Here is a 72,089-nt window from a genome sequence, read left to right on the forward strand (position 1 = left end):
CCTCATGATTAGTGCTAGTGCTAAATACTAAAACTTGACTACTCTAGATGGGAACATGTGACTTGAAGTGAATTTGAAACCTTGGAATGACGAGTCATTCCATTGAATGAATTTTGAAGGTGAATATGACTTGGAGAAGATGGTGATTTTTTTGATAAAACTGATATTTGTTTGAATGCGATACCTTTCCAATATTGAGTACCCCCACAATACCTGATTATGGGTAGGGCTTAACTGGAAATTTATGCATCTTAGTATGGGTTCCCTCTGAACACACATCATAGGGGTTATGCCGAGGCTGCCTCCGTTGTTGAGAAATGATGTGAATTGAGGTGAATTGTACGGCCAAGCCCTGTGCAGTTCCCAGGTTGACAGTTGGTCTTCACTGGGAGGCCAAGCTCATGGGGAGAGGTGCTCATACCAGGGTTTGTAAGTGAAAGGTTATGGTTGATGATCCGCGTACTGTGTTACGATGATTCGGGGTAATCCTGACGGATGAAATCAAACGTTGTGGCACAAGTGTGCAACCTCTGCAGAGTGTAAACCTATTCGAATAGACGTGACCATGGTTACGGACGGTTGGAAAGGCCATACAGTTTCCGGTGTCAGATTCTTGAAAATGTTGGTGAAGTGAATGGTGAAGTGGTGACTTGTTTTTGAATCACAACTTGAGTTGTGGGAATGACACTAATGTTCCCACTTGAGTTAGTTAGCACTTGAATAAGTCTCTTCTCAAATATTTGTGAACTAAAATTGGCTTTATGCAAATAAACTAGAGCTTGGCACCCCTTACTAGAATTGTTAGCACTTACACTAGTATTAGTTTGCGAGTACTTAAAGTACTCACGGCTTTTTCCCTGGCTATTCAAATGGCCAGAGTATGAAGACGAACAGAACTACCAAGGAGATGACCAGCAGGACGCCTACGACAACTAGGAGTCTTCCGACGTCAAGCGTTGGCCTGTGGACTAGAGAGTCCATTTATCTTTACGCTTCCGCTATGAACTTGTGTTTGTTCGTTGATCAATAGATCAACTATTTGTGTAATATGTATCATGTGATTCAAGTTGTAAGACAATATGGTTTGTAATGAATGATGACTGTGATACTTAACTATTATGCCTCGCAACAACAATATTCATGGGATTGCGATGAATGACATGATAGGCATCTGGACTTAAAAATCTGGGCATTGACAAGTTGGTATCAGAGCCATTGTTTGACCTTAGAAGACCCTAGTTAGAATGGACGTTCAGAAAAACTTAACTTTGAAATCAAATGAAGAGAATATTTATGAAAATTTACTTACACACTTGTCTTTGAGACTTTTTCAAAATTTGATGAATCATGTTCTTCCTTATTTGAATCTACTTACAATTTTGCCACACTTGTTCACTCTCTAACTTACTTATCCATTTCGCTTTCAGATGGAGCCGAATGAACCCATCAACACCAAGTTCTACCAGCTTGGGAATGGTGGAAGCTTGATCTTCGAGCACGACCTCAACACTGTCTCGGACTTCCTTGGACACCCACACCCCGAGTTCCACGGGATCCAGTTGGACGACCAGCCTGGAGGAGAGTTGCAGTGGGTCATCACTGCTGACTTGAGGGGCAAGATGGAGCCTCCCACCTCGGAGAGGATCCTCTTCTCCTTCCACGAGAGCAACTGGCTCGACGGACTCGCACGTGGCCTTCAGGAGGCGCTTGCGCGTCTTTGTGGATAGAACGTGGTGCGCCTCCTCGCTTCCCGCTTCGCGCATCTCGTGAGGCGTGATGCCATGGGAGTGCCCATGGAGCTGCAGCCGCACCCGGAGTTGAGGCACCATGCTGAGTACCTCGACTTCATGTTGTACCAGACTCAGAAGGATCTGGACGCCTCCCTCGTGTACGCCAACCAGCACTCACATCATCGAGCAGGGTGAGGCGATCAAGCTACTCGCCAACGACCGCAAGACCCTTCGCCAGCAGCGTGCCAAGAAGGACGCTACGATTGTGCACCTTCGCGCCAAGATAGCATCTTTGGAGGCCACTGTCAAGGCCCAGGAGGACCAGCTGAGAGAGATGGAGGAAGACGACGGGGGTATCAACCTTCAGGGAGGAGGAGCCTTCCTGAGCGATGATGACGACTTTGAGGAGGACGAGTTCACCGAGGAGGAGGACTACGAGTTCCTGGAGGCAGGACCCGACGACTTCGTCCCGATCGATGTTGAGGATGAGGAGTAGTTGCACTTGAGCACTTATGTAGGTGTGAGTTGTATCCCGCCCGTTGTATCGTAGCATGAGAGAATGGTTCTTAAAACCATGGGAAGTGTTAGTGTGTTAGTTTGTACTATGTGATGTTGAATGAATGAATGAATGTTGTGTTTGTCATGAAAAGTTTTCAAGTTTCAAATTTTTGAACTTACTCAAAATAAACCATAGAAATTTCCCTCTTATGTCATGATCTTCTCTATGTTCAAATGGCCCCTCCCAATCGCAACAACAACGATGTCATGATGCAACTGCTGCAAACCCTGATGGCTGACAGGGAGATTGAAAGATCTGAACGCCAAGCCAGCATCGCAGCCCTGCAAAACCTTGCCAACCAAGGCCTTGGAAATCATGACCATCCCGGATACAAGCTCAAGAACTTCCAGAACACCAACCCTCCGGTGTTTAGCAAGACTGAAGAACCCCTCGACGCCGATGAATGGCTCCAGACTATGGAGAACAACTTGGAAGTAGCCGGAGTAGAAGCCAACGAGAAGGTCTTGTTCGCAACCCACTACCTTGCCGGACCAGCCCGAGCCTGGTGGACTAGCACCCGTGCCATGAACGGTGGTCAAGTCATGACTTGGGCAGATTTCAAGCTCAAGTTCAGCAAGTACCATGTGCCCCCAGGTCTTATCAAGAAGATGAGGGATGAGTTCCGCGAACTCAAGCAAGGACGCATGACGGTGGTAGAATACCGCGACAGGTTCCTTACACTGTCAAGGTACGCCCCCGACGAGACCGAAACCACCGAGAAGAGGCAGGAGAGATTCCTGAACGGACTGCATGATGAGATGCAGACTGTCCTCGTCAACATCCCCTTCGCCGACCTTGAAGCCCTCGTAGACTCCGCCATCCAGATGGAAGGCAAGTTGAACCAAGCCAATGAGAACCGCAAACGCCGTATGATGCACCAGAGTGTGCCCAGTAATGCTCCGAAGTATCGCCCCAGCTCAAGCGGAGGTTTCACTCCGAGAAACAACAACAAGTCCCAGATGCAGAATTCACGCCCCGGTTATCAAAACCGGAGTGGAGGAAACTCCAGGCCAGGAGGCCACTACAACAACAACAACAACTTCAACTGCGCTCCACCCAGAGCCCCCAACAATAGCAACAACAACACCAACACCGCTCCAAGGACTGGGAGCAACGCCATCCCCGTTGCAACCAAGGACAAGGCCACCATCACTTGTTATGAGTGTGGTGTAGTGGGACACTACTCCAACGAGTGCCCCAAGAGGTTAGCCAAGGTTGCAGGCAACACCGCTGCACCTTCTCAGCAACAACGCCGTGTCTCCACCGGCAAGAAGTTCGCCCCCAACAACCCCAATAACCGCAACGGCCGTCTCTTCCACATGAACGCTGAAGAAGCCCAGGAAGCACCAGATGTTGTACTGGGTATATTTTCTGTCAACTCCGTACCTGCCAGAGTGTTGTTTGATTCTGGAGCATCTCATTCATTTGTCACCGAAGACTTTGCATCCACAAGTAAAATTCAACCTATCAGTTTGAAGCATGTTATGATAGTTCAAATTCCCGGATCAACCACCAAATCCAGAAAATTTTGTAAAAATGTACCCATCAGAATCCATGAAGTAGAGTTTTATGCCAATCTGATTATTCTGGGAACCAAAGGTTTGGAAGTCGTACTAGGAATGGACTGGACGTCAAAACACCATGGACTGATTGACTGTGCCAAGAAAGCCATCACCATGACTAGTAGCACCGGTATCCTAGTAGAACATGTATCTGAAAGACTACCCAGAAAATTCACCTGCAACCAAAGTGTAGCCAAGCCAACTCTGGATCAAATCAGGGTCGTCTGTCGATACCCTGATGTGTTTCCGGATGATTTACCCGGTATGCCCCCGGATCGGGTTATCGAGTTCATCATCGAGTTAATCCCCGAAACTAGACCTATAGCCCAGAGAGCCTATAGTATGAACCCAGCAGAGCTTGTGGAGCTGAAGAAGCAGATAGATGATATGTTAGCCAAAGGTTTGATTCGACCTAGTGCATCCCCCTGGAGATCACCTGTTTTGTTTGTGGATAAGAAGGATGGTGCCACTCGTTTATGTACGGACTACCGTAAGCTTAACGATGTCACCGTCAAGAACAAATACCCCCTACCCAAGATAGAAGACCTGTTCGATCAGTTGACTGGTGACAAAGTGTTCTCTAAGATAGATCTTAGGACTGGTTATCATCAGCTGAATATTCGCGCCACAGATATTCCAAAGACTGCCTTTACCACCAGATATGGGTTGTATGAGTACAACGTCATGTCGTTTGGATTGACCAATGCCCCAGCTTATTTCATGAACCTCACGAATAAGATCTTCATGAACTTTTTGGACAAGTTTGTCGTTGTCTTCATCGATGACATTCTTATCTACTCCAAGTCCGAAGAGGAACATGAACAACATTTGGGGACTGTCCTAGAAACCCTTAGACACCACCAGTTGTATGCCAAGTTCGGAAAATGTGAGTTTTGGTTGGAGGAAGTAGGATTCCTGTGACATATCTTGTCTGCAGGAGGAATTGTCGTAGATCCCGCCAATATCAAAACTGTTACAGAATGGCAAGCCCCAACCACCCAAACCGAGGTCCGCGCTTTTCTTGGATTAGCCGGATATTACCGCAGATTTGTAGAAGGCTTTTCAAGAATCGCTCGACCAATGACCCAACTGTTGAAGAAGGACAAGAAGTTCGAATGGACTGACGAATGTGAAGAGAGTTTTCAACAACTGAAGAGTAGACTGACCTCAGCCCCAATCCTGATCATGCCGGACATCACCAAGCCATTTGACGTCTATTGCGACGCCTCCAAGATTGGTCTTGGATGTGTACTTATGCAAGAAGGCAAAGTGATATCATACCTGTCAAGACAGCTGAAGCAACATGAGCAGAACTACCCAACTCACGACTTAGAACTTGCAGCCGTAGTCTTAGCCTTGAAAGTTTGGCGTCATTACCTCATGGGTAATCGATGCGAGATCTACTCCGACCACAAGAGCCTGAAATATATCTTCACCCAGAAGGAGATGAATATGAGATAGCGCAGATGGATAGAACTGATCAAGGATTACGACATGGAGAGTCACTACCACCCCGTCAAGGCCAATGTGGTAGCGGATGCTTTGAGTCGACTGTCGTGTCAGTTGAACTCCATGAGCGCAATCGAGCAGCCCAGCCTGTTTCATGAGTTTGAACAGTTTAGACTTGAACTTGTGTTATCACCAGGATTTGACCAAGTCGGAGGTGGGCCACGATCAAGATAAGCTTGAAGGTTATATATGAAGAAAATACGAAGATCGGCCTTTTAGGTGTGTTATCACCAGAATTTGACCGAGTCAGAGGTGGGCCACGATTGAGAAAGACTTGAAGATATACATGGAAGGAAAAAACAAGAATTGGCCTTATACACGAAGTTGGGCTGAATTGCCCATTGTATCTGTAATTTAGTGGATCGTATCTTTAGATTAAAAGTTAGAGTTTTACTCGTGCACGGTTAGGTGCACGTCCGAATTAGAAAGTCCGCCGGACTATAAATATGTATCTAGGGTTTATGGAATAAACAACAACACAACGTTCACCCCAAAACAAACCAATCTCGGCGCATCGCCAACTCCTTCGTCTCGAGGGTTTCAATCAGGTAAGCGACATGCTGCCTAGATCGCATCTTGCGATCTAGGCAGCACAAGCCCCACGTTGTTCATGCGTTGCCCGTACTGAAGCGTCTTTGATGGCGGGCAACGTAGTTATCATAGATGTGTTAGGGTTAGCATAGCTCTTCGTATAAACATGTTTACGTAGTGCAACCCTCGCATGTCTAGCCGCCCTCACGCCTATCTCAGGCGTGGGGGCGGCACCCTGCTTGTTCATCATCTAGTAGATCCGATCCGTTACGATTGCTCCTTGCTCCGCAAGGATTAGTTTAATATCTGCAATAGTTAGGCCTTACGAAGGGGGGGAGGATCCAGCGGCACGTAGGGTGGCGTTCGCAAGTCCTAAACAGGATGTTCCGATGATCAACGTCACGTTGGTTGTGTGGCCTTGTTTAGGATCGGCTTACGAGCACCGTGCGTGGCCACGAGGCCCAACTTGGAGTAGGATGATCCGATTATGCGGTGAAAACCCTAAATCGTCGTAGATCTCATTAGCTTTATCTTGATCAAGCAGGATCACCAAGTATTCGTGCACCCCGTACGGATCATGGGTGGATCGGCTCTTTGAGCCGATTCACAGGATAGCCTGAGAGCCGATCGAGGCTCTGATTTAATGTTTACGTGTATGCCATGCAGGAACTAAGCGAGGCATCCCCATCACCTTCCTGACCAGGTATAGGTCAGGTGGCACGCCCTTGCACTTCGCATCGCCGCGTGTGACCAGAAGAGCATTGCGGGCCGTCGCTCGGAGGGGTCTCAGCCAGCCGCAGCTCTAGGCTCTTCCCGGCTCTACCGTGTTGACAGGCCGCTGCCCGCCGGTGGGTTTTGGCGATCAACACATTCTGGCACGCCCGGTGGGACATCGAGCAAAGGAAAGCCGATGACGAAAACATCGGCTGGTACGAACGCGGTGCTCGTCCTCCCGACGGAGCCTAGTGCTCCAGCATTGCACGAGGGATATTACGAAACCTTCATGGAGCGCTTCGATCCAGCGAGTCGGCTAAGATTATTCTCACTACACGGTCTGCTTGGTTTCAACGGTGATCTAGCGATCGGCGGCCACGTCGACTACACGAATCCCAACAGAGCCCAGGTACGAGTACGGCGCATGGACATAATACAAAGCCGATATCTGCAGTCACCTGTCAGATTCGGCTCGGGGGAGGTGCATATGGTTATCGACGTACGCATGGGCAAGAAAATGTCGGGAGCCGATGGAAAATCGGCCAGTAAAAAAAAAATTTTGTAGCAAGTACAGAAAGATCCAGTCCAATGAAACATTTTTTGTCTCTAAAGGCCCTACTGAAGGAACACACCAAGGGCGAGAATGGCGTCGACACGGACGCGATCCGCCTCAGCAATCTCGGCCTTGTCATCCTCGTCCTTACCCGTCACCAGCTGATCGCTCAGGGTACGGATTTCAGCCAGATCGGTCTTCAGACCGGCCGTGAGGCCTTTTGCTTCGTCTTGCGAACGAGCAACAAGGGCTTCCTTGTCCTGGATAAGCTGTTTGGTTGCCCTTACCCTCTCTTCAAGGTCCTCCAGCTCCTTGCGCAGGGTCTCGAGTTCAGCATGAGTAGCAGAGGTATCCGTCTTGGCGTCCAGAGCAGCCTTCTTCTCGTTGAGCCGTCGACATTTTTCGGCAATATCGGCCCTCAGCGGAAGTTGGGAGTGGCGAAGAGCAATCCTCTGGCGAGCCGATTGCACCCTTGACTTAAAGACCGGCAGGGTAACAGCGGGCCAGAGCTTCACTTGCAGGGTCATAGGGAGATGAAGCTGGATATCCTCGAGAATGCCTTTGGCTTCCGCGGAATCTTCAATCAAAGTCTCAGTTGGGGCAGAAAGCAAATCTTTGAGGCGTTGGAGTGGACCACGGACTGTACTGGGGATCGGCTCCCCACCTGCCTTGGAAGAAGTTGGTTCGATGGATTCTGGATCGAACGAAAGCAAGCTCGAAAGATCATAACCCTGGCAGGGCAAACAAAGTAAGCTTAGCAGGCAATGGTGGAATTGATGGAGTCAAGGAAGAAAGACATACCTCTCCCAAGGAAGGGGGGACAGCCGATGCAAAGAACGATCGGCTCTTCGGTGGACTGAGATGGGTTAACCATTTGGGCAGCCGCTACCGCTGAGGTGGCCAGGTCCAGAGTGGCGGACGGTATCTGTATCTCCTCAACGTCTCCGCTGGAAGTTTTTTCGGCCTGCAAGAGGAAGCGATTAGCCGATCTTTATGTAACAACCGGAAAGCGTGAAGCATGATCGAGAAGATGATTACATTCGAGACCTCCTGGCTTGATGAAGAGGTTCGTGGGTTCTTACGAGCCCTTTTGACGCAGCGGCGCTTCGTGCGTGACCCCGATTTGGTCGGGGCTTGGGGAGCAGGAGGATCAGGGACCGACCTTTTCTTGGAAGCCGGCGCTGGTGAAGCCGTCTGGCTCTGGGTGGTGGACCTCTCGGAATTACCCGAGCTTGAGTCCCCCTGACTGGTTTCTTCGGCCCCGCTGGAGGTTTCTTCGGTGGAGGCCTGTAGGAAAGAATACAAGCACGTTGAGAACAAATTTTCAGAGGTGGACAAATGCCTACGGGGTCTGAATCAACTTACATGCAAGCTTCCTTGGGCCGGGGCTTTACGCTTCAGGGGTTTCCTGGCAGCCACCTTCCTCACTGCCGTCCTCGCCTGAGTCGAGGCTCGGGGGGCAACCGGCCCCGAGGATGCTTTACTCTTAGCAGCCGATTTCGGTGAAATCGGCTGACTCTGCATTATGACTTTCTTCATAGGTGGCGAGCTCTGGCAGAAGAGGACCACTGGTGCCGGAGGAAGGAATACGAAAGGGGAACCGTCGGTTTGTGTGGGAGCCGGACCATCTTGTTGCTGCCAGGAGAATGAATCAAGTCACAGGTGATCGCTATGTGCGGTTACAAGAGATGCTTAAGTAATGGTACCTGGTCTGCAGGGATGTCATATTCGGCGTCAAGCTCTCTCAGTAGCGGTCCTAGAGCCTTCCTGAAGACGTGGGTCTTCCACATAGACCACCAAGTTTCAAAACCATCGGTGGCAAAGGAGAAACGGAGGTCGTGAGGGATCGGGATGACCAAAGCATCAAAGAAGGTATAACACCTTTGGGCAGTGATGATGTCGTGCAGGTCCGCTCACCGGCTGTCGATGGTGTAAGAAGAAGTGTGGAGGCACCTGTCCGAGACCAAGCTGTCGGGCTGCCACTACCGGTTGGTAACACTCATAACCGGGCTTTGTGATCCGGTTCGAGGTACTCATGCCAACAGGGAGGAAGCAAGGGCGGATCATGATGGAGTACAAATGCTGTGTGCCGGCGTCGCCGGCAAGGTCGTCCAATCGGAAAAAGACGAGGTTTTCAAAGTTTGCCGATTCGGTATAAGGATCAAACAGGGGGTTGTCCAGACCTTGAAAGAAAATCTTGAACCACCCCCGTCGCTTCCTTGGGGATCAGCCTGCTGCCCGGGAGACCATATAGGGCTTGGCCGTAGCTGGTGCATCGGATTTCCTTTCCATTCACGTCCGGAAAGGTGCAGGTGGTCAGTGGTGGGAAGTCTGGTATTTGGTTTTGGAAGTATAGTTGTGCCCACAACTGAATGAACCACCAGGGGCCGCCAGTTTTGACTGTCTTTCGATGGAACAGTTTGACAGACATCAGTTGAAGGGATCGATAAATCTCTCCAAGGAATAGTTTGCCTAGGCCGAGTTGGGTGCCTTTAGCAAGTTCATAAGCCAGGGAGAGGTAATTCTTGGTAGGAGCAAGTGATGGGCCACAGAATATGAAGTGCTCCAGCCAGAAATTCAGAAAGGCTGTGTGCTCCCGCTCTGTCACGGGGCCTTTGTTTTTCATGTAACGATTGAGGTAGGCACCCCAGCTGGTACACTCTTTTTTGGAGGAAAGGGTGAAAGGGACTTTTGGCAGTTTGAATGCAGAAGGGCTGGGGGATGCAATGTCTAGCCCCGTGATCATGGCCACATCCAGTAAGGTTGGTGTCATAGGGCCATGACCAAACATAAAGCAGTTCAGTGCATCAGACCAGAAGTAGCCGATGGTTTTCAAGATGTTCTCGTTCTTCTCAAGAGGAGATAATGATAGTGACAGGGCATCGGCTATCCCTATGGTTTCCCAAGTGGCATAGTGGGATTTTGATACTCTATTGTACCATGCCACCCAACCTTCAGGAGGATTAGGCCAGGCTCGTAGGCAGTCGGCCCAGGAAGTTAGATCTAGGTTTTGGCTCACAAAGGGGATTCTGTTAGCTTCGCACGAAATTAACAGGGCAGGACTCTCAGAAGAACGAGGACCAAGGCACATCGAATTTGCGAGAGAAGGGTGTGGCAGAAGGATATCTGAAGCCTAAATTAGTAGCAGAGCGAAACATTAATTCAGGTGCTTGCCATTAATCTCATGTAAAGTCGAACAGCGCGAGGGGGTTGAAGATTACCTTCAGTCCGGAAGCTGTGGTATCGGTGTTGGATGATTCCGCCATGGGATGCGAAGGAGCCGGAGGCGGCGTGGCCGAGATCTGTGTAGTTGGTTGTGGGTTGGAGCTGCTCAGGCGGCGATTTAGGGATCTGAGTTCACCTTTTCAGATAGAGGTCGCAGGTTACCGTTTGGAAGGGCGGCTAGGTCGACTTTCCTCGTATTTTTATAATGGAGACCGATGCAATGCCATCGGCTCTCTTTGGAGACTGCCTGACTTTGACCATCGGCAAAACAATGGATTGGAGAATACTTTTCCATACAAAGGAGGGTTCGTTGCAATGAAGAGCCGATGGTTCAAAGAGGAACAGAAGAAGAGCCGATTGCTCGCATCTTGCTGGTGCTATGTCCCTAGTCTTCGCTGCCTTCGTCGTCGGCATTGTAGCTGTCACCGGCACTGTTTCCGGAGAATGCCTCGTCACCGCTGCTCTAGCCCTCGACTGGAGTTTTTTCTTCCTCTGCGTCATCGTCATCGTCCTCACTAAAAAGCCCGCTCGGACTCCAATGTTGGCCCACTTGGGGGAATAGATTGGAAAGAAAGGACAATAGCCAGATCAGAGGATGAAGAGGGTTGATTGATTGGCACGGTTGAATGATAGGGAGCTTGGCGGAAATTTAACGCCATTACGGTTTCCAAGGAAATGATGCAGAGCTATCGAGTTTTCCAGAATAACTGACAAGTCATAATGATGACAGATGTTGCGACGACTCTGCTATATCATAACATGACCCGACGAAGGAAAGCGTAATGATTTTGGAAATGTTATTTCCAAAACCAGGGGGGCATGTGTTATCACCAGGATTTGACCAAGTCGGAGGTGGGCCACGATCAAGATAAGCTTGAAGGTTATATATGAAGAAAATACGAAGATCGGCCTTTTAGGTGTGTTATCACCAGAATTTGACCGAGTCAGAGGTGGGCCACGATTGAGAAAGACTTGAAGATATACATGGAAGGAAAAAACAAGAATTGGCCTTATACACGAAGTTGGGCTGAATTGCCCATTGTATCTGTAATTTAGTGGATCGTATCTTTAGATTAAAAGTTAGAGTTTTACTCGTGCACGGTTAGGTGCACGTCCGAATTAGAAAGTCCGCCGGACTATAAATATGTATCTAGGGTTTATGGAATAAACAACAACACAACGTTCACCCCAAAACAAACCAATCTCGGCGCATCGCCAACTCCTTCGTCTCGAGGGTTTCAATCAGGTAAGCGACATGCTGCCTAGATCGCATCTTGCGATCTAGGCAGCACAAGCCCCACGTTGTTCATGCGTTGCCCGTACTGAAGCGTCTTTGATGGCGGGCAACGTAGTTATCATAGATGTGTTAGGGTTAGCATAGCTCTTCGTATAAACATGTTTACGTAGTGCAACCCTCGCATGTCTAGCCGCCCTCACGCCTATCTCAGGCGTGGGGGCGGCACCCTGCTTGTTCATCATCTAGTAGATCCGATCCGTTACGATTGCTCCTTGCTCCGCAAGGATTAGTTTAATATCTGCAATAGTTAGGCCTTACGAAGGGGGGGAGGATCCAGCGGCACGTAGGGTGGCGTTCGCAAGTCCTAAACAGGATGTTCCGATGATCAACGTCACGTTGGTTGTGTGGCCTTGTTTAGGATCGGCTTACGAGCACCGTGCGTGGCCACGAGGCCCAACTTGGAGTAGGATGATCCGATTATGCGGTGAAAACCCTAAATCGTCGTAGATCTCATTAGCTTTATCTTGATCAAGCAGGATCACCAAGTATTCGTGCACCCCGTACGGATCATGGGTGGATCGGCTCTTTGAGCCGATTCACAGGATAGCCTGAGAGCCGATCGAGGCTCTGATTTAATGTTTACGTGTATGCCATGCAGGAACTAAGCGAGGCATCCCCATCACCTTCCTGACCAGGTATAGGTCAGGTGGCACGCCCTTGCACTTCGCATCGCCGCGTGTGACCAGAAGAGCATTGCGGGCCGTCGCTCGGAGGGGTCTCAGCCAGCCGCAGCTCTAGGCTCTTCCCGGCTCTACCGTGTTGACAGGCCGCTGCCCGCCGGTGGGTTTTGGCGATCAACAACTTGTTAGTGAAGGATTCCTAGCCAGCATAGAACTTCAACCCACCTTGATTAGTCAGATCAAGGAAGCCCAGAAAGGAAACGCTAGCATCGACGGAATCAAGAACCAGACAGCCGCAGGAAAAGCACCAGGATTCACCGTAGATGAAGCCGGAGTTCTTTGGTACAAAGGACGCCTTTGTGTACCATCCGACTCAGAGTTGAAACAAGTCATCCTGAAAGAACCCATGACACCCTTTATTCAATCCACCCCGGAGGTACCAAGATGTATCAAGACCTGAAGGAACAATTTTGGTGGCATGGAATGAAGAGAGAAATCGGCAGCTACATCGCCAAGTGTGACATCTGTCAACGAGTCAAGGCGGAACATCAGCGACCCGCAGGACTGCTAAAACCACTGCAGATTCCAGAATGGAAGTGGGACTCCGTAGGAATGGACTTTATCACAGGGTTGCCCAAATTCAGCAAAGGCAATGATTCAATATGGATAGTTGTCGATAGACTGACCAAGGTAGCTCATTTCATCGCTGTCAAGACCACATACCAAGGCCCAAAGTTAGCTGAACTGTACATCTCCAGAATAGTCGCCCTGCACGGAACCCCAAAGTCGATAGTGTTAGATAAAGGATCACAATTCACCTCAAGATTCTGGCAGAAAGTGCACGAAGGACTAGGAACCCGTCTGAATTTCAGCACCGCCTATCATCCGCAGACCGATGGACAGACTGAGAGAGTCAACCAGATATTTGAGGACATGCTGAGAGCATGTGTACTGGAATATGGATCCAAGTGGGAAGACTGCGTGCCTTACGCAGAATTCTCTTACAACAATAGCTACCAAGCCAGCTTACAGATGGCCCCCTTTGAAGCCTTGTACGGAAGGAAATGCCGTACCCCTCTGAATTGGTCAGAAGTTGGAGAAAGCCAAGTCTTTGGACCAGATGTTCTTCGTGAAGCCGAAGAGAAAGTACACAAGATCCGCGAGTACCTCAAGACGGCGCAATCAAGACAGAAGAGCTACGCCGACAAGAGACGCCGAGAGATGACCTTCGAGATCGGACACTTTGTCTATCTCAAGGTATCCCCCTGAAAGGAATGCAGAGACTTCAGCTGAAAGGAAAGCTCGCACCCCGATATGATGGACCCTTCAAAGTTCTAAGTCGCCGAGGCGAAGTATCTTATCAACTGGAGCTACCAGAAGAAATGTTGGCTGTGCACGACGTGTTTCACATCTCACTCCTCCGGAAGTGCCTTGAAGTCCCCGAGAAGACCGAGGTGTTCAAGAACATCGATCACCGATTGGTGGATATCAACAAGGACCTGATGTACCGCGAAGTGCCGATTCACATCTTGGAGGAAGCTTACAGAACCACCTGCACCCGAAGCATCAAGTTTCTGAAGATACAGTGGAGCAACCATACCGAAGATGAAGCCACTTGGGAACGCAAAGACTTCATGAAGAAGGAGTACCCAGATCTCTTTAGTACCTAACTTTCTTTTAGATCTCGGGACGAGATCTTTTGTAAGGGGGAAGGGTTTGTAACATCCCAAATTTCAATAAAAGAAAGAAGAAGAATTCCAGAGTTCCAAATTTTAGAACCAACAACAACTTTTATTTGCATATAGTGCCATGCATAGGACTTGTGCATTTTGAGTGATATGCCATGATGATTGTTCTTATGCTTATGTGATAAACCCTAAAACCCTAAAGTGATCAAGTGAAGATCACAAACCAAATAAAATAAAAGAGAAAGAAATCAAATAAGAAAACCCTAAAACCCTCACATATGGTTTATGCCATTTTTGCTAATCTTTACCCTATACCATTTTGGTCTTCACCATTAGTTGTATTATGTTACTAAACACTTATTACAACTTTTGGAATCAAAGAAACACAAATCAAATCAAATTCAAACTCAAATTGTGATCACATATGATAATGGTCAAATCTGCCATTTATATTCTGGTCACTACTTTGAGCCCTTGCATTTCAAGTTTTTCAAACTAAACTTTCCCAATTCTTTGCACCTCATCCAAGAGCACATCAAGGTGAACAACTTTGGTAATTACCACCATGCCAAAATCATCTTGGATCAAAAAGTATGCTCATGCCAATTTGAGACTTTTTAACATATGCAACAATATCACTTTGTGCAAATTTGCAATTCTTGATTTTTAAAATTCCACCACCACACATGGTTGTCTCTGGTCATTTGCAACTCAACCAAACCCACCACTTTCAATTTTTGAAACCATTTGAACTCAACCAAATTTTGCAAGAAATTGAATTGGGCAAATATGGAACAAATCAAAATCACTATTTTGAATAGTGTTCTGGCCAACCCTAAGCTACCACTCACCTCTACTTTGTCCCCTGGTCTCTTCCCTCTCTACTAACCCAAATAGCAACCCTAGGAGAACAAGCATAGTTTGCATGACATGGCCATGCCGGCCCATGCCACACATGTCGAGTCACCCTCCCTTCTCTTCTTCTCTGGCCACGGCCACCGTGTCCAACCTCACCACCTCACCTCCCTAGCCACGCCTAGCAACGCCATTGCCACGACCGATGCCGACCATCGCCGGATTTCGTGCGCCCAGAGTCACCCAGGATGCCGATGACGTCGCGCCAGTACACGCCGCGGACGCCACTGGCCACGCGCCGTCTCGCCAGCTCAAGCACGCCCTGGACCACCTCGCTGCAGGTTGAGCATCGCCTGGCGACCACGAAGCCGCCAGACACGCGCAAGACACCAACCCTGGCCCACCGCCGCCGGAGACGAGGAAGAAATTCCGCCGCAGACGCGCCCGACACAGAAACCACGCGACCAAATTAGGCACCGCCCGACAACGCTATCGCCGCCAAACGCACCGCCTGGACACGCAGAACAGTTCCCCGCCATCCTCTAGCTCGCTAGCTCGCCAGAACCACCACGTCGATGTCGACTTCACCATGGCCCCGTAGCACCTCCACGATTTTATAAATAGAGAGTTCCCTGGACTCAACTGAGCACACCATCTCACTCCCCTTGCCTCACTGCCTTGCCTCACACCGTTAGCTAGCTCGATCATCGCCGGAGTCGCCGGAATCGCAAGATCAGACCCGCGGAAGCCCTGGGAGCATCGCCGTCGATTCAGGCCGCCCCAAGCTCCGCCACTGCTACAGGCTGCCTCAGCGTCGTCGACAACCTTGCCCTGAACCTCGCCGCCGACCGCCGGAGCCCTGGTTAGACCTCCGACCCCCTAGGCTCGCCGCCAGACCCTCGGGTTCTCGCCGGAGAAGACGATGATCGTGCGCCGCACGATCATCATCTAATCCAACGTCCCACAGCTCGCGTACCGTTTCGGGTTTCAAATAGAGACTGACAGGTGGCCCCCACCTCGTCAGACGGCCCACTCGCACGAGATGCGTTGCTGGGCCATGTTTTGCTGTTTTAACCCGTTTCGTCCCAACTTAGTTTCCCGCCGGCCCTTTAATTCAAATTCCGTTTAAATAATTTCAGTTCAAATTCAATACTTGTCCTGACTTTGAAATTCAATAGAATCTGTTTGGCTTGGGCAAATTTAGCAAACTTGATATTGTTGGAAAGCTATTGAAAAGTTCTAACCAATGCCACTTGTCTCAACCCTAGATTTGATGTAGAGATAAAATGACAAAAAGATTAAGTCAGGGACTTTTGCACATTCAAATAAATCTTAAAAATCAACCAAAAATGATATTTAGTTAATTCCAACTCTAATAGCTCACAATTAACTTACACTAATTGTTTCTGCAAAAATATGGGTGGTCACTTTGAATGATCATGCCCTAGTTTAAATAAGGGACTATATGGCTAGTTTAATTAAGTGATATTGTCCAAAACTATTATGCAAATCATATGAAGTGTTTCACTTCATTTAAATCTTGTCCCAAGTACTTTCATATGAAGATTGGACCCCTGGTCAACTACTCTCACATGAAATACTTGGTGATTTTAAATTATAATAACCATTGTTAAATAGTATGAGGTATTCTACCTCATTTAAATCATTTTCTCAAATGATGATGATGAATGGTTGACTTAGGTCAACATGATTTCATGTATGATTGTTTGAGAAATTAAATCTTAAGAAGATTCAATGAGAGGAAATTATTCCTCAAGAACTAAATGGAAACTATCATTTACATATGTAATGTGAGGAAATTACTTTCCTAAGAAGAAGAAACCAATGCACCTAATTGTATTAATTGTGTGACTAGAATAGTTTGTGTGAATGCATGTGATGCTTAGAATAGCTATTGAATTTGTTGAGTGATTATACCTCGTATTCAAATTTAGATGCTAGCACCGGAGAATACCCGGAAGAAGAAGGTTGCTACCAAGAGGAGGGAGAGGAGAACTTTGACCACTACCAAGGCAAGCTAATATTCTTGCAAAGTGCAAAGCCCTTTGGGGCAAGGCACCATTATTCTTACCTTTCTTACCACAATCCTATCCCAAGTTTTTACCCTACAAGTTTTTACTTGTTTTATTGAAGAGTTACTTTTATAGTTAACTTTAGTCTAAGTTCAAGAAGGTTACTAGAGTAGTAAAGTTAGTCTCAAGCTAGCCAAGCAAGATAGCACCCCTCATGATTAGTGCTAGTGCTAAATACTAAAACTTGACTACTCTAGATGGGAACATGTGACTTGAAGTGAATTTGAAACCTTGGAATGATGAGTCATTCCATTGAATGAATTTTGAAGGTGAATATGACTTGGAGAAGATGGTGATTTTTTTGATAAAACTGATATTTGTTTGAATGCGATACCTTTCCAATATTGAGTACCCCCACAATACCTGATTATGGGTAGGGCTTAACTGGAAATTTATGCATCTTAGTATGGGTTCCCTCTGAACACACATCATAGGGGTTATGCCGAGGCTGCCTCCGTTGTTGAGAAATGATGTGAATTGAGGTGAATTGTACGGCCAAGCCCTGTGCAGTTCCCAGGTTGACAGTTGGTCTTCACTGGGAGGCCAAGCTCATGGGGAGAGGTGCTCAAACTAGGTTTTGTAAGTGAAAGGTTATGGTTGATGTTCCGCGTACCGTGTTACGATGATTCGGGGTAATCCCGACGGATGAAATCAAATGTTGTGGCACAAGTGTGCAACCTCTGCAGAGTGTAAACCTATTCGAATAGCCGTGTCCACGGTTACGGATGGTTGGAAAGGCCATACAGTTTCCAGTCTCAGATTCTTGAAAATGTTGGTGAAGTGAATGGTGAAGTGGTGACTTGTTTTTGAATCACAACTTGAGTTATGGGAATGACACTAATGTTCCCACTTGAGTTAGTTAGCACTTGAATAAGTCTCTTCTCAAATATTTGTGAACTAAAATTGGCTTTATGCAAATAAACTAGAGCTTGGCACCCCTTACTAGAATTGTTAGCACTTACACTAGTATTAGTTTGCGAGTACTTAAAGTACTCACGGCTTTGTCCCTGGCTATTCAAATGGCCAGAGTATGAAGACGAACAGAACTACCAAGGAGATGACCAGCAGGACGCCTACGACAACTAGGAGTCTTCCGACGTCAAGCGTTGGCCTGTGGACTAGAGAGTCCATTTATCTTTACGCTTCCGCTATGAACTTGTGTTTGTTCGTTGATCAATAGATCAACTATTTGTGCAATATGGATCATGTGATTCAAGTTGTAAGACAATATGGTTTGTAATGAATGATGACTGTGATACTTAACTATTATGCCTCGCAACAACAATATTCCTGGGATTGCGATGAATGACATAATAGGCATGTGGACTTAAAAATCCGGGTGTTGACACCATAGCAATCTTAGCCACCAAAAGTCTAGAGCTAGGTCGCCGTAGCACTTAGCCTCTCGACGAGATCTTAGCCGAATTCTTCGGCACCCCATTGTAACCCAATATCTTCATAATCAAGATCAGACAGGCAGGACGTAAGGGTTTTACCTCATCGAGGGCCCCGAACCTGGGTAAATCGCTCTCTCCGCTTGTCTGTGAACCGATGTCTCGTGTCAGCTTATAGGATTCTATCAACCCTAAGCCCCAATCGGAGGGCATTGCCGAGGAGTACCCTCGACAATTGGCGCCGTCTGTGGGAACCCTGTCGGCACAAGATCGGTCATCGGCAGAACCAGTCATGTCATCAGCAGCTTCATCGACACCGTCATCGCCAAGTCTGGGAAGCCCGATTCGCTTCGGCTCCTACGAATTCACCCCGCACAGCGATTCGTCTCGCTCGACCTTTTCTGATCTACAAGAAAACATGGAGATGACCTTCGGCAGCGTCCACTACAACGTCAATTCGGAAGGAGTCCTTCGATTACTGGAACCACTCGCCTCCAGGTCATCAGGACCAGGCGTGTCGTCATCAGTCGACCTTTCGGCTGGCCTGACAGGCTCCACGAACTCACCCGCGCCATCGACTCCTCGTTCGACGTCTTCCATGTCGGTTGGATCCGACAATCCCACCTCTTCGGAGATGACCTCATACTACTGCTTGAACTGCGATACCAGGCACGGGCTAGGATCAAGCGACACACCGTTCATCTGCAATGCCCAGTACTCTTCGGGAGAGGACAGCGTCGACAGCATGATCAAAGGCGCCACCCGAACAACGGCACACCACCAGGTTTATGTTGCCAATAATACGGGAAACACAAGAAATAGGGGAGACGGAGATTGCACCCCCCGCTCCAGCAGGCGAGCAAGTTTTGAAAACAGCGCCAGCAACAACAACAGCGATTACACCATCGCGGAGGAAGAGTGGGAAGCAGCCAGGGCAGCCGTGCTTAACAACACACCGCTCCCTGCAGGAACTTCGGTTGGAATCCTCAACGCTTATCGCTCCATATTAGAGAAAAATCTGGAGCGCCTATCAAAAGTGCAAGCCACCCTCGAGAAACACTTATCCGTGGCAGACCGATCGAGTGAACGACGGAGAGGCTTGCAAGGAAGCGCCTCTCGAAGCACTCAAGGGGCAGGCAAGCACCGATCAAGATTATCCAGGCTCTCGGAAGATGACTCCAGACAAATAACGTCGAATCTGACCAAGTCCTTTATGACCACGGACACCGCGGGCATGCCACGACCAAAAACCGTCGCGGGAGCGACCGCCAACCTCGCCGCGTACCTCATCAATCAGCGCCATGAGGGTTCCATGGCTCAAGCTCGTCGAGGTGCCCTAGAAAGTCTCACAATATTGGGAGACACTCTGGTCACGCGGAAGGAAAAGACCACGTTGCAGGCTAGCGGCTCGAAGCATCATGCGAGAGACGCTCGAGATGAAATCACCCAGAGCAGAATCGACAAAGCAAGGCGACGATGCGCCGCTAGGGAGGAATATGACAGTGATTCCTCGGATGAGAGTCAGGAGGACGACGGCGAGCTAAGGGGAGCCGATTGTTTAAGCTACAAAATCCGTGAGGCGATGCCACCTAGAAAGTTCAAACCCACCCATACTGACGCTGCCAAATACGATGGGCAGCAGGAGCCAAGGTCCTGGATAGACGACTATTTGCAGACTGTGATCTTGCACAAAGGGAATCAGATAGCAGCAATGCAGTGCTTGGAGTTTTACCTAAAGGATTCAGCGCGAGCCTGGTTAAGAGGTCTGCCGAAGGGCTCCATCAAATCATGGGACAACCTAGTAGATGCTTTCGTGGCCAATTTCCAAGCAACATACAAAAGGCCCGTCGGGATTGAGGAGTTACGGCATTGCCAGCAAAAGCAGAAGGAATCGATGCGCGCATACATCGGGAGATTCACCAAGCTCCTAAACGCTGCCGAAGATGTATCTGTCGACAGAGCAATCGACGCCTTCAGCAATGGCATCCGACGTGAAAGCTACATAGAGGAACTCGGGCGCAAAAATCCGAAAACTATAACCAAGTTAATGGAAATCGCCAACAGCTGGGCTGATGGCGAGGACAACGTACGAAAACCACGACAGCGCAGTGACGACGAAGACGACGACCAGCCGAAGCACGACTCGGGTGGACGAAGGGATCACCACAAGAAGAGGAAGAACCGCAACTATGACGACAGTAACCTGGTAGCTGATACGCGTACAGCACGCGTCCGTTGGGAACCCCAAGAGGAAGGTGTGATGCGTAGAGCGGCAAGTTTTCCCTCAGTATGAAACCAAGGTTTAATCGAACCAGTAGGAGCCAAGAAGCACGTTGAAGGTTGATGGAGGCGAGATGTAGTGCGGCGCAACACCAGGGATTCCGGCGCCAACGTGGAACCTGCACAACACAAACCAAGTACTTTGCCCCAACGAAACAGTGAGGTTGTCAATCTCACCGGCTTGTTGTAACAAAGGATTAGATGTATAGTGTGGATGATGATTGTTTGCAGAGAACAGTAGAACAAGTATTGCAATAGATTGTATTCGATGTAAAAGAATGGACCGGGGTCCACAGTTCACTAGAGGTGTCTCTCCCATAAGATAAATAGCATGTTGGGTGAACAAATTACAGTTGGGCAATTGACAAATAGAGAGGGCATGACCATGCACATACATATTATGATGAGTATTGTGAGATTTAATTGGGCATTACGACAAAGTACATAGACCGCTATCCAGCATGCATCTATGCCTAAAAAGTCCACCTTCAGGTTATCATCCGAACCCCTTCCAGTATTAAGTTGAAAACAACAGACAATTGCATTAAGTATTGCGCGTAATGTAATCAATAACTACATCCTCGGACATAGCATCAATGTTTTATCCCTAGTGGCAACAGCACATCCATAACCTTAGAGGTTTCTGTCACTCCCCCAGATTCACGGAGACATGAACCCACTATCGAGCATAAATACTCCCTCTTGGAGTTACTAGCAAAAACTTGGCCAGAGCCTCTACTAATAACGGAGAGCATGCAAGATCATAAACAACACATAGATATAAATTGATAATCAACATAACATGGTATTCTCTATTCATCGGATCCCAACAAACACAACATATAGCATTACAGATAGATGATCTTGATCATGTTAGGCAGCTCACAAGACCCGACAATTAAGCACAATGAGGAGAAGACAACCATCTAGGTACTGCTATGGACCCATAGTCCAGGGGTGAACTACTCACTCATCACTCCGGAGGCGACCATGGCGGTGTAGAGTCCTCCGGGAGATGAATCCCCTCTCCGGCAGGGTGCCGGAGGCGATCTCCTGAATCCCCCGAGATGGGATTGGCGGCGGCGGCATCTCTGGAAGGTTTTCTGTATCGTGGCTCTCGGTACTGGGGGTTTCGCGATGATGGCTATTTGTAGGCGGAAGGGCAGGTCAAGGGGCGTCACGAGGGGCCCAGGAGACAGGCCGGCGCGGCCAAGACCTGGGCCGTGCCGCCCTACCTCCTGGCCACCTCGTGGCCCCACTTCGTTGACTCTTTGGTCTTCTGGAAGCTTCGTGTGAAAATAGGCCCCTGGGCGTTGATTTCATCCAATTCCGAGAATATTTCCTTACTAGGATTTCTGAAACCAAAAACAGTAGAAAACAGCAACTGGCTCTTCGGCATCTTATTAATAGGTTAGTTCCAGAAAATGCATAAATATGATGTAAAGTATGCATAAAACATGTAGATATCATCAATAATGTGGCATGGAACATAAGAAATTATCGATACGTCGGAGACGTATCAGTAGCCGCAGGATACTCTGATCGGCAGGACGATCGGTATGACGACAGGCGAGACGATCGGCATGACGGTAATCGGAACAACTCTGGGAACCGTGGCAATTACAAACCACGACCACAGAGGACTCCCGAACTACCCTACGCTGAGCAGATCAACGCTCCCTGTTACTTACACTCGTACGTTGATTCTAAGGAGAACAAAACGAAGTCAAGCCACTTGCTCAGAGACTGTAGGCAGTTCATTGACATGCAGAAACTCATCCAGCAGCAGCCACAGCCTCCACCACCACCACCACCTCCACCGCAGCATCAAGTCCAGCAGGCTCAACCTCATCAACCCAACGAGGCGTTTCCACCACCACGTGGGCAGATGAGCATGATCCATAGGACAGGTGTCTCAAGAAGAGAAATGAAGAACCTCACTCAAGAAATCAATCTGGCAGAAAGTATCATGGCGAACATCCCTGAATATGTCGAGTGGTCGTCTCAGAACATTACGTTCAGCCGAGCAGATCACCCGATGACCATACCAAAACCAGGACACGCTGCCTTAGTAGTCGAGGCGTAGGTCGGGGGGTTCAAGATGAGCAAAGTCTTCATGGATGGTGGAAGTGGACTAAATCTGATATTCGTCGACACAATAAAAAGTATGGGGATCACCATGAGAATTCTCGAAGAAACGGACACCTATTTTCATGGGATTCTCCCCACTTCACCGGCGTACTCTCTTGGCAAAGTTTACCTGAACGTCGTCTTTGGCAAACCCGACAACTTCAGGAAGGAGAAGATCGAGTTCGAAGTCGTGAACTGGGAATCGCAGTATCATGCTATACTCGGAAGACCAGCTTATGCCAAGTTCATGGCTGTACCGCACTACGCATACCTCAAGCTAAAAATGCCCGGGAACAATGGGACAAACATCACAGTCTATGGAAGTTTCTCACGCTCAGACAATTGTGATCGCGACTGTCAGAGGATTGCTGCAAAGTTTGGACTGAAGCAGGAAATTACTGACCTTCCCTCCAAGTCGTCATCACGCGATAATAAGGAAGAAGAACGCGTCAGAGGAGCGAAGAAGAAGCCAGCCGACCTTGCTATAGAAGCTTCGGCAGCACAAACCTCTACAGCAAAAGCTTCGGCAGCAAAAGCTTCGGCAGCTGATGGCACAGAAGACATAGGAGACGGCAAGACACTGACAATCGCTGACCAGACCCCTGGTGAAATCAACGACGCTTAGATAACCACTAGCATGGTGAACAAGCCAGAAGATGAGAAGAACCCCTTCCTTGCCTAAGCAATTTACTAGTGTTTAGTTTTCCCTTTCTTTTCAAGCAGGGCTCTCCCTTTTTCGCCCTTTAGTCCCGTGTTTCTATTATTAATGAGAACTTAAGTTTTGATTCCTTGAAAATCATTGCAGTAAATCGGAGCACCTAAACCGCATCATCGTAAACCCTGCTTACGCACCCCCCCCCCCCGGCGAACGACGGTGCAACATAGTGCGCGGCAAAAGATCGTGCTCCGAAAAAGCCTCTACGAGTGCTACACGATGCAAAATAAACAAGGACATTAACTCTTCCCTCTGCTATAGATGCCTCTACGAGTGCCGTAAATAGCAAGAGTTCAGAAATACATATAAACACAACCCACGTTCGATGTTTTACTGATGGAAATATCAAAGAACAACGGGCCCATTGCCAGAGTTATTGCACCCGATATACTCGGGAGCTCCTGTCAAAACATACATCGGTTGAAAGCAAAGTTGCACATACAACGGGTTTAGCAAGACCTGCAACATGAGCTGATCACTCAAATAATTTGCTAACCAACGAATACACATACGTCTAAACGGGCAATTAAGATTTGCTCCTTCAAAATTTGCCAACGGCATTGACACGGTAAAAGTACATATACATATATCTACCGAACAAAAAGTCTCGACTTCGCAATCCAAACACTTGGATGAAGTAGCCAAAATACATATTTACAAAACAAAATTAACCCTGAATCACCCTTGTAGAGTCTCTCTTTCTTCAGGTACCTTTGAATCCTTTTCAAGCTTGTCGACAATAATATTGGCATGCAACAATACGTTCGGGTACAGCGTCTCCAAATCACCAACTGCATTGGCGATAGTCAATAGATTCGCTGAAGGATAACGTGCAAGGACAAGGGCAAGTGTAAATCTGGCCCCTGCAAAAACCTGAGCTCGCACCAAGTCTCGAATCTTCTTGGTATTTCCAAATTCAGACATCAGAGTCAGCAGCGTAGGAGGGATCGCGTTCAAGGGAAACATCGTCCTCCAAATTACCCTCATGGCTTTCTAGCACTTGTCGAAGAAATGGTGGACCTGCTAGACCCGATCTTGAAATTGTGCGACAGCCGAAGCCTTCGAGTGTTCCCTCCAGAAAATTTCTTCGGCTGATGACAGCTGGGTCAATGCGTGTACACGCTCGTGAATCCGCTTGTTCTCTTCCGCACGGTTCAAAGCTATGACTAGCAAAGGAATCAACGGAAGATCAGGCAATACGTTTTTGACAAAAGAGTAATGAACACAAGGACCAGGGAACTTACAGTTTAAACTTTCAGTGGCCTTATGCAGTTCAGTAAGAGCATAGCGCTCTACATCGGCTGCAATTTCTCCCTTCTTCTTGATAATAGCAGCCAAGGCATAGGTGCTGCGCAGATCCTTTTCCAATTGCGCGATCCGATCCTTCATACGTTGGACTCGATCATCTTCAGAAAGAGCACCCGAAGAATCGTCAACAAATGCAGGCACTAGGAACACCTGCAAGGAAAAGCGTCAAAGGCATGATATATCGATTCACATCAACATCAGAAGGAACTCCCATCGGGAGAATGCAGGTGAAAATATCATAAGAAGGGTGTGCTAGCAACATTGCTAGCACGAAGTTTATTACAAGCAGAAGTTATCCGACAGAACATTGTTTCACATCAGCTCAAAGAAAAGTTTGTTACAAAAATCAAAGGGCTTGGGTCTGAGTTGATAAATTGGGGCCAGCCGATGTCTTCCTTGATGAAACCAGCTCGAGGAGCTGGCGTGCACACTTAAGAGCTGATGTCTTGAAGATGCTTAAATCAACGAACCGCCCATCTTTCTCTTTTGGCAGCTCCTTAGACATTTCTTCGATATCGGCCTTGAAGCCATGACCCATCACAAGTTGGAAGGCAAGGAGGGCACCATAGGTACGCGAAGTGCGTTTGACGATAACCTCCTTGTTGTCAACCGCGAAGGCGTCGATCAACTACCCCAGAGTTTTGTCTTGATTGATCTTGGGGAAGATCATCGAGTGCATCCGCGCCATGGCACCTTTTCCCTTTTCAAGAAGCTCCCGTGTAAGCTGGTGGGAGGCGAGAGTCATCGACACACCGTTTGCCGGAGAGTTGTTTGGAATTTTGTCCAAGGCATTGGCAGGGATGTTGGCGGCTTCTGCAAGAGAATGAAATGGAAAAGATCACTGACAAAAGATCGAATTCATAAGTGCAATAATCGACAAAGAAGTATAAAAGAGATTACCAAGCAGAGCCAAGGAAGACTGGCGAAGGAGTTCATCTTTTTCAGTTGCCCGAGCCTCGGCGGCCAGCCTAGACGCCTCCTCTTCTTTCAGTTTCTCCTTCAATTTACCCAGTTCCTCCTTCAAGGAGTCGACCTCTTGGCGAGCTGCGGCAGCTATCTTGACTGCGCCGTCCAACTTTGAGGAAGAAGATTTAACTTCCTTTTGCAGCCGAACCTTGTCTACCTCCAGGGAAGTAAATTGGGAGGCGAAGGCCTCCAAATAAGATATAACGCCACGCAGGTCCTTAAAGAAAGGGGAAACATATATGTTTGACAAAGAATCATTAAACAAGGCACATTCAAGGAAATTCGTGTTGTAATCGAAAAAGGCTTACAGGTTTTTCTGAAGGAGGGGCCGTGGCAGCAGCAGTTGCAGGAACATCTTTCCCCCTAGAAAGGGAGGAAGCAGTCGATACCTGGGCCGCGGGGGCTGCCTTAAGAGCCGAAGCTTCAGAAGCCGCGGCGTCCGGCGGAGCAGCGCCAGATCTGGCTTTCTTAGATGGAGGTTCAATGAAACCTTCGTCGCTGTGAAAGGAAATGGCTGACAAGAGTTATGAAAGAAATGCGAGAAATAAAAGACAAAATATGAATTCAGGGAAGAAGGCGCTTACATATCGAAGAGATCGTCTTCATCGGCAAAGCCGTCGGTTGATCTTTTCATGGGTGAAGCTCTGGTCTCCTCCATAGCTGCATTAACAAAGGCATCACGATCAGTGTCATCATCACGCACTGATCCCTCTGTGTCGCAAGCATCATTGGCTGAGGAAGGAAGATCGGTGTGGACAGCTTCAGAATCTATTGGATCATCGTGTTCGCTCTCTGGGCCTGTATATTCGGCAGTATGAAAATCAACAGGGACTGAGGAGCCTCTTCCTTCAGAAGTATCATCTGGCGAATCATGCAGGTTTCCAGAAACTATGGGGATCTGTCGAAGAAAAGAACAAATAAGGATAATAGTAATTATGTCGACTAATGGAACAGAGTAATAAGAGTATGAGAAGGAAAATTACCTCTGACGGTGGATGATCAGCATCAAGAGGAGAATAAGAAGATATCAATGGGATCGAGTATTCCTGACTAAAGAGAGTAAGGCGACGAACTTCATCAAGCAGCTTCTTTTCCGATAGTTCAGCAATATTTATCCTAGTTTCATCTTTTGGACCCGAATACAACCACATTGGACGAACTCTGGCCATGACTGGTTGGACTCGACGTTTCAAGAACACCGCTGCCACCTCTGTGCCGATCATAGTTTGACCATCGGCTTCTTTAATCCGAAGGAATTTGGCAAATAATTCGTCGACTGATGTCCTTTCGTCGGGAGAGAGAATGTTCTTCCAAGAATGTTTAGGTTTGGCTTCAAGGACGTCGGCAAAGCAAGGAAGTTGGGAGTCGGTTGTTGAGGAATCCTTGACATAAAACCATTTCAGTCTCCATCCTTGCACGGATTCTCTCATTGGGAAACTGAAATAGTTAACCTCTGAACGGACAACAAACCCCACTCCTCCAATGACAAAATATCCGTTAATACTGTTGTATCTCTTTACAAAGAAGATCTTTTTCCACAACCCAAAGTTAGGCTCAATGCCCAAGAACGCCTCACAGAGGGTGATGAACACAGCAACGTGAAGGATTGAGTTAGGGGTGAGTTGCCACAGTTGGATTTCGGAAGTCCGCAGAAGATGATGAAGGAATTCGTGGACAGGAAGCGAGAGACCCCGATACAAGAACGACAGGAACATCACGGTAAAACCAGCAGGGGGATTGGGCCGAGAAATCGCACCTGGAAGAATCACGTTTCCCTCGTCGGACGAGATTAACCCGAGGCTTTGGGCCCTCTTCTCATCACGCTTCGTGATGGAGGATGCTAGCCAATCTCCGGGTTTGGCTATTGAGCTTGGCGGTGCTGGTGGCGCCGGAGCTGGGGGAGGAACATTTGGAGCGCCCCTCTTTGGGAGATTTGAGGAGGCCTTGGCGGCGGCGCCACCGCTCGTGGAGCTGGCGGCAGCGGCAAGGTTCTTCTTCTTCACCATTGCAAGATCCAGAGAAGATCTGGAAAGCGTTGGTGGCGGCGCAGCGGTTGCGAAAGAAAGAGGAAGAAGAAGGACATGAAGATGCTACGGTGAAAAATGGGAGAAGATTAAAGATTTTCGTCCTTTGAAGATTTTAAGAGAGGGAGAACTCGAGGACTGCGTGGACACGTGTTATTGCTGCCAGTTCATTGAGGGGACCTTTTTCCTTTGGTAATCGTGGAAATCGAGGAGGCGCCTTGGTAACTGTACGAGAAGGACGGATATTGCTTAAAAGTAGGGCCAGAAAGAGAAAAAATGGGCCCAGCGGGTCGCGTCTTGTCAGTCAAAATCGAGAAGTCAGTAAACGTCATCAATGACGTCGTGAGGAATGCTCGAAGCATTCGAAGGAATGAAAAAGGTATCGGATGCTGAACTTGAGTCTATGCACGGATTGCGAGCATCCGCACTTAGACTCAGGGGCTACTCCCATCGGGAGCGCTAGGCGCGCACCCGACAGAATGAGGACTCGAAGAAAAAAAAAGACTGAAGAAAAAGATGATTGCTCAGCTCGAGTCTGCACCCGGTTGCAAGCACCCGTGCCCAGACTCGGGGGCTACTCCCATCGGGAGCGCTGGACGCGCACCCGACAGAACTTTTTTGCACTCCAGGATCACGCCCGGTGACTTGATTCTGTGTAGGGTAACGTTGTTTTGCCATCGGTAGTTAACCAACAAAAGTTGGGCACGTTACTCATTATCCCTTGCGTGCGGAAAATATATCGGATGACCTATGAAGACTTGCAGAAAAACTTCGGTAGAACAAAACGTTCGAGTGGTACAACTTGAGTCTACGCACGGATTGCAAGCATCCGTACCTAGACTCGGAGGCTACTCCCATCGGGAGCGCTGGACGCGCACCCGACAGAAGAGGATGATGATGATTCAAGATGGACAAGAGCAATCGAAGAGGAGAACAATAAAAGGAGGCATGCTTTAGTCTCTACCCGAATTATTTTCGGCTAGACACTCGGGGGCTACTGACGTGGGCATTAACCTTCGGGTAACCGACATTGCCCTATCCTGTATAATCTAGTTGGAGGCCCATGAAGGCACTTGAAGGCAAGGCGGACCACTTGGATGGCGCACCAGAAGATACCTTGGCAGGCAAGACAAGGAAGGAGCCGAACAAGAAAAGTTTGGATCTAGTACTACTGTAAATCTAGTCGTACTCGGTTAGACCTCTTGAGACCTGGCCTCCTATATAAAAGCCAGAAGAGGGGCTGCCGAGGGACACAATCAACCATAGCAATCTTAGCCACCAAAAGTCTAGAGCTAGGTCGCCGTAGCATTTAGCCTCTCGACGAGATCTTAGCCGAATTCTTCGGCACCCCATTGTAAGCCAATATCTTCATAATCAAGATCAGACAGGCAGGATGTAAGGGTTTTACCTCATCGAGGGCCCCGAACCTGGGTAAATCGCTCTCCCCGCTTGTCTGTGAACCGATGTCTCGTGTCAGCTTACAGGATTCCATCAACCCTAAGCCCCAATCGGAGGGCATTGCCGAGGAGTACCCTCGACACGTATCCCCCTGATCACTAGGCTTCATCCGTATCTTTCGCTATGAATATTTGAAACTTTTTTAATTTTTTTTAGAAGTTCCAAACTCTCCATCAAATGACATATAAGATTTTTATTTAGATTTTATTCAATAAAAAATTAACAAAAACATACATCGCGTAACCTAAAGTCACCACTTAATATTTACAAACCTGACCATGGATGAATGAAGAAACATGCCATCCTTATTCCTGAAAAACACAAATAACAATCCACGAGCAAATTATGAAGAGCATCACTGAATCACCCTTATACAAAACAGGAGCATACATCTGATCTAGTAGACTCTCGCCAAACGTCTCCCGCACTCGCTTTAAAGCTATCATCGCTTAGAGCAAGTACAATAAGCTTCAGTCAGCTGGCTATAAAGGCTAAAATATTATATGTCTGCTTAGAAAGAGAGAGACTAGGAAAGAGAATGAAAGTGGACTCTTATACAATAGCCAGTTGTAGTACGTGCTCCTAGACACTATACGATACTAAAAGATGGACCGTGTATTGTAAAAGTACTACTTTTAAAGCTTACTATTATACATACTAGTTATAAATTGACTATAAATGATGTTGTAAATTATTATCGCTGGGTGTCGGCTACACATTGTTCTTGCTCTTATAACCACTGGTTCATCTTTTGGGAAGTGATCCGTATAGCTGAGTCCTGCCGTCGGCGCATCATTCGATTGATGCATATATACATTTTGTTAACTTGTGCGATGTTCAATGTGCTCTTCTAGATTAGTGTGCGATGTGGTCGTGGCCTCGTGGGGATGTTTTTGTTAAGCTCGTGCAGCACATGGGCTATCGGCCTATCGCCCTATCGCTGATCGCCAGTTTGTCGGTGAGCAGTCGATCTTTGTATGAAGCCAGAACATGAGACCTACGTGGCCGTTGTCCCGATGGATCCACCAGGCTGAGCAGCCAGCTGCATATAAGTTTCTGTCAATTTGTCGTCGTCGTCGTGCAAAGGCTCGGGACAACAATTAACTGCTACTTCTGTGTCGCTTGCAATTTCGTGCATCAGTCTTTGTCGCGTTCGGTCTGATGTGATGCAAGTATTACACTTTCTACGGACGTGGAGTACTTTCCTAACACTAATTAATTCAGTCACTCGAAGCTTTGCTACTGTTGCTTTGTTTATAGTACAAGACGCTTGTCGTGATTGCTTGGAAGAATCAGCGAGAGCCGCAATGAAATCGTGCCACTTCACCAGCTATCCTACCAGCCTCAAAGCAATGACAAGAAGAGTATCAATCAATCAATTAAATTGGTCCAACATGGGCACCAAACCAGTACACTCCCAATTACAACGAATTCTTGAATGATTGCTTCTACGACCAGGCTACGGTCGATCTTGCTTTGCCTGTTGTGTTCTACAGTTTTCTATACAAGATTGCATCAGCAACGCCGCCGACACGCTTGCCAAGTGTGTTGAACAATTTTCTAGCCCTTGTTTCTCCCCAATATCGTAGGGATATGACCAAATTAAATTTTAGCAGTTGAAGTGCATGTTTGGAGCAGGTGAGAAAGACACCTCCTAGGCTCCTAGCGGAGATAAACCGTTCATGATTATGTGAGTACATTTGTGGACCTTAATTTGTTTGAATTACTTGTGATGTAGTTCGTAGGAATCTTTTGCTCACTAATGAATTGTTGTGTATGTAGGATAAAGTTTCAACCGGAAGATATGAGGATACGATGGCTTCCAGGTCACATAAGAAGCCATTTGCACTTCAACACTGTTGGGGCTTGCTTGAGCATGGTGACAAGGGGAGGTTGAGGAAAATGAAGCTCCACTGAAGACCAGTTTTGCTGAACATTGCCCATATTTTGATCTATTTTAATTGCAACAATTGGATTTGAAAACTACTCTCTCTGTTTCAATAAATAAGACGCATAAATTTAGTTAAAAGTTAATATCCTCTAAATTTGACCAACATTACATAATAAAATGCTTTATCCGATTCATATTAATTGTCATTAATATGGATGTATCTAGAACTAAAATACATCTAGATACATCTTATACTAGAATCAACTAATATGGATCGTAGGAAGTATGAAAATTTGCGATATCAAATAAGATTCATCACGAAATTTATTTTCATAATATATTTCTTTTATGTTATAGATGTTTATATTTTTCTTGAATATTTGGTCAAAATTTGTAAACTTTGAATTTTGACTAAATTTATCGGCCTTATTTATAACGGATGTTGTATTGATTATTGCATATATTGTCTAGCCATTGTCATATTCGCTGAAAATGATGAAAAATTCGGATCAACGGTTTCGTACGGGTTCCCGCCGAACATATCCTGCAGATGAGTTTTACGGTTTCTATTTTGGTGATCTATCTGGCGAGAGCACACACGAAACCGTAAAAGATTTTTTTGGTGCCTCTTATATGCATTTTTAAGAATCCATATTTAGGGGATCCCTTAGAGGTGCTCTAATAATTAATTCAGGCCCTCAAAGGTTTGCTAATGTTGGTTTGTTTATTTTATAGTACAAAGACGATTGTCGTGATTGCTTGGAAAGAACACATAAAATGGTAGTAAAAGGAATCAGCAAGAGCCGAAGCGAATCGTGGCACTTGACCAGCTATCCCACCAACCTCAAAGCAACTTGTCTGAGAAGAGTATGATGAATCAATGAATAAAATTGGTCCAACATGGACACGAAGCCGCCACGAAACCAATACACTCTCAGTTACAACGAATCTTGGATGATTAACTTGTACGACCAGGCTACGATCGATCTTGCAACGCCTACTGTATAGTTTTCTATACAACGATTGCATCAGCAACGCCGCCGACACGCTCGCTGAATCGGGCGCCGCATGCGTTACGTGCTTGGTCAGCTGACTCGGCGTCCGTGAACCAGGGACGCCGGAGCGCGTCCGCGGCGGTGAGCCTCCTGTCCGGCCTGCAGGCCAGCAGCCCGGTGAGGACGTCGAGTCCGGCGGACGACAATGCGGGGAACATCTCCCGGAGCCGGCTTGGCGGCCTGCTCTGGTGGCAGAGCGGCGAGCCGGCGCGTGGGAGACGCACGAAGGAAGGCCAGTTCGTCATGTCTCCCGTGCCGACCGTGTCGAACACCAAGTTGAGCTGGTCCATCTCCGTCCTCCCGGGAAACAGCGGCGCGCCGGCGAGGAGCTCGGCCATGATGCACCCGAGCGCCCACGTGTCCACCCCCGCGTCGTACTCCCTCGAGCCCAGCAGGAGCTCCGGCGCGCGGTACCACCGCGTGACCATCGACGCCGTGTAGGGCGCGGCTCCCGTGGGGGCGGCGAAGCGCGACAGGCCGAAGTCGCAGATCTTGAGGTTGCCGTGCGCGTCAACGAGGACGTTGTCCGGCTTGAGGTCGCGGTGCATGACGCCGAGGCCGTGCATGGCCGCGGCGCCGTCGAGGAGCTGCCGCATGAGCCGGCGCGCGTCGGCCTCGGTGAACGGTCCCCGGCCGAGGCCGGCGCGCTTCCGCATGACCTGTGCCAGGCTCGGGCCGACGTACTCCATCACGAGGAACGCGTTGGAGGCATCGCGTCCGGCGGCCCGTATCTCGACGAGGCTCGGGTGGCCGCGGCACGCCATGAGGCAGCTCACCTCGCGGCCGAGGTCCTCCGAGAGCTGGCCGTCGTCGCGGCCGGCGGGGCGGAGGCGCTTGAGGGCGACGATGGCGCCGGTGCGGCGGTCCCGGGCCTTGTAGACGACGCCGGCGGCGCCCTCGCCGAGCTTTTCGAGCCGCTCGTAGTTCTCCATGTGTTGTGGAGGTGGTTTGGGTTTCTGGCGGCCTCTGCGCGCGGTCGTGGCTGTTTATACTAGTGCCATGGCATGGCTTGACGACTCGCTTTCGGTTTGGCACGCCGTTCCGAGTCAGGGTCGAAGCTTGTCAGGCTAACCAGTAGTAAACGCGTTGACTATTCTAAATTTGGCACATGGTTCGTTAGAGTTAGGTCGGGACTGTTTGGTGGGCGGCCGACGCTTGGTTCGGCCGGGCAGGTACAGGTAGTGTGTTTTGAACCACTGCCGCGACGACACCGGAGACGCCATCTACCGTGCACAGTGCGCTCGTGATGTACGACTACGACTAATAGCCCACCATGGTTGGCTGCCTCAAGAATCTCTTCATCTTGTTAAGTGCAATTTGTTAAGGGTCCGAAAACAACCCGTGGTTCCATCCAATCCTTGTATAACATAGATTTTACTATAGTAGCATCAATACAACAAGTTAAAAAAGTTTCCATCACTAACACGTTGTCGTAGCTGTAGCAATAGCAACCTATAAGAGCCTATGCGACCTCGTCGGCAGCCAGTTGAACCCGTCATGGAGCGCGTGTGGAGAAAGCTGAGTGGCGGCTAGGGTTTCTGGAACTGTGTCGCTACGGTTGTGTGTGAGATGATGAGCGAGCACCCTAATTTATACGCCGGAGGCAGGCGAGGGGGCGGTGACGTGCATTAACGCCGACACGCTAGATAGACCACGACGAGTTGTCTCGCTATGCGTTGGCCAGAGGTAGGAGATCGATGGGTGCGCGACAATATGCGTCTTTGATGAGACTGACCTGCCACTCACGACGCGGATTTGGTTCCACCCGGTGCCCCTGCAACGTCTCTTGTGTAGTGGAGATGGGCTCGGGGCGCCAGATACCGTAGTGGACCACGCCGGACAGAAAAGGTCTATGGGGCGTGTGTCTGGGAGCGGTCAAACGTCTGACGCATCCAAAATCTCTTTAGGTGGCACTTTGGGGGATATGGATACTCTAAAATGCCTACTTCCTGCTTATATGTATTGATTGGAGTGTTACAATGGGTCGCAAATTGGCTATGGCGCCTCGCAGGGTCAGATGAAGGTGGAATCCTCCCTCTATGGTTCCCGGGTGGGGGTTTATAAAAGAACCCCCGGCTAGGGTCTACAATGAATAAGGTGAGTCGGTTAGGAACTCGTGGGCCTACTGGGCCATGCAACTAATCTCCCGGGTTTCCTTTAGATCTAGTTTACTTCAGCTTGGGATAGGTTTAGAGAACTTATATATGGGATTGAACATCGTCTTAGAGATTGGATGATATTAAATGATTTTTATGGAAGCTTAAATATGAAATCCTTACACTTTTAGATAATGGATGTGGAAAAGCATTTACGAGTATGACTACTGCATATGCTCATGTTTTACTTGACAATTTATTATTGAAACTAAGATTGGTGATAATATTGAAAAATCAGAACTATACGATGAACCTTATAATGATTGTTATAAACAATTAGAATAAAGTAAGATGCTTAGTGATACCATTATTGAACTGTTACTTGATCTTGATAAGTATAGCTTGTAAACACTTATGTCCATCTTGCCAAAAATTGTTGATGATCCTTCTTTTAAATTTCATCAAGCAGATTTTGGTTCTTATATTGAAAATCATGTGCTTCGACAAATGATAGATTGACAAATACAATAGAGAATCCATAATACCACCAAGGTTGGAAAAAGCTAGGCGTAAGCGACACGATTGGCATTCGCCTAGTGTCGAGGTGGTGCTTAAGCGTCCTAGGCGCAACCTAGGCAGACATATAGTTTGTACTATAAAGTATGTAAATAGGTTATCATTTGTGAATATACATTAATCTAGAGCATGTTAATATGTTAATTACTATCAACTACCATTAGAATATGACCCATATGTCTCGGCAGTGAAATATGTCATGATTTCTTCATGGGGAAGACAATTTCATGGTTGCCCTGCCTAGACTTTCTCTTATGTCCTAGGCGAGACGTTTGTCCATCGCCTAGTGCTTAAACGTGAGTAAGCGTCTCCTAGGTGTCGCCATTTCTAACACTGATACCACCTAAGATTTGAGATATATGGATCCCAAAGCCACAAATTACTATTGAAAAAGTTACTTGGCATGCTATTCCAGATTCAGGATCCAATGTTTCTACAATATCTAAAGAACTAGAAATATGTGCCATGGAAAAATGTGGTATTGACCTCTTACTTTCTGATACATCTACCAAGAATGCCTTAGGTAGAGTTTATAATGGCATGGTTGATTTGCATATAACTTCTTTGCACGTAGATTTTATTGTAATGGATATGGGAAGCAATTTCTCTAGTCCTATATTTCTTGGTATACCCTTTTTGGGAATCACAGGGGCTATCGTTGATTCGAAGGAGGGCATTGTGAAGTTTAAGTTCCCTCATAAGAAGGGCATGGAACACTACCTGATAAAGAAAATATGTAGTCAACAAGGTGAAGTACTCACACGGTATCTACCCATCTTGAAAATAAGTGTATGAAGCCTAGGTATATGGCCATAAAGAAAACGCTTTGTGGGAGGCAATCCCATTGTTTTTGTTTGGTTTTTCTTATGAGTTCTTTATGTAGCAAGTGATTTTAATTTTTTATTTTTTTACTAGAGTTTCTATTAAATTAATAAGCTTTAGATAATACATATGGAGTTGTAGATTTCTGCACATTCACGTTCACGAAAATATTTTTATGTTTTATTAGTAATTCCGATGGGCTGAGATTTCTATTTTAGTTACAACCTTTTGCCCTCTGTATGGAAATAAATAGGCAAGAATACCTGCCACTTCTAATTGGTCAAAATAATTACGTTTTCCAAAAACTATTTTCTGGACAGATTCTGGGTAGTGATGCAAAAGTGGGTTCTTTGAGTTTTTCTTGATATTTTTTGAGTCTTTGGGAATATTTTGGATGTTGGCGAGTTAATAAAATCTCTCGACATATGAAATCCTAATTTGTTTGAAGCTTGGATAGTGATACATTTAAAATGCATCTATGTTCTTTGTAGTTTATTGTGATATATTTCATCAATATTTATTTATATGAGGTGTTATAATCATGATTTAGAATGATTTTATGTATTTTCCTATAATATCCTGTTTATTTGTATTACAATCATGTGGTGGCAGGAAAACCCTGTTTTCGTATTTTTGACTTTTAGAAACCTTCGCAAACACAAAAAGACCTAGGAATTTTTTCTTCGCTATTATTTTGTCAAGAATGAAGTCATGGAGCACCTGGACCTCACCTGGCCGGCCAGAGGGCCGAGATAGGTGTGGTGGCGTGGCCTGTGACTGATCGGCGGCCGTTTCGCCGATCGAGTCACAAATTTGAATTTCTTTTCAAAACATGTACTATACATGGAAAATAATAATAAAATCTTATTATTTAAAAAATCATATCATTTTACACCTTGAGGCATAATATCAGATCTTTTTGGACTAAAACGCTCTGGAGTCAATTTTCTATTTGTAATACCATCGGATCTATTGAATTAATTGGTTATCACTATCACTGTCTATAGGAGGCCGGGAAGGAAGGCCGTAGCATGGAAGGGAGGTGGCAGATAGACTTGAGGACATCGGTCAGGGCTAAGGCCTAAGGGGCAAGTGTGTGGGTTAGTGACCAAGCGGGTGACCTAAAGATCACCTGTACATGTAAAAATGGTAGGGCAGCATCAACAAGAGTACAAGCCAGTAAGTACAGTTTATAGCGCTCCCGTTTTATATACAGGTAGTGACTTATCTGTACTTGTATGGCACGTATGCTCTCATTTCACATGTACAAAAGAGATGACAAGTGGGAGGAAATGCTTATTTTTTACAGGTCCGATCCGTATGGTTATCCATTGGATTCATGAGTGGTATTTCTTATTACCGGAGGCGCAACGGGTGCATATGCATTCTGGGTGCACCGTCTGGAGTCTGGAGACGGTTGCACGGGATATCTTCAACTAGGCTGGCTGACGGCTTTCTAGACGATTACAAGATGCATAGATGTTTTGTTCTACTTATTCTTTTCCGCTGGTTGATTTTTATGAACACTTTATGTGATCCTTGAGGTGTAAACTTTGAAATATAAACTGTACAATAAAGAGTTGTGTGCATCAATTGATGCAGAGGCTGGAATCTTCCCATTTCGAAAAAGAAAATGAAAAGTGGGAGGAGAACATTACCCATCTTTACTACGGCTAGAATACTAATGCCTATAAATTCTAAATGCTTCTCTTTTCTGGAGCATAGGAGCGCATCTAGCAACTACAAATATACTGAGTCAAAATAATCTTTCACGAAGACCCCGAAGTCATGCTTATGGCATTTCCTCTTTTCAAAGTCTTCTAGTACAGTACTTAATTAGAAGATTATAGGTAGCATGTGCTACTAGATGAACAAGGAAAAAATAGTTTGGAATGGTAGGTATCCGGATGTTCGTACGCTCCATGATCCCATTCGCCAGTCTACGTGGCCATGGTTCCAATCGCGGACGAGGTATTTCTCGCGATACTGCCGACGCCGCGGAGTGCCGTCCAGTACTCCGCCGGAACCTACTCCGTCTACCGGTTGCTAGCAGCTCTCAACATGGACTAGGAAGTTAAGCGCGGCGACACGCTCCTTGGCTGACTGCAATGCTGGATATAGACTGGCTTTTCAGAACTTAGGTGCATGTGAACCCACTTTTTTCAAAAGTGCATTTGTGATGTAAAAATATGTTTTAAAAATCGAAACACAAAATGAATGCAAAGGTGATATCAAACATGTGCCCTGGACATGAGTTTCGTGACGAAAAAACCTTTTATTTTGCCTCGGCAAAAAAGTGAAATTTTGTAGAGCTATATAGCAGTATATATGTGACCGTATTTTATCTTTTTTGGTTCTTAAATAATAAAGTGGTTTCTCCGCGAAAACTTTCTACGCACGCATGAAACATGCATACGTACTCCGTAATTTTTATTTTAGAATTTTTTAACATTTGAAAAATGCATTTTCCACCTGAGTTCAGGTGCACCCAGATTCAACTGGGACTTTTCCAGCTTGACATAGGATATACGTAGTATCAGTTTCACAAATTGTGGAACAATGTAAAGTCACTATACCGATGGAAAAGGAGGCAGTAGATTAATAGCACAGCTACCATCACTTGCTACTGAAATCTTCTCTTTACTATTAAATTTGGATCGGACTGGTATGTCGTACGTCGTTTCCTTCCCGCAACGTAAAAAAATCGACTGAGCAAAAAAAGAAAAAATGAGTCCCCTCGTCCAGCAACGTGAAAGAAACCGGGGATGAGAAAAACAGAAACCTTCTGCACGCACTAGTAGAAAAAAGGCTTCCATCCACCCCCATTAGTCCCCAAAATCTTTAGTCGCGGTTTGGGAGGCGACCCGCGACTAAAGACCTGGGCCCAGCGCGCTCGGTGGCCAGCTGGTGGACGGGAGGAGTTTTAGTCGGTTGGCCAGGCCAACCGCGACTAAAGGTCCTCAGGCCTGGCCCGAAGGCCTTTAGTCGCGGTTGGCCAGGCCAACCGGGACTAAAGGCCCATCCCTATAAAAGGCAGCTCAGCTCACTTCACTTAGCCATTTGGTGCCACTTCTCTTCACAATCTTCACAAGGGGTGGTGGGTTTGCTTTTGGTTCCTCTTATACACACAAGGTGTTCGATGAAATGCCCAAGAGCATGAAACAAATATGATATGAAGTGTCCGAGCCACACTTCATGTGTCATTGAACCTTTCATGTGTCATTAAAATATGTATGTGTGTAGTTCATTGTTTAATTTCTATTATTTCTAGCCAGTTAGTTTAACAAGTGCATGATGATTAATTATATACTTTATACAATAATAATGCAGATGAATCGGCAATGGATGTATGGTAACCGACTCTCCGGCGAGTTCACTACGGGTTGAAAGATTTCCTCGTAGTGGCTAATGCGAACAAGCAGGGAGGTTTTGTTATCTGTCCATGTGTTGGCTGTAAGAATCAGAAGGGTTACTCTTCCTCAAGAGAAGTTCACCTTGTTGGAGATATGCCCAAGAGGCAATAATAAAAGTGGTTATTTTATATATCTTTGTGTTTATGATAAATGTTTATATACCATGCTATAATTGTATTAACCGAAACATTGATACATGTGTGTTATGTAAACAACAATGAGTCCCTAGTAAGCCTCTTAACTAGCTTGTTGATTAATAGATGATTAGTTTCATAATCATGAACATTGGATGTTATTAATAACAAGGTTATATCATTATATGAATGATGTAATGGACACACCCAATTAAGCATAGCATAAGATCACGTCATTAAGTTATTTGCTATAAGCTTTCGATACATAGTTACCTAGTCATTTCGACCATGAGATCATGTAAATCACTTATACCGGAAAGGTACTTTGATTACATCAAATACCACTGCCTAAATGGGTGGTTATAAAGGTGGGATTAAGTATCCGGAAAGTATGAGTTGAGGCATATCGATCAACAGTGGGATTTGTCCATCCCGATGACGGATAGATATACTCTGGGCCCTCTCGGTGGAATGTCGTCTAATGTCTTGCAAGCATATGAATAAGTTCATAAGAGACCACATACCACATTACGAGTAAAGAGTACTTGTCAGGAGACGAGGTTGAACAAGGTATAGAGAGATACCGATGATCAAACCTCGGACAAGTAAAATATCGCGTGACAAAGGGAATTGGTATCGTATGTGAATGGTTCATTCGATCACTAAAGTCATCGTTGAATATGTGGGAGCCATTATGGATCTCCAGATCCCGCTATTGGTTATTGGTCCGAGAGAGTTCTCAACCATGTCCACATAGTTCGCGAACCGTAGGGTGACACACTTAAGGTTTGATGTTATAATAGTAGAACTTGAAGATGGAATGGAGTTTGAAGTATTGTTCGAAGTCTCGGATGGGATCCCGGACATCACGAGGAGTTCCGGAATGGTCCGGAGAATAAGATTCATATATAGGAAGTCATATTCCAAGTTTGGAAATGATCCGGTGCATTTATGGAAGGTTCTAGAAGGTTCTACAAAAGTCCGGAAGAAATCACTTTGGAAGGCGGAGTCCCGAAGGGACTCCACCTCCCATGGCCGGCCAACCCTAGAGGGGTGGAGTCCCAGGTGGACTCCACCAAGGGTGGCCGGCCACCCCCCTCATGGAAGGGTGGGAGTCCCACTTGAGGTGGGAATCCCACCTTGGGTAGGTTTCCCTACACATGGAAGGTTTTGGGTTGGGGTCTTATTCGAAGACTTGTAGTCCAACACTTGGGGGTTCCACCTATATAATGAGGGGCAAGGGGAGGGGGCCGGCCACCACAAGCCATAGCTTGGCCGCACCCCTCAAATGGCTGGCCACCCCCTCTCCCAAACCCTAGCCGCCCCACCTCCTCCCTCTCTCCCGCAACGCTTAGCGAAGCTCCGCCGGAGATCTCCATCACCACCGCCACCACGCCGTCGTGCTGCCGGATTCAAGGAGGAGCTACTACTTCCGCTGTCCGCTGGAACGGGGAGAAGGACGTCGTCTTCATCAACACCGAACGTGTGACCGAGTACGGAGGTGCTGCCCGATTGTGGCACCGTCAAGATCTTCTACGCGCTTTTGAAAGCGGCAAGTGATCATCTACCGCATCAACAAGAGCCTCATCTTGTAGGCTTTGGAAATCTTCAAGGGTGAGACTCGTTCATCCCCTCGTTGCTCCCGTCTTCTAGATTGCATCTTGGCTTGGATTGCGTTCTCGCGGTAGGAATTTTTTTGTTTTCTATGCAACGTATCCCTACAGTGGTATCAGAGCCGTGTCTATGCATAGATGGTTGCACGAGTAGAACACAATGGTTTGTGGGCGTTGATGCTTATGTTGTCTTTAGTTTGAGTACTTTGCATCTTTATGCCATAGTGGGATGAAGCGGCTCGGGCTAACTTTACATGACCGCGTTCATGAGATTTGCTCCACGCTCGACATGCAACTTGTATTGCATAAGTGGCTTTGCGGGTGTCTGTCTCTCCTACTATAGTGAAGATTCAATTTACTCTTCTATTGACAACACTAGTATCACCGTTGTGGTTCATGTTCGTAGGTAGATTAGATCTCTCTCGAAAACCCTAAACCACGTAAAATATGCAAACCAAATTAGAGACGTCTAACTTGTTTTTGCAGGGTTTGGTGATGTGATATGGCCATAATGTGATGATGAATATGTATGAGATGATCATTATTGTATTGTGGCAACCGGCAGGAGCCTTATGGTTGTCTTTAAATTTCATGTTGAGTAGTATTTCAAAGAAGTTGTAATAGTTGCTACATGGGAGAACAATCATGAAGACGGCGCCATTGACCTTGACGCTACGCCGACGATGATGGAAATCATGCCCGTTGATGATGGAGATCATGTCCGTGCTTTGGAGATGAAGATCAAAGGCGCAAAGACAAAAGGGCCATATCATATCACATATGAACTGCATGTGATGTTAATCCTTTTATGCATCTTATTTTGCTTAGATCGCGACGGTAGCATTATAAGATGATCCCTCTCACTAAAATATCAAGATAATAAAGTGTTCATCCTTAGTAGCACCGTTGCCAAGACTTGTCGTTTCGAAGCATCTCGTGATGATCGGGTGTGATAGAATCAACAAGTGCATACAACGGGTGCAAGCCAGTTTTGCACATGCGGATACTAAGGTTGCCTTGACGAGCCTAGCATGTACAGACATGGTCTCGGAACACGTGATACCGAAAGGTAGAGCATGAATCATATGATTGATATGATGAACACTTTGAATGTTCGCCATTGAAGTTACATCTTGTCTCGTGATGATCGGACTTGGTGTGGTGGATTTGGTTCGTGTGATCACTAAAACAATTCGAGGGATATTGTTTTGAGTGGGAGTTCACCTAGTTTTTAATTATGTTGAATTAAAATTTGAACTCAATTTGTCATAAACTTAGTCTAAACTATTGCAAATATATGTTGTAGATATGGCGTCCCCAATCAATTTTAACCAGTTCCTAGAGAAAGAAAAGCTTAAGAGCAACGGTAGCAACTTCACCGACTAGTTCCGTCATGTGAGGATTTTCCTCGCTGGCGGAAATCTGCAATATGTGCTTGATGCACCGCTAGGTGACCCTCCTGCAGAAAATGAATCCGATGAAGTAAAGAATGTTTACGTGACTCGGAAAACTCGGTACTCTCAAGTTCAGTGTGCCATCCTATGCAGTCTGGAAGTCGATCTTCAAAAACGTTTTGAGCACCACGATCCACATGAGTTGATCAAAGAGTTGAAAACTATTTTTGAAACTCATGCGGCCGTGGAATGCTATGAAGCATCGAAACACTTTTTCAGTTGCATGATGGAAGAGGGTAGCTCCGTTAGTGAGCACATGCTCGTTATGACCAGGCATGCGAAGAAACTCAGTGACTTGGAAATAGTTATTCCTAACAGACTGGGGATTAATCGTATCCTTCAATCACTGCCACCTAGTTACAAGAACTTTGTGATGAACTACAATATGCAGAACATGAACAAAGAGTTACATGAACTCTTCTCCATGCTTAAAGCTGCTGAGATTGAGATCAAGAAAGAGCACCAAGTGTTGATGGTCAACAAGACCACCAGTTTCAAGAAACAGGGCAAGTCTAAAGGAAAATTCAAGAAGGGTGGTAAGAAAGCTGCCACGCCTCCTGTGAAACCTAAGACTGTCCCTAAGCCTGATGCTGAGTGCTATTCCTGCAAGGAGAAGGGACACTGGAAGCGTAATTGCTCCAAGTATTTGGCGGATCTGAAGAGCGGCCTTGTCAAGAAGAAGAAAGAAGGTATATCTGATATACATGTTATAGATGTTTATCTTACTGGTTCTCGTACTAGTACCTGGGTATTTGATACTGGTTCGGTTGCTCATATTTGTAACTCGAAACAGGAACTAAAGAATAAACGAAGACTATTAAAGGATGAAGTGACGGTGCGCGTTGCAAATGGATCCAAAGTCGATGTGATCGCTGTCGGCACACTTCCTCTACATCTACCTTCAGGATTAGTTTTAAACCTCAATAATTGTTATTTTGTACCCGCGTTGAGCATGAACATTATATCTGGATCTTGTTTAATGCAAGACGGTTATTCATTCAGGTCTGAGAATAATGGTTGTTCTATTTTTATGAATAATATCTTTTATGGTCGAGCACCTGAAAAGAATGGTTTATTTCTGTTAGATCTCGATAGTAGTGATACACATATTCATAACATTGATGCTAAGCGAATTAAATTGAATGATAATTCTACTTATATGTGGCACTGTCGTCTTGGTCATATTGGAGTGAAACGCATGAAGAAACTTCATACCGATGGATTACTTGAATCACTTGACTTTGAGTCCCTTGATAGATGCGAAGCATGTCTAATGGGAAAAATGACTAAGACTCCATTCTCTGGTATTATGGAGCGAGCTACAGACTTATTGGAAATCATATATACCGATGTGTGTGGACCAATGAGTGTAGCCTCGCGCGGTGGTTATCGTTATGTTCTAACCTTCACAAATGATCTGAGTAGATATGGGTATATCTATTTCATGAAACATAAATCCAAAACTTTCGAGAAGTTTAAGGAATTCCAAAGTGAAGTAGAAAATCAATGTAACAAGAAGATTAAATCTCTACGATCTGATCGTGGACGTGAATATCTGAGTTGTGAGTTTGGCATGCATTTAAAGAAATGCGGAATATTTTCACAATTGACACCGCCGGGAACACCACAACGAAACGGTGTGTCCGAACGTCGTAATCGAACTCTCTTAGATATGGTTCGTTCTATGATGTCTCTTACTTATTTGCCGTTATCATTTTGGAGTTTTGCATTAGAGACAGCCGCATTCACTTTAAATAGAGCACCATCAAAATCCGTTGAAACGACACCGTATGAATTATGGTTTAACAAGAAACCTAAGCTGTCGTTCCTTAAAGTTTGGGGTTGCGAAGCCTATGTAAAGAAGTTACAACCGGACAAGCTAGAACCCAAAGCGGAGAAATGCGTCTTCATAGGATACCCTAAGGAAACTATAGGGTACACTTTCTATCACAGATCCGAAGGCAAAATCTTTGTTACTAAGAACGGAACCTTTCTTGAGAAAGAATTTCTCACTAAAGAAGTGACTGGAATAAAAGTAGAACTCGATGAGATTGATGAATCTTCACTAGTTGATCAGAGTAGCGCAGTATCGGAAGTTGTTCCTGTGCCACCTACACCGACAACAGAGGAAGCTAATGATAATGATCATGAAACTTCAAACGAGATAGCTACTGAACCTCGCAGATCAACAAGGGAACGTGCCACTCCTGATTGGTATGATCCTTGTCTAAATGTCATGATTGTGGACAACAATGATGAGGACCCTGCGACATATGAAGAAGCGATGATGAGCCCAGATTCCAACAAATGGCAAGAAGCCATGAAATCCGAAATGGGATCCATGTATGATAACAAAGTGTGGACTTTGGTAGACTTACCTGATAGCCGAAAGGCTGTCGAGAATAAATGGATCTTCAAGAGAAAAACAGATGCTGATGGTAATATTACTGTCTATAAAGCTCGACTTGTCGCAAAGGGTTTCCGACAAATTCAAGGTGTTGACTACGATGAGACTTTCTCACCTGTAGCGAAGCTAAAATCTGTGAGGATTTTGTTAGCAATAGCTGCATTTTTCGATTATGAGATTTGGCAGATGGATGTCAAAACGGCGTTCCTTAATGGAGACATTGAGGAAGAGTTGTATATGGTACAACCCAAAGGTTTTGTCGGTCCTAAAAATGCTGACAAAGTATGCAAACTTCAATGTTCAATTAATGGACTGAAGCAAGCATCGAGAAGTTGGAACCGACGCTTTGATAAGGTGATCAAAGACTTCGGGTTTATACAGTGTCATGGAGAGGCCTGTATTTACAAGAAAGTGAGTGGGAGCTCTGTAGCATTCCTGATATTATATGTAGATGACATATTATTGATTGGGAATGATATAGAACTATTAAGCAGTGTAAAAGGTTATTTGAATAATAGTTTTTCAATGAAAGACCTTGGTGAAGCATCGTATATATTAGGCATCAAGATTTATAGATATAGATCAAGACGCCTAATAGGGCTATCACAAAGTACATACCTGGACAAGATTCTAAAGAAGTTTAGAATGGACGAAAGTAAGAAAGGATTCTTACCTATGTTACCAGGCAAGGTCTTGAGTAAGACTCAAGGACCGGCTACGGCAGAAGAAAGAGAAAGGATGAGTCAGATCCCCTATGCCTCGGCAGTAGGCTCTATCATGTATGCCATGCTATGTACTAGACCGGATATAGCACATGCTGTCAGTTTGACTAGCAGATATCAAAGTGATCCAGGAATGGAACACTGGACAGCGGTCAAGAATATCCTGAAGTACTTGAAAAGAACTAAGGATATGTTTCTTTGTTATGGAGGTGACCAAGAGCTCATTGTAACCAGTTACACCGATGCAAGTTGGAACACTGATCCTGATGACTCTAAGTCACAGTCTGGGTACGTGTTTATATTGAATGGTGCTGCAGTAAGCTGTGCAAGCTCGAAGCAGTGCACGGTGGCGAAGTCTTCAACAGAATCAGAATACATAGCGGCTTCAGAGGCTTCATCAGAAGCGGTATGGATGAAGAGGTTCATTGTAGAGCTCGGTGTGGTTCCTAGTGCATTGGACCCACTAGTCATCTACTGTGACAACATGGGTGCCATCGCCAATGCACAAGAACCAAGGTCATACAAGAGGCTGAAGCATATCAATCTGCGTTATCATTCGATTCGCGAATACATCGAAGATGGAGAAGTAAAGATTTGCAAAGTACACAGTGATCTGAATGTAGCAGATCCGTTGATTAAAGCTCTCCCTAGGGCAAAGCATGACCAACACCAGAATGCCATGGGTGTTAGGTACCTTACAATGTAATCTAGATTATTGACTCTAGTGCAAGTTTGTCACCTTGTTGGAGATATGCCCAAGAGGCAATAATAAAAGTGGTTATTATATATATCTTTGTGTTTATGATAAATGTTAATATACCATGCTATAATTGTATTAACCGAAACATTGATACATGTGTGTTATGTAAACAACAATGAGTCCCTAGTAAGCCTCTTAACTAGCTTGTTGATTAATAGATGATTAGTTTCATAATCATGAACATTGGATGTTATTAATAACAAGGTTATATCATTATATGAATGATGTAATGGACACAACCAATTAAGCATAGCATAAGATCACGTCATTAAGTTATTTGCTATAAGCTTTCGATACATAGTTACCTAGTCCTTTCGACCATGAGATCATGTAAATCACTTATACCGGAAAGGTACTTTGATTACATCAAACGCCACTGCCTAAATGGGTGGTTATAAAGGTGGGATTAAGTATCCGTAAAGTATGAGTTGAGGCAAATGGATCAACAGTGGGATTTGTCCATCCCGATGACGGATAGATATACTCTGGGCCCTCTCGGTGGAATGTCGTCTAATGTCTTGCAAGCATATGAATAAGTTCATAAGAGACCACATACCACGGTACGAGTAAAGAGTACTTGTCAGGAGTTGAGGTTGAACAAGCTATAGAGATATACCGATGATCAAACCTCGGACAAGTAAAATATCGCGTGACAAAGGGAATTGGTATCGTATGTGAATGGTTCATTCGATCACTAAAGTCATCGTTGAATATGTGGGAGCCATTATGGATCTCCAGATCCCGCTATTGGTTATTGGTCGGAGAGAGTTCTCAACCATGTCCACATAGTTCGCGAACCGTAGGGTGACACACTTAAAGTTTGATGTTGTAATAGTAGAACTTGAAGATGGAGTGGAGTTCGAAGTATTGTTCGAAGTCTCGGATGGGATCCCGGACATCACGAGGAGTTCCGGAATGGTCCGGAGAATAAGATTCATATATAGGAAGTCATATTCCAAGTTTGGAAATGATCCGGTGCATTTATGGAAGGTTCTAGAAGGTTCTAGAAAAGTCCGGAAGAAATCACTTTGGAAGGAGGAGTCCCGAAGGGACTCCACCTCCCATGGCCGACCAACCCTAGAGGGGTGGAGTTACTGGTGGACTCCACCAAGGGTGGCCGGCCACCCCCCTCATGGAAGGGTGGGAGTCCCACTTGAGGTGGGAATCCCACCTTGGGTAGGTTTCCCTACACATGGAAGGTTTTGGGTTGGGGTCTTATTCGAAGACTTGTAGTCCAACACTTGGGGGTTCCACCTATATAATGAGGGGCAAGGGGAGGGGGCCGGCCACCACAAGCCATAGCTTGGCCGCACCCCTCAAGTGGCCGGCCACCCCCTCTCCCAAACCCTAGCCGCCCCACCTCCTCCCTCTCTCCCGCAACGCTTAGCGAAGCTCCGCCGGAGATCTCCATCACCACCGCCACCATGCCGTCGTGCTGTCGAATTCAAGGAGGAGCTACTACTTCCGCTGCCCGCTGGAACGGGGAGAAGGACATCGTCTTCATCAACACCGAACGTGTGACCGAGTACGGAGGTGCTGCCCGATTGTGGCACCGTCAAGATCTTCTACGCGCTTTTGAAAGCGGCAAGTGATCATCTACCGCAGCAACAAGAGCCTCATCTTGTAGGCTTTGGAAATCTTCAAGGGTGAGACTCGTTCATCCCCTCGTTGCTCCCGTCTTCTAGATTGCATCTTGGCTTGGATTGCGTTCTCACGGTAGGAAATTTTTTGTTTTCTATGCAACGTATCCCTACACACCAACACCTTCTTCGGCACGGTTTCATGCGAAGCTATAATTGTTGGACCAAGCATGGAGAAAGAGGGGTTATAATGGAAGAAGATGAACAAGGGGATGATATCATCAATGACAACTATCCTGATCATTTTGGTGATACTTTCATGGAGGATGCTGAAGTTGGGGAAGGTGAAGGGGAAGGTCAAGAAGAGGCACGTGATGAGCCCGCTGATAATCTTGGTCGGACCATTGCTGATGCACGGAGAGGCTGCGAAACTGAAAAGGAGAGGAAGAATTTGGATCGCATGTTAGAGGATCACAAAAAGTCGATGTACCCCGGATGCGATAATGGTCTGAAAAAGCTAGGCTGCACACTGGATTTGCTGAAATGGAAGGCACAGGAAGGTCTATCTGACTCGAGATTTGAAAATTTGCTGAAAATGATGAAGAATATGTTTCCAAACAATAACGAGTTGCCCGCCAGTACGTACGAAGAAAAGAAGGTTATCTGCCCTCTAGGTTTAGAGGTTCTTAAGATACATGCATGCATTAACGACTGCATCCTCTACCGCGGTGAATACGAGAATTTTAATGAATGTCCGGTATGCACTGCATTGTGTTATAAGATCAGAGGCGATGACCCTGGTGATGATGTTGAGGGAGAGAAACCCAGGAAGAGGGTTCCCGCCATGGTGATGTGGTATGCTCCTATAATACCACGGTTGAAACGTATGTTCAGGAACAAAGAGCATGCCAAGTTGTTGCGATGGCACAAAGAGGACCGTAAGTCGGACGGGGAGTTGAGACACCCCGCAGATGGAACATAATAGAGAAAGATCGACAGAGAGTTCAAAGATTTTGCAGCTGACGCAAGGAACATAAGATTTGGTCTAAGTACAGATGGCATGAATCCTTTTGGCGAGAAGAGCTCCAGCCATAGCACCTGGCCCGTGACTCTATGCATCGACAACCTTCCTCCCTGGTTGTGCATGAAGCGGAAGTTCATTATGATGCCAGTGCTCATCCAAGGTCCGAAGCAACCCGGCAATGACATCGATGTGTACCTAAGGCCATTAGTTGATGAACTTTTACATTTGTGGGGCAGACCTGGTGTACGTGTGTGGGATGAGCACAAAGAAGATGAATTTGACCTAAGAGCGTTGCTTTTCATAACCATCAACGATTGGCCTGCTCTTAGTAACCTTTCAGGACAGACAAATAGGGGATACAATGCATGCACGCACTGCTTACATGAGACTGAAAGTGTATATTTGCCAAATTGTAAGAAGAACGTGTACCTGGGGCATCGTCGATTTCTTCACCGACATCATAACGTAAGAAAGAAAGGCAAGCATTACAACGGCAAGACAGATCACCGGCCAAAGCATGCGGAACATACTGGTGCTAAGGTATTTGATATGGTCAAGGATTTGAAAGTCATCTTTGGAAAGGGTCCTGGCGGACTATCAGTTCCGCAGGGAGCTGACGGGCACGCACCCATGTGGAAAAAGAAATCTATATTTTGGGAGCTAGAATATTGGAAAGTCCTAGATGTCCGCTCTGCAATTCACATGATGCATGTTATGAAGAATATTTGCGTGAACCTGCTAAGCTTCTTGGGCGTGTATGGGAAGACAAATGATACAAAGGAAGCACGGCAGGACCAGCAACGTTTGAAAGACCCTGATGACCGGCATCCGGAATGGTTTCAAGGTCGTGCCAGCTACGCTCTTACAAAAGAAGAGAAGGTCATCTTTCTTGAATGTATGAGCAGTATGAAGGTCCCGTCTGGCTTCTCATCGAATATAAAGGGAATAATAAACATGGCGGACAAAAAGTTCCAAAACCTGAAGTCTCACGACTGCCACGTGATTATGACGCAATTGCTTCTGATTACTTTGAGGGGGCTCCTATCGGAAAATGTTCGAGCAGCCATTGTGAAGCTATGTGCATTCCTCAATGCAATCTCTCAGAAGGTAATAAATCCAGAAGATCTACCACGGTTACAGAATGATGTGGTCCAATGTCTTGTCAGTTTTGAGTTGGTGTTCCTGCCATCCTTCTTCAATATTATGACGCACCTCCTGGTTCACCTAGTCGAAGAGATTTCCATTCTCGGTCCTGTATTTCTACACAATATGTTCCCCTTTGAGAGGTTCATGGGAGTATTAAAGAAATATGTTCGTAACCGTGCTAGGCCAGAAGGAAGCATCGCCAAGGGCTATGAAAATGAGGAGGTAATTGAGTTTTGTGTTGACTTTGTTCCTGACCTTAAGCCGATTGGTCTTCCTCGATCGCGGCACGAGGGGAGACTAAGTGGAAAAGACACGATCGGAAGGAAATCAACGATATGTATGGACGGCTATTCTATGACTAAAGCACACCTCACAGTTCTGACAATTTCCAGCTTGGTGGGTCCGTACTTCGAGAAACACTAGAATATTTTACGCTCGGACAACCCTGGGAAGCCTGAATCCTGGATTAGAAAGGCCCACATGGAGACTTTCGGCAGTTGGTTGAGAAAACATTTAATGAATGACAATGATGTTGGAGATCAGCTGTACATGTTGGCCAAGACACCATCTTCGACTATAACGACTTTCCAAGGGTACGAGATAAATGGGAATACATTTTACACGATCGCCCAAGATAAAAAGAGCACCAACCAAAACAGTGGTGTCCGCTTTGATGCAGCAACCGAGAATGGGCAAAAGGTCACATATTATGGTTATATAGAGGAGATATGGGAACTTGATTATGGACCCTCCTTTAAGGTCCCTTTGTTCTGGTGCAAATGGTTCAAGCTAACAGGAGGTGGGGTAAAGGTGGACCAGCAATACGGAATGACAATGGCGGATTTCAACAATCTTGGTTACCTTGACGAACCATTCGTCCTAGCCAAAGATGTCGCTCAGGTTTTCTATGTGAAGGACATGAGTAGCAAACCGAGGAAACAGAAAGATAAGAAAACGATCAGTACATCATGCCATGATCCAAAGCGCCACATTGTTCTTTCAGGGAAAAGAAACATCGTGGGAGTGGAGGACAAGACAGACATGTCAGAAGATTATAATATGTTTTGTGAAATTCCGCCCTTCAAAGTGAACGCTGACCCAAGCATTAAGTTAAATGATGAGGATGCTCCATGGATACGGCACAATCGTAAGCAAGCAGGGACACAAGGGAAGAAATGATGTGTAATAATTTATTGTACCAAACTTTGTTGAATGGATCATATGAATTATATTATCTGTGATGTGTTTGGTGTCCATTTTCGAATGATTCGATTGATTCGAGATACCACTGATGATACATGAAATTTGGAGTGATTTAGTCATACTCCTGCCTAGGCGTATAATATTCATACTCGTAGTCTTCATAGTCGCCGCCGTTGTACTGGTAGTCGTCGCCTTCTAAGTTGTCGCCGTCTTCGTCGCTGTCATCGGGCGGCGCTCGTGGCTCGAACTGAGGGTAGCGCATGCAGGGGATATCGCCGGCCGTGATGTAGTCCATGACGCTCTGTAGAGTCCGGCCGTACCACCATAGCCGATGGCCGGCCTCGTGGAAGTTCCCAGGAGGCAGACTGTCCTCCTCATACCTGGCGAGCACCCTCTCACGCCGATTGATGAAGAAGGCGTATGATACGTCTCCAACGTATTTATAATTTCTTATGTTCCATGCTAGTTTTATGACAATACCTATATGTTTTATTCACACTTTATAATGTTTTTATGCATTTTCTGGGACTAACCTATTAACAAGATGGCACAATGCCAGTTCCTGTTTTCTGCTGATTTTGATTTCAGAAAAGTTAGTTTACAAATATTCGCGGAATTGGACGAAACAAAAGCCCACGACCCTATTTTCCACTGAGGGTTCCAGAAGACCGAAGAAGAGTCGAGGAAGGCCAGCAGGGGGGCTGATACGTCCAAAACGTATCTACTTTCCCGAACACTTTTGCTATTGTTTTGCCTCTAATTTGTGTATTTTGGATGCAACTAACACGGACTAACGCTGTTTTCAGCAGAACTGTTCTGGTGTCTCGTTTTTGTGCAGAAATCCAACTTTCGGGAAAATCCTCGGAATTTATGCAGAAGGCCCTATTTTCCCAGAATACTGACGGAGCCAGAAGGTCAAGTAAGGTGGAGGCCCGAGGGCCCCACACCATAAGGCGGCGCGGCCTAGGGGGGGCCCGCGCGGCCCTATGGTGTGGCCCCCTCGGCCGGCCTCCGACGCCCTCCTTCGGACTATTTATCGGCCTCGACCTAAAAACGCACGGGGAGAAGTGGAAGTCGCCAGAAACCCTCCAGAACGCCGCCACATCGCGAAACTCCGTCGCGGGAGCCAGAAGTCTCCGTTCTGGCACTCCGCCGGGACGGGGAATTGGAGGAGATCATCGCCATCATCACCGCCAACGCCTCTACATCAACCAGCCATGTTTCCCCCATCCATGTGTGAGTAATTCCCCCGCTGTAGGCTGAAGGGGATGGTAGGGATTGGATGAGATTGGTCATGTAATAGCATAAGATTGTTAGGGCATAGTGCCTAGTGTCCGTAATTGGTACTTTGATGATATTGTTGCAACTTGTTATGCTTAATGCTTGTCACTAGGGCCCGAGTGCCATGATCTCAGATCTGAATATGTTATTGCTTCATCAAGATAATCATTGTTTATGGTCTTACCTATAAGTTGTATACACATGTCGCTGTCCGGAACCGATGGCCCCGAAGTGACAGAAATCGGGACAACCGGAGGGAATGGTAGCGATGTGAGGATCACATGTGTTCACGGAGTGTTAATGCTTTGCTCCGGTACTCTATTAAAAGGAGTACCTTAATATCCAGTAGTTTCCCTTGAGGCCCGGCTGCCACCGGCTGGTAGGACAAAAGATGTTGTGCAAGTTTCTCATTGCGAGCACGCACGACTATATATGGAACACATGCCTATTGATTGCTTTGTACTTGGACACCGTTTTATTATTATATGCAAATGCCCTGCTATGATTGTTACATGAGTTTCTCTCATCCATGCAACGCCCGTTCATCCGTCCCCGTGCCTACAGTATTTTAATCCTGCTGTTTACTAAAATCACTACTGCTGTCTTTGTTACTCTGCTGCTGTTATTTCACTACTATCGCTATAAAACTGTTACTACTGATAAACTCTTGCGAGCTAGTCTGTTTCCAGGTGCAGCTGAATTGACAACTCCGCTGTTAAGGCTTTCAAGTATTCTTTGTCTCCCCTTGTGTCGAATCAATAAATTGGGTTTTACTTCCCTCGAAGACTGTTGCGATCCCCTATACTTGTGGGTCATCAAGACTATTTTATTTCGCCGTTGCCGGGGAGCATAGCTTTATTTGGAAGTTCACTTGGATTAATATTGTTCGCTGCAAATTCTCCATCATGGGTAAACCTCGCGATACTAAGATCGCCATATTACCATCCACTACAAGAAAAGGTACAATTATGAGTACCTCCGCTACACTTGATTCACCATCTGTGATTGATAAACTTGTTTCACCGCCACATGCTTCACATGCGGGTACTTCTGCTGAATCTGAAAACTCTCATAATATTGATAATGTTTCTGCTGTGCTTGATGATAGTGGTTCTTTGGGATCCTTTCTAGATGCTACAATTGCTAGGTCTAGACAAATTGAAAATACTGAAACTCCTAATGCTACTACACCTGTTAATTCACCTGAACTTGATTATTTTAGTGATGATCCTGATGAAGATTATGTGGAGCTTAATGATGATTTTATTGAAAAATGCAATGCTACTACTGATGCAAGAAAAATTAAAAAGTTGCTTGCGTAACATGCCGTTAGATATAAAGCTGTCTCCTGATCCTAAGTTTGCCACATCTCCTATAAACATTAAGGATAAAGATTATGATTTTTCTCTTGATCTATCTCATATAGCTATTGTTGAGAAAACACCCTTTTGTGGTACTGAAAAAGAAAGTGCTGTTGAACACATGACTGAGTTATCTACTCTAAGTAGCTTGTTTTCTGATGATGTCAAGATGCGTACTTACTTTGTTGCTAAAATCTTTCCATTCTCATTAAAGGATGATGCTAAAACTTGGTATAATAATTTGCCACCTAATTCTATTAAAAGTCCGAAAGAATTGCTTGATGTTTTCTTCCGTAAATACTTTCCTGCTAGTGCTCAACATATTGCTTTGCAGAGAATTTATAATTTTGACCAGGGAGATGAAGAGAAATTGCCTGAGGCTTGGGCGAGATTTTGCTCTCTTATTAGAGCTCGGCCTGATCATGATCTGGAAAAGCATGATTTACTTGATATATTTTATAGTGGACTAACCATTGAGTCTAGGGCATACCTGGATAGTTGTGCTGGTTGTGTTTTCAGGAAAAGAACTCCAGGGCAATTATTTGAAGAATTATTGGCTAAAATAAGCCAGAATCATGATGATTGGACTACGCCTGAACCAACTCCAGCGCCAATATTGAAGAAGAGGGGTTTAATTAAATTGAATGATGAAGATATGAGGGAAGCCAAGAAGTCTCTCAAGGAGAAAGGTATTAAATCTGAAGATGTGAAGAATCTACCTCCTATAGAATATGTATGTGAGATAATTCCCCCTTCATCCATGATTGAGGTAAACTCCCTTCAACGATTTTCTAGGGAAGATATTCCGTATTCGAAACCTCCTGCACAATGCTTAGATGAGTTTGATAATTATATTGTTAAGCAAGAAAATTTTAATATGAGAGTAGAGAATCATTTAATGGAAAATTCTCGAGCTATTAGTGAATTGCATGATATTGTGGAGAGAACCTCCAATGATGTTAAGATGCTTGTTAAACATTTTCATATGATTCAAACTCAAATTGATCAACTCACTAAAGTGCAAAATGACTTGTTAGGGAATAATTCTAAAGAGAAACATACTTATGAAGTAACAACTAGAGGTGGTGTCTCTACCCAGGATCCTCTATATCCTGAAGGGCATCCCAAAAGAATTGAACAAGATTCTCAACGCATTGAACCTAGTGCTCATTCTAAGAAGAAAAAGAAGAAGAAGCATAAAAATGTTGTAGAATCCTCTGAACCTGTTAATGATCCTAATAGTATTTCTATTTCTGATGCTGAAACTGAAAGTGGTAATGAACATGATAAAGATAATGATAAGAATGATACTCTTGATAAAGAAGAGGTTGAAGAAGAACCTGAAAAGCATGCTAAAAATAAAAAGTACACTAAAGAAGATTTTATTGCTGAGAAACATGGTAATGAAAGAGAACCTTGGGTGCAAAAGCAAATGCCTTTTCCTGCTAAGAAACTAAAATCAAAGGAAGAAGAACACTATAATAAATTTTGTGATTGGATGAAACCTTTATTCTTGCAAATCCCTTTGACTGATGCTATTAAATTGCCACCTTATTCAAAGTATATGAAAGATATTGTTACTAACAAAAGGAAAATCCCCAATGAGGAAATTTCCACTATGCTTGCTAATTACTCTTTCAATGGCAAAGTTCCAAAGAAGTTGGGCGACCCAGGTATACCTACTATTCCTTGTTCTATTAAGAATAATTATGTTAAAACTGCTCTATGTGACTTGGGAGCCGGTGTTAGTGTTATGCCTTTTTCTCTTTATAAGAGACTTTATTTAGATAAGTTGATACCTACTGATATATCTTTGCAAATGGCTGATAAATCTACTGCTATTCCTGTTGGTATATGTGAGAATGTTCATGTTCAAGTTACTACTAACTGCTTGATATTAACTGATTTTGTTGTGTTGGAAATGCCTGAAGATGATAATATGTCTATTATTCTTGGGAGACCTTTTCTTAACACCGCAGGGGCTGTTATTGATTGCAAAAAAGGAAAGGTTACTTTCAATGTTGATGATAGGGAGCATACCGTTTATTTTCCCAAGAGGATTGAGAAAGCGTGTGGAGTTAATACTATTTCTAATGTGAGAACTATCAAAGTGGGAACTATTGATTGTCCTATATATGAGCCTAAAGAAGAATATCAAACTCTCGTGATTGGATCCATATCAATACAATTCAAGGTAACATGATTGATTTGAGGTTTATTTCTTCTTATGCTATGTAAAATTTATTTGGTGGCAAGACTTGATCAACCTTGTTAACGAATACCTTTTATATGCATAGAGGAGGTAAACAACATCTCTTTCTTCCTCCATTTGCTCTAGTTGCTGTAGCATTTTTAATTTGCAAAGTTCCTTAGTTATTTGGAGATTTCAAAAAATTTCCTGGCCAGTAATGATAAACTAAATACCCAGAAAGGTGCATTTTTCAAAGTTTTCAAAAATTCACAAAAATTATACCGTTGGTCCTATTTTTCGACGAGGCACCTGGGAGCACCAGAGGATGACCTGTGGGGCACCAGAGGGCGCCAAGCCACAGGCCGGCGCGGCCAAGGTGGTGGCCGCGCCACCATGTGGTGTGGGCCCCTCCTTGCCCCACTACCTCATCTCTTTCTCCCAGCACCTTCTCTCTCCCGAAAAAACTCGTACCAGGTTCCTCTCACTCGCGTTTTTGCTCAAGAGCTCCAGATTTTTCGATCTCTTTGCTCAGCCCAGATTTCTTGCTGAAATTTGGCACATTTGCTCCTTGGTATGTGACTCCTCCACCCATCCAAGTAGAATTTTGTTTGGTTGAGTATATCTTGAATATTTTGCTGCTGTAGGTAACATGTTTAGTGAGCTTGCATGCTTGTTCTAAGTGGTAGAAACTAGTTTTGATGCATGATTAGTACTCTAGCAAGTTCCTATGGTAGTTTCCCTCAATTATATGTCACCAAATCAAATTTTTATATTGTTTGTTGAAATTTCAGAAAATGGAGTGGAATAGATATCACTTGAACCAACAAGAATTGGAAGTCCAACAAGTTATGAGAGTCAATCGTGAAGAGGGAGTATACCCCTCTTACTACCCGTGCGCGGATTTCATGAGAAGCGCGGGAATATTTGAAGATGTTCAAAGCCTAATTTCTCGTGCAGGGCTAAGTGATTTTGTTGAAGGAGAGCCAAGACAATATGCAAAATTAACTATGTCTTTTGTGCAGGACTTTAAGTTCAATTGGTCGCGATCTAACCCCACGGTCCAGTATAAAATTAACAATAAAGCTGTCAACTTGCCATTCAGTGATTTTTGTGCAGCAATTAGAGTACCGCAATGGGGGTCATGCGAGAAGATAAGGGGATCGCCGCAAGAACTCTTGGACCTCTTCAAGATGATTTGTTATGGAAGGAGTTTCTCAGAGGATAGTGGTAAAATCACTAGCATTCAGCTCCCGGCTATCCGCTACTTTGCCTATTTTATTACTAAATGCGTTCTTGCTAAAAAGATTGGAGGTAAACTATCCATCCCGGATTTAGCTTTTCTAGCTGCGGCACTGCAAGGTAGTAGGACTTATAATTTGGGGGCATTGATAGCTTATAGACTTGCTACTAACCGTGAGAAAGGTGGAATTTGTGGAGGTCTCATCGCCTCTCGTTTACTAGCTTTTCATAATGTAGAACCTCATCATTTTGATATTCCATTCCCCATAGAAAAACTTGACATAGCCTCTATGATTAAACATGAATTTGTTTCAGATTCCTCCAACTTGGGTAACCTGTTTTACAAGATGACATTTTATAAGAAAGTCTGGAGAATAACTAAGAAAACTGAGAAACTAGTAAGATTGCCTGCGCCTGTTTTGTCTAACCTTGATTCCAGGGGAGATTGGTCGGTCACAGAAGGTGCACTGGATGCACACATAGAGGGAGGAGGCCAACATGCAAGAGACGACACGGAGGTCGAGGAGCACCTCGACTCATCATCCGATGCAGCAAGTTCCTCGCATCAACATGGTGGACATGTGGATCCTCCACGCTTTTCTTCTGCACAGGAACTTTACTATGACTACTCCATGAATTACCCACCGGCGAGGAACAACGACCCTCGATGGAATTGAACTCCACTTAGGCCAAAAGCCTAAGCTTGGGGGAGGTATACCGGCATCACTCATTCTTTGCATATTATGGTTGCTGGATATTTGTACATACTTGTTTAGTTTGTTTGAGTGGTTTTCTAATGAGAGGAAGATGATATTTGGGGAAGTGCTGCCTGAAAACAGATTCTGGACTGTTACTAGAAAAATTCGTGCGCACAGCCAGAGCGTAATTTTGAGCTGCGAATTTTTGTGCAGGTTCCCCAGGTTGTTGTCTAACTTTCATTAGTTGAACACTTTTCGATCTGAGCAAAGTAAGATTTTTGTAAAAAATCGATTTCTGTACTGCTGTCAGGTTTTGGCAGATTTCTGCCATCTCGCTTTTCTGTGTTTCTTTTAGTTTTCATTTTCTTGTTCTTGCTTTGTTTCCTTCCCAAAACACAAAAACACCAAAAATATTTGCTGTTTTTCTTTGGTTTGTAAAGTTCTTTATGAGTTCAATGGTTTTCGGTGGCTGGGGCGTGGTTTTCATTTCATATTATCCAAGCTACACAAGTGAAAGGGCAATAATGACGATCTACGACAATCTGATTGTGGTGAGAGGCTGGTATGAACTCTATTTGTTTTCATTTTTGTACATATACTCATCCATGTGAGCATGCTTAGTTGGTTCATGTGAGGTATATGTTATTTGAGAAAGTCTAGTAGTTTATGATCTCTCATGTTTAGCTCCAATTTATTAATATGAGTAGCATGTCATGGATATTTGTTGCATTGTTTTATTCATAAGTAAGTATGGCATTGTGGGATCCTCCTCTGAATAATTCATTTATATCGACTTGGCACATGCTCACGCATGCATATGACTGAACCAAAGTCAATTAAGCCTCGATGATTTATATTGCTTCAGAGTTCTTGTATCACTTTTATGCCTCCGTTAATTTATTTTGCCGCAAGCATGATTATGACAGTTACTGCTCTCTTGATTTGTCGCTCCCTAGTCTATTGGTAGCCTTCACTTGTACTGAGCGGGAACGCTGCTCGTGCTTCCAAACACATGAAAACCAAGTTGTTCCAAAAGTGTCCACCATAAATACCTATGCATGGCATTTCAAACCATTCCAAGTAAATTCTCGTGCGCTACCTTTAAAACCTTCAAAATGCTTCTCAATTTGTGTTTATGTTTTATAGCTCATGAGGAAGTATGTGGTGTTTAGCTTTCAACCTTGTCATTTACTTTTGACGGACTCTCATATGGACTAGTGGCACATCCGCTTATCCAATAACTTTGCAAAAAGAGCTGGCAATGGGATTCCCAGTCCCAAATTAATTAACTTAAATAGACACTCCTCCATGGTTTGTGATTGTTGGACGGCACCCGAAGGATTCGGTTAGCCATGGCTTGTGTAAGCAAAGGTTGGGGGGAGTGTCATCATCATAATAAAACTAAAATAAAAAAGGGGGCACTCCTTCATGGTATGAGATTGTTGGCAGGCACCCGACGATTCGGTTAGCCATGGTTTGTGTAAGAAAGGTTGGAAGGAGTGCCAAATAAATATGCAATAATTCATGGGAGCCGCTCTTAAAAGTCCGGTTGGCGAGGTAGTTAGTGTACCCATTACCATTCGTTGACAACAACAAACACCTCTCAAAATGATTCTACTCCTGATTTCAAAAATGAAAAGCTCTAGCGCATGTTAATCCCTGCTTCCCTCTGCGAAGGGTCAATCTTTTACTTCTATGTTGTGTCTCCATTATTTCTTTGAGCACTTTCTTGAGAGCACAACTGTCATTCTTAGTATAATATGCTTGTCTCAAAATATGATTGATTGTGGTATAACTTTGATGCTTTTATCTTTGACAATCACTACTTCTAGTCTTTTTATGAACTCCAAAGGTGCCCGGGCATTTATGTTTTGCCAATCAAATACAGGCAAGCGAGATACCACTTTATCATACTCTCTTATGAACATTGCAATCTTGCTTATATACATGATTCATGATGCTTATTATTAATTGTTGGTACCTCTCCATGATTGACATAGTTGTTAGATGATCTTATTTGCACGTATCTCATTATGAACTGCTTAAGTATTAGCCATAGCATGAGAATATATACATCATATGAGCAAATGTGTTCGTGAAAGTTGTTTTATCGCTCAGTTGTTAACTGAATTGCTTGAGGACAAGCAATAAGCTAAGCTTGGGGGGAGTTGATACGTCCAAAACGTATCTACTTTCCCGAACACTTTTGCTATTGTTTTGCCTCTAATTTGTGTATTTTGGATGCAACTAACACGGACTAACGCTGTTTTCAGCAGAACTGTTCTGGTGTCTCGTTTTTGTGCAGAAATCCAACTTTCGGGAAAATCCTCGGAATTTATGCAGAAGGCCCTATTTTCCCAGAATCGCGAGCAGAAGGTCAAGTAAGGTGGAGGCCCGAGGGCCCCACACCATAAGGCGGCGCGGCCTAGGGGGGGCCCGCGCGGCCCTATGGTGTGGCCCCCTCGGCCGGCCTCCGACGCCCTCCTTCGGACTATTTATCGGCCTCGACCTAAAAACGCACGGGGAGAAGTGGAAGTCGCCAGAAACCCTCCAGAACGCCGCCACATCGCGAAACTCCGTCGCGGGAGCCAGAAGTCTCCGTTCTGGCACTCCGCCGGGACGGGGAATTGGAGGAGATCATCGCCATCATCACCGCCAACGCCTCTACATCAACCAGCCATGTTTCCCCCATCCATGTGTGAGTAATTCCCCCGCTGTAGGCCGAAGGGGATGGTAGGGATTGGATGAGATTGGTCATGTAATAGCATAAGATTGTTAGGGCATAGTGCCTAGTGTCCGTAATTGGTACTTTGATGATATTGTTGCAACTTGTTATGCTTAATGCTTGTCACTAGGGCCCGAGTGCCATGATCTCAGATCTGAACATGTTATTGCTTCATCAAGATAATCATTGTTTATGGTCTTACCTATAAGTTGTATACACATGTCGCTGTCCGGAACCGATGGCCCCGAAGTGACAGAAATCGGGACAACCGGAGGGAATGGTAGCGATGTGAGGATCACATGTGTTCACGGAGTGTTAATTCTTTGCTCCGGTACTCTATTAAAAGGAGTACCTTAATATCCAGTAGTTTCCCTTGAGGCCCGGCTGCCACCGGCTGGTAGGACAAAAGATGTTGTGCAAGTTTCTCATTGCGAGCACGCACGACTATATATGGAACACATGCCTATTGATTGCTTTGTACTTGGACACCGTTTTATTATTATCTGCAAATGCCCTGCTATGATTGTTACATGAGTTTCTCTCATCCATGCAACGCCCGTTCATCCGTCCCCGTGCCTACAGTATTTTAATCCTGCTGTTTACTAAAATCACTACTGCTGTCTTTGTTACTCTGCTGCTGTTATTTCACTACTGCTACTGCTATAAAACTGTTACCTCGATAAACTCTTGCGAGCTAGTCTGTTTCCAGGTGCAGCTGAATTGACAACTCCGCTGTTAAGGCTTTCAAGTATTCTTTGTCTCCCCTTGTGTCGAATCAATAAATTGGGTTTTACTTCCCTCGAAGACTGTTGCGATCCCCTATACTTGTGGGTCATCAGGGGCCACCCCATAAGGCGGCGCTGTAACGGCCCCGGGTAGCACCCCTATTAGATTTGTTTGTTCTTTTCCTTTTTATGCATCATCATGCATCATGCGTCATATCATCCATGATTTTAATAAATAAAATTATTTTATAAACCCCCCTTTTCTTCTCCTTTAAATAAAACCTTAATCTCTCTCTCATAATTCTTATTTTATAATTAAGCCTTTCCAACAAATAAATTTTTAATATAAAGGTGCTTTGTTTTGGTTACAAATGAATTAAATATTTTGAAAACTAGTTTTTGAACGTCACTCTCTTTCCTGGTTCAAATTCAAAACAGAATTGAATCCATTTTTCAAATAGTTTGTAAAATGAAAACAAGAGAAAACCCTAACCCCTCCCCCTGGGCCTCTCCCTCTCTCTGGCCCAACTCCCCTCTCCTTCCCTCTCTTACCAGCGGCCCATTCTCCTCTCTTTTTCCCTTCTGGCCGATCCGGTCCACCTCTCTTTCAGCCTGGCCAGCCACGACGAATCGGTACGATGCCTTTGTCGCCTTCCTCCCCGTGGACACGCGAGGCGTGTGAGCCTCCCATGGCCGCGCGTGGTCCTCCCTCCCTGTGCTACCACCACGCCAAGGACGCCTTCCCCAACTGCTCCTCCCTTTTAAACCCCCCTGGAAACCCTAGGCCTCTCCTTCCCATCTGCCGCCGCCACCATCCCTGTCGGGGGGAAGACCCCGGATAGGGCAATGGACGCGGAGCAGCCGGCTGGCCACTGGCCGGCTCGCGGCAAAGGCCGGCTGAGGAGCAGCCGGCTGGCGCCGTGGCCGGCTGGTCTGGAAGCCGGCTGGCTCTAGGTCCTAGTCGGCCTGGCTACGGCCACCAATGCTGTAGTTGGGCCGGCTTCTACAAGCCATATCCGACTGGGGTTTGTACCTCAGACCGACTCGAGGCTGGCGAGTCTTGCACTGGAAGGAACCGGGTAGGTGATCCGGGTTCCCAAAGTCCACGCTGACTCCATCTTCCGTGAAACGCGGGGCACTGTGGAGCAATAGTGCCTCGCGCCGGACAGGCCGTCAGGGCTTACGACGATCCGTGCGGCTACGGTGGGCGACGGCGACAGGGACACCTCCTCCATACCGCTGACCGTGGCAGCCGGATGGGACAGGCCACGATGCCTCAACCACTCCTGACGTCACCGCCTCGGGAAGGAGCGGAAGCCGGAGCCGGCCCAGCCGGCCAGTAAAACTATAGGGTCTTATATGTAAAGTGCCGGTGCCTATATAAGCCGCACTACCCCCTCTCGTGCAGGGGATCGGTCATTTATTGCTTTCACCCACCTACAGAGCTGCCCTGTGAGAGAGACCATCGTCTCCCTTAGCCTCTCAGGAGCAGCCGGACACAGCTCTAGGAGCACCATTGTACTGTGTGATCATCATATACACTCATAGCAGGAGTAGAGGTTTTACCTCCACCGGAGGGCCTCGAACCTGGGTACGTCGCCGTGTCGCTCGTGCCCATACCCGCATCCGGATACCGCCGTGAGATCTCTCAGGAACCACTTCGATTAGCCACCCTATGGCATATGCCGTGACGATACCACGACATTTGGCGCCCACCGTGGGGCCTTCAGCATCCTCGGCCGGTGTCTTCATCCGGACGGGCCTCACCACCACCACCGGCGAGCGAGTCGCTTCAGGCTTGATCAGGAGATTCGGCTCCCTCGGCTGCGTCGGCCGACAACGCTGGCTGTTTCGCTGACCGGCCCTTCCCAGCCGGCGGCAGCGTCATCTCCTTCGGCGGCTTCGACGTCTACGTCGCCACCGTCGCACCGCCGCGCTACCCGCGGCAGGTGCTGCGCTGCGCTAGCCCTCCTCCGCGAGCCGGCAGCAGCGCTCCCGCCAGCCCCGCCGTCGTGCAAGTCATGATGGCTGGCGACGAGCTCCCCACCAAGAACCCGCGCATGCGCGGCCCCGACCTGGAGCGCAACATCGACCCCAACGCCTCCGGCTCGGGCCCAAAAGCGCCACCACCGCCGTCCCGGCTGGATGCAGTCCGGGCAAAGCTGAGCACCCCACTCACGCCTGGCGGAGACCCCACCGCCATCGAGGCGGACTTGGAGGCGCACCGCCAGCTCCTCCTCAAGCAAACCGAAGAACTGGCTGCTGCTAAGCGCCAGATGGAGATCACCCAGCGCGAGTACAACCGCGCCCACGGCCTCACTCCAGGCGGCGACGAGCCAAGCCGAGCCGGCCATATCCGCCGCAGGGGCCGCGACCTCGGCGCTGAGATCGCCCGCGACGGCGCTCCTTCGCCGGCTCCGTCCGCGGAGCTCCCCGTCTACAACACCCCCGACAAGAACATGCGCGCGGCAGAAGCCGCCGCAGAAGAGCTGAACCGCCTTCGGGCGAAGAGTTACGCCGCCGGACCAGGGCGGGTGATCGAGCTGCTCAACGCAGCCAACAGCAGATCGCCGACCCCGGGTATGTCAATGCCCCCAGAGCTTCTCACGCTCGTGGAGCTGCAGGCAACGACAGGGAAGGCGCCAGGGACACGGCCGAGTCCTCCTCCCCAGCACCAAGCCGGCGCCATGATTCCCGGGCCACGCACAGCTCGGGCCGGCCAAGCCACCAGCCGAGCGGCGGTAGCCGCAGCCGGCCCCCTCCAAGCCGGAACCAGGAGCAAGACTCCGGGCCCCGCCGTCATCACCGGCCGGCTCCAGAAGCAAGCGGCGCGCGCCAGCCGGCACACTCCCGGCTGGGCCCGCGCATCGAGCCCGCTGACGCCCGAGACCGCCTCGACCGGCTGGTTCAATCCCGCATCGCGGAAGAAGAGGGGCCAGCCGGCCCAAAGTGCTTCGGGCCGCGGATCCTCAACGAGCCCATGGTCGAGGGTTTCCAGCTCCCGCGCGACACCCCCAAGTACGACGGCACCACCAAGCCGGAGGACTGGCTGCTGGACTACTCCACGGCAGTCGGCATCGCCAAGGGCAACAAGCGCTGGGCCGTGCGCTACTCCCCCCTCATGCTACTCGGCTCCGCCCGCACGTGGCTCAACAACCTGCCAGCCGGCAGCATAAACGGCTGGCTGGACTTCGAAGCCGCCTTCATCAGCAACTTCACCGGCACTTATCGCCGGCCGGGTCGCCCTCAACAGCTTGAGATGTGCAAGCAGGGCCCGGACGAGACGGATCGCGCGTGCTGACGCGGCTGGTGCGAGATGCGCAACTCTTGCGAGGGCGTGCACGAGATGCAAGCCATCAGCTTCTTCATGGGAGGCTGCCGACCCAACACCATGCTGTGGCACAAGCTACGCCGCAGCGAGCCCAAGACGATGGCCGCCTTGATGGTCATCGCAGACAAGTACGCGCTGGCAGAGGAAGCCGGCAAGGCGCCGGCTGATGTTTCACCGGCCCCAGCAAGACGGGACAACAACAAGCCGGCCGAGGGCGCCTCGCACGGCAGCCGGTGGGACAACTACCGCGGCAAGCGTCACAACGACCAGCCGGACCGCTGGTACGGCTCCGCCCACGTGGCCGCCGTGGCAGACAACGCGGCAGGCGGAAGCCGCCGCCAGAAGCAAGACCGGCAGTGGAAGCCGAAGTACACCTTCGAGCAGATGCTCGACTCGCCGTGCAAGTACCACAGCGGCAAGAACCCCTCCAACCACACCACCCGCGACTGCCACTTCATGAAGCGGCTGACAAGCGGTGAACCTCTACCACCTCCACCCCCGCCTCCACCAGCCGGCGGGCCGGGTGGCCAAGCCGGCGCAGAGAACGTCAACCTCGAGCACCACGAGGCTAACCAAGTGCACCATGCCGGCCGGTATCTGGCCGAAGACGCCACCTACATCATCTTCACCTCCGAGCCCGAGGACAGGACGAGCCAAGAGCGCCGTTCCCTCGAGGTCAACGCGGTCATACCGCCGGTCCCCCAGTACCTAAACTGGTCAGAGCAGGCCATCACTTTTGATCGCCGCGACACACCGGCTGTCTGCCGGCCGGGCAGCTACGCCATGGTCCTCGACCCCACCATCGGCACAACCCGGCGCAGCGTGCGTTTCTCGCGCGTCCTCATCGACGGCGGCAGCAGCATCAACATCCTCTACCGCGACACCGCCCGCAAGCTGGGCATCCAGGAGGCCGAGTTGCGCCCCACCCCCACCGTCTTCCATGGCATCGTGCCAGGCCATTGCTGCCAGCCGATCGGCCGGATCACGCTGGAGGTGATGTTCGGGAAGCCGGACCACTTCCGCACCGAGAGAATCGAGTTCGAGGTGGTGGACCTCGTGAGTCCCTACCACGCGCTCCTGGGCAGGCCGGCCCTGACCAAGTTCATGGCGGTGCCCCACTACGGGTACCTGAAGATGAAGCTGCCTGGCCCCAAGGGGGTCATCACCGTAGCCGGCGACTATCGCCGCTCCATGGACTGCGCCACGCAGAGCTCCAAGATGGCCCAGACGCTGGTCATCGCCACCGAGAAGCAGCTCATCCACGACGCCGTCGCCCTCGCCAAAGCCGCGCAGACAGACATGCCGGCTGCGGGCAACCCGGCTGGGACGACTCACTTCCAGCCGGCCGACAACACCAAGAAGATCCTGCTGGACCCGGCGCAGCCGGACAAGTTCGTCACCATCGGTGCCGGCTTGAACAAGAAATAGGAAAGCGAGCTCACCAGCTTCCTCCGTGAGAATCGGGACATCTTCGCATGGACTCCAAGAGACATGCCGGGTGTGCCGAGGGAGTTGGCTGAGCACCACCTCCACGTCCGGCCTGAAGCCAAGCCGGTGAAGCAGCCTCTCAGGCGCTTCGCCGAAGAACGAAGGAAGGCCATTGGTGAAGAAATCGCCCGGCTCCTAGCTGCCGGCTTCATCATGGAAGTGCTGCACCCGGATTGGTTGGCGAACCCGGTCCTGGTTTTGAAGAAGAACGGCTCCTGGCGCATGTGTATCGACTACACCAGCCTGAACAAGGCGTGCCCGAAGGATCCCGTCCCCCTGCCGCGCATAGATCAAGTCATAGACTCGACTGCCGGCTGTGAACTGTTGTCTTTCTTAGACGCCTATTCAGGCTACCACCAGATTCCTTTGAATCCGGCTGATCAAATAAAGACTTCGTTCATTACCCCGTACGGGGCTTATTGCTACACGACTATGCCGTTCGGCTTGAAAAATGCAGGCGCCACCTACCAAAGGTGCATGCAAAAATGCTTGCGAGGATCAAATCGGCAAACGTTCACGCATATGTGGATGATGTCGTTGTAAAGACCAAGGAGACGACTACCCTCCTTGATGACCTGAGAGAAACCTTCACCAATCTGAGAAGATTCCGGATGAAGCTCAACCCGGCCAAGTGCACATTCGGCGTGCCGTCTGGCCAGCTCCTTGGCTACCTCGTCTCTCAGCGAGGGATCGAAGCCAACCCGGACAAGATCAGCGCCATAGAGAAGATGGAACTGCCGCAGTGCCTCAAGGACGTCCAGAAGTTTGCTGGCTGCCTGGCCTCCTTGAGCCGCCGTCGGCCGGGTGGGGAGAAGGCACGCCCCTGTATCAACTAATGAGGAAGGCGGACAAGTTCGTCTGGTCACCGCAGGCGGATGAGGCCTTCCGTGACTTGAAGCGCGTGCTCTCAACCGCGCCAATCCTTGCAACGCCGGGTTCAATGGAGCCGATGCTGTTGTACATCGCAGCCACCAATCGAGTGGTTAGCGTTGTCCTGGTGGTGGAGCGCAGAGAAGCCGGCAACGGGGAGCAGCTGGTTCAGCGCCCAGTCTATTACCTTAGCGAGGTGCTCTCCCAGTCGAAGCAAAATTACCCCCACTACCAGAAGGTCACCTACGGCGTCTACATGGCGGCCAAGAAGCTCAAGCACTACTTCCAAGAGCACCCCATCAGGGTGGTTGCCACAGCGCCCTTGGCAGAAATCATAGGCAGCAAGGATGCCAACGGCCGGGTTGCCAAGTGGGCCCTGGAGCTAGCCGCCCACACCATCCTCTACGAGCCACGCACAGCCATCAAGTCGCAGATCCTCGCGGACTTCTTCGTCGGCAGGCTGAGATGCGGTACACCGCTGTGCCGGATTCCACACTGGAAGATGCACTTCGACGGCTCGAAGATGCGCAACGGTTTGGGAGCCGGCATCGTCATCACTTCTCCCAAGGGGGACCGGCTGGACTACGTCCTGCAGATCCACTTCGCCGCCTCCAACAATGTGGCGGAGTACGAAGCGCTCATTCATGGGCTGAAGCTGGCCAAGGAGATTGGCGTGCGTCGCATACTCTGCTCGGCGACTCCGACTTGGTCATACAGCAAGCATCCGGCGGCGGGACGCGAAGGACGCCAACATGGCCTCGTACCGCTTCCATGTCCAGCAGCTATCCGGCTTCTTCGACGGCTGCGAATTCCACCATGTGCCACGAGCAAATAACGAAGCGGCTGATGCCTTATCCAAGATTGGCTCAACCCGGCAAGCCATTCCGCCGGGTGTCGCCTTGGCGGTTCTCAAGAAGCCGTCCATCATACCGTCACCGGACTCGGATTCAATATTCGTGCCGGCTGACCCGGGGGCTGCTCAGCCGAACCCGGGGGCTTCATCGCCCAAGTCGGGGGCTAACAAGCCAAACCCGCCGGCTAGCAAGCCGAACCCGGGGACTTCTCAGTCCAACCCGGGGCTTCATCGCCAAACTCGGGGCTAGCAAGCCGAACCCGCCGGCTAGCAAGCCGAACCCGGCGACCATGCAGTCGAATCCGGAAGCTCCCACGCAGGAGGCCCTGTTGGTCAGCGTATTCGAGATAAGATGCGTACCTTCATGGGCACAAGAATTCCTCTCCTACCTCACCGACGGTGTCTTGCCTGATGATAGAGTCCAGGCCAGGCAGATTGAGAGAAGGGCCAAGGCCTATACCATCATCAACCACCAGCTGTACAAACGCAGCGTAAGTGGGGTGTTCCAGCGGTGCGTCGAGCCGGCTGAAGGGATTGAACTCCTACGGGAAATCCATCAAGGAGAGTGCGGACATCACGCCTCATCCAGAGCCATAGTGGCCAAAGCCTTCCGGCACGGTTTTTGCGGCATTGCGCTCAGAGACGCGAGAAGATTTGGTGAAGAAGTGCAACGGCTGTCGGTAACCAAAGCAAAGACACCAGCCGGCTTCCGCCTTGAAAACCATCCCCATCACATGGCCATTTGCCGTATGGGGCTTGGATATGGTAGGCCCATTCAGAACAGCGCGAGGCGGCATGACACACCTCTTGGTGATGATTGACAAATTCACCAAGTGGATCGAAGCCAAGCCAATCAAGAAACTGGACGGGTCCACAGCCGTCACATTCCTCAAGGAAATCATTGTGAGATTCGGCTACCCCCACACCATCATCACCGACAACGGCACCAACTTCTCCCAAGGCATCTTCTCTCGCTATTGCGGGGAAATGGGGATCCGGATGGCCCTATCTTACGTGGCACACCCAGAGTCCAATGGACAAGTGGAAAAGGCTAACGGCTTAGTCCTAGCCGGCATCCGGCCGGCTGGTGGAGCCGCTCGAGCGAGCAGCCGGCTGCTGGATTGAAGAACTGCCCAATGTCTTGTGGAGCTGCGCACAACGACAAACCGCTCAGTCGGCTTCACACCTTTTTTCCTCGTATACGGGGCCGAAGCCGTCTTGCCGGCGATATCGAGCATGACGCGCCAAGGATCAAGCTCTACACAGAAGCCGAAGCCAAAGAAGCTCGCGAAGATGGAGTTGACCTGGTCGAAGAGGCCCGGCTGCTGGCTGAGTCTAGATCTACTATCTACCAGCAAAGCCTCCGACGCTATCACAGCCGGAGGGTCCAGCCCTTAGCATTCCGAGAGGGAGACCTAGTGCTCCGGCTGATCCAGAGGACAGCCGGACAGCATAAACTATCATCCCCATGGGAGGGTCCCTTCATCGTGAGCAAGGCAGTAGGCAATGATTCCTACTATCTCATAGATGCCCAAGAGGCTAAGAAAAACAAGCCGGACAAGGCTGACGAGGAGACTAAACGTCCCTGGAATGTCAGGTTACTCCGCCCATTTTACACATGAGAGCAGGAATGTATGTATCCCTTGTATCCCTTTTGTGAGTTACGAAAAAGCTTGCGCCAAGAGCGCTGTTTCCGACAAGTTTTTCGTGTACTTTACCTTGTTTCGCCAATTGGCTTGAACCCTCTCACGCGGTCGGCTCAGTACCGTGATCCGGTTTCCGACAGCCGGCTTCCGACCCAGCTACAGACCGCAACCCGGCTGTCCGGCTGGCGGGAGTAAGGCCTAGGGAGCCGGCACGCGAAAAACGACTAAGGGAAAGAGTAAAAGCGAGTTGACTTGCAACTTTTCATAAAAGTGCCGGAGTGCCGAATTCAGCTCGTTCGACTGAAATACTGTCGGCCTCACCCAGCGGCCCGCTCTTGACCCGGCGACGGATCGCAAGTCGGACGTACGACCGGCAAGGGCACAGCCAAAGAGTGGGGCGGACGGGAAAAGCGAACGAGTCGAAAGAAAGCAACTCGGCACACAGATGATTAACAAACACACTAAAGCGTGCCTTAATAAAAGGATAATAACATTGTCTTACATATGCACCCGGCATCCCGGGGATTTAACGAATTGTCTTGGCAAAAACATAAGGAAACAGGTAAAAGCTAAGCGCCGGCTGCATCAGCAGAGCCGGCCGCCGGGTCATCCCCGGGCACATCGTCTACCTCCTCGTCCTCAGCCGCCTCCTCCTCGTCGTCAGACGGCGGATTCGGGTCCTCGATGAAGAGGGACTTGTCGACGAAGTCGGCAATGGTGCAGGCACGGGCAAGACGAGCAGTCTTGTTCTCCGCCGGGAGCTTGTCCTCCACGCCGGCGCGCCGGAACTCCAACTGGTCGAGGCTAACCTCGTTATACCAGGAGAGCACAAAAGATAGAGCCATATCAGCTCCGGCGCGCGTGGCTGACTCCTTCCAGTCCAAGAAGCGGTCGGGAGCCCTGTCCAGCCAAGCGATGAGATTGGAGAGATCTTCTGGCAGCGTCTCCATCGGCCACAGCAGTCGCATCAGCTCCTCCGCCGCCTTCCGCAGCTCCCAGCCGAGCTTGGTGACCGGCTCCACGCGGGCGGCGATGGACGCCAGATAGTCGTCCATGGTGAAGCAGTCGGAGCTCTGCTCCCCAGTGGCCTGCCGGCGATCCTCCCGCGCCCTGCCAACAGCCGCTAACGCCTCCTCCTGCGCCTCAGGGAAGGCCGCTGCAAAGAAGAAAGCAGGTCAGAAGCCATCAAAGCCGAAATAAGCTGAAAAATGCAAATTTTCGAAGTCCTAAAGTAAGCCTGGCGGCAGCCGGCAATATCAGACTGCCCCCAGCCTGAAGATGGAGATCCCAAAGCTTTAAAGAAAACCTGGCGGTAGCCGGCAAGAACCGACTGCCCCCAGCCCGAAGATGGAGATATCGAAAAAATCAAGGTTCTGCCGCCGGCTGCCAACCTAAGCCGGCAGCCGACGGCCGAAAGCCGGCAAAGGGGAAGGCATAAGACAAAAGACTCACCAGCCAAGCCGCGGTCGAGCGCGCTAAGTTCCCCCAACCACCGCTTGGCGGTGGCCGACAGCTCGTTGGACTTGGTGGTCACCTCCTGCTGGAGCGAAAGCCGCTGCCGTTCCACCTCCTCCAACCGCTTGCTCAGACCCTCCAGCTTTTCCTCCTGTTCCTTCTTGAGGGCGGCAAGTTCCTTGAGATGGTTAGCCTCAAGAAGGCGCAGCCGTTTCAGCTCCCCGTCAGCCACCTTCAGCTTGGCGGCAGCCTGGTTCGCCTCCTCACTTGTGGCGCATTGAGCGCGGGCAACCCGGAGGTCCGACTCAAGCTGCGGGACCCGGGCGGCCTCAGCTGCAAGCCGGCAAAAACAAGCCGTCAGTAAAACAGAAGCATAAAAAAGAGTAAAGGCAAAGAGAGAAAGCCTCACCCTTGACAGCCTCCAGCTCGCGAGCCAAGCCGGCTCGCTCGATCTTGGCCTTGTGGTAGCTGGTCACCACCTTGTTGTACAAGACGGTGCGTCGCTCCGTAACCGTACGAAAGAATCGGTTGCTTAGACGAAACCCGGACCGGCTCCAAGCAGCCGGACCATGCCTCGGAGGGCTACCGGGATAATAACAAAATTGCAAAAACAGAAAGACACCTACCTTGTCGGCATCCTCCGGCGTTGCTAGCTGGGCCAGGGCCTCGGCGGCCTTGTTCTTAAGGGCGGCCCGGTAGCCGGAGAAGACCATCTTCATGGGCGCCGTACCAGGCTGCCCCTCCCGGTTGAACACCTCGCAGGAATCCGCCGAATGCCACGCAGCCTCCATGGTGCCAGCCGAGCCAAGGCTGGAGTCAGAGGCAGACGGCACCTGCAGCAGCCGGGCCCCCTTGGCCACGTGAAGGCCCTCAGTTGGGCCCGACGGGCCCCTCGTCCTCACCAGAGCCCGGGAATCGGCGTCCTTTGAGCGCCCTGGCTGCCCCCTCGCCGGCTCCTTCCCGGTCGGCTCCCTCCTCGTCGGCTCCGAAGCTGGAGGCGGCGCGGTCGAAGCAGTCGGCCCGGTGGGAGCCGTCGCATCCGGCGCCCGAGGCGCTCCCTTCGGAGAACTCCCTGGCACCACGACGTTGGGCGCGGGCCCGCCGACTCCGGTCGAAGGC

General features: G+C 47.7%; 1 protein-coding gene and 1 pseudogene across 1 annotated transcript; one reads left to right on the forward strand and one right to left on the reverse strand.

Annotated features, from left to right (window-relative positions):
* Nucleotides 1–31,972: 31,972 nt before the first annotated feature.
* On the reverse strand, nt 31,973–33,139 carry LOC127348762 (putative cyclin-dependent kinase F-2). Its single transcript, XM_051374676.2, has one exon. The coding sequence runs from the start codon at nt 33,087–33,089 to the stop codon at nt 32,115–32,117; it is 975 nt and encodes a 324-aa protein (XP_051230636.1). The 5' UTR covers nt 33,090–33,139; the 3' UTR covers nt 31,973–32,114.
* Nucleotides 33,140–48,794: 15,655 nt separating this feature from the next.
* Nucleotides 48,795–51,083, forward strand: LOC139832113 (uncharacterized; annotated as a pseudogene).
* The last annotated feature ends 21,006 nt before the right edge of the window (nt 51,084–72,089 follow it).

Source organism: Lolium perenne, chromosome 1 (assembly GCF_019359855.2).
Source record: "Lolium perenne isolate Kyuss_39 chromosome 1, Kyuss_2.0, whole genome shotgun sequence".
In the NCBI taxonomy this organism is placed as follows: Eukaryota; Viridiplantae; Streptophyta; class Magnoliopsida; order Poales; family Poaceae; genus Lolium; species Lolium perenne.

Coding starts and splice junctions, on each gene's coding strand:
- LOC127348762 (XM_051374676.2), bottom strand. CDS start 33,089: ATGGAGAACTACGAGCGGCTCGAAAAGCTCGGCGAGGGCGCCGCCGGC.